Source organism: Balaenoptera borealis, assembly GCF_965194805.1.
Source record: "Balaenoptera borealis genome assembly, chromosome: 19".
In the NCBI taxonomy this organism is placed as follows: Eukaryota; Metazoa; Chordata; class Mammalia; order Artiodactyla; family Balaenopteridae; genus Balaenoptera; species Balaenoptera borealis.
In genome coordinates, this window is record NC_138878.1 from 58,168,648 (window position 1) to 58,223,369 (window position 54,722).

General features: G+C 47.9%; 2 protein-coding genes across 5 annotated transcripts; one reads left to right on the top strand and one right to left on the bottom strand.

Moving 5' to 3' along the window:
* Positions 1-544: 544 nt before the first annotated feature.
* On the bottom strand, positions 545-14,488 carry PLAUR (plasminogen activator, urokinase receptor). 4 transcript variants are annotated; one of them, XM_082369690.1, is made up of 7 exons: positions 14,286-14,488; positions 12,579-12,689; positions 11,153-11,293; positions 4,835-4,987; positions 4,126-4,260; positions 1,993-2,139; positions 545-1,111 (listed from the first exon to the last, which is right to left on the bottom strand). In XM_082369690.1, the coding sequence occupies exons 1-7, from the start codon at positions 14,332-14,334 to the stop codon at positions 858-860; spliced, it is 990 nt and encodes a 329-aa protein (XP_082225816.1). In that variant the 5' UTR covers positions 14,335-14,488; the 3' UTR covers positions 545-857. The 4 variants fall into 4 exon arrangements, with proteins under 4 accessions (XP_082225816.1, XP_082225815.1, XP_082225817.1 ...); XM_082369689.1 differs by having other exon boundaries at positions 11,153-11,296; XM_082369691.1 differs by lacking the exon at positions 11,153-11,293.
* Positions 14,489-14,622: 134 nt separating this feature from the next.
* Positions 14,623-38,150, top strand: LOC309617414 (uncharacterized protein). Its single transcript, XM_082369693.1, has 9 exons — positions 14,623-15,512; positions 24,380-24,511; positions 26,259-26,786; positions 29,406-29,549; positions 31,763-31,903; positions 33,345-33,476; positions 34,632-34,796; positions 35,054-35,200; positions 37,347-38,150. Exons 4-9 carry the CDS (start codon positions 29,492-29,494, stop codon positions 37,562-37,564), a joined length of 861 nt encoding a protein of 286 aa, XP_082225819.1. The 5' UTR covers positions 14,623-15,512; positions 24,380-24,511; positions 26,259-26,786; positions 29,406-29,491; the 3' UTR covers positions 37,565-38,150.
* The last annotated feature ends 16,572 nt before the right edge of the window (positions 38,151-54,722 follow it).

Sequence of the window (54,722 nt, forward strand, 5' to 3'; positions counted from 1 at the left end):
CAGTCGTAGGGCCCCAGGGGAACGTAATTTTGTGTCTGTGGGCTTGCCTCAGCGAACCATGGAAAACATGAATTCTGCCATGGTACTCAAAGAGTCCCACTGAAATGGTAGTTCTGTCTTTTTCTCAGTTTGTCTGAGGGTATCCTAGGAAATATAGCCCAGCCTTTATCTCCTGCCCCCAGAGCAGCAGGGGAATGAGGTCCAGTCTTTACTCCCCTCACTGTAGGGTATCCAGGGGTCATCTCCTAGTCATCTCCTATCTCAGAGCCCCCTAGGAAATGCAGACATGTCTCCTTAGAACAACAAAGTAGTCTGGACCTTTGGATGTGGGAGAAGAGACTGGAAGGTTAGTGCTTGGGTGAGTGAGTTGGAAGGTTGCATTTGGAGCCCAGAAATAGATGTGGAGGTGGCTTAGGGTGGAAGACTGCATGGGACAGCTCCCAAGGCTGGGACCTCGAGTGCTTGGGTCCTACAATATGACCCCTAATTCCAGGAGCCTGAGGAAAGGTGTCCCCCAATCGTCCTCTCTGGAGAAGGGCAGATCTGGCTTTGTTCACTGATACAAAAATCTTTATTTAAGTACAAAATATTAAATAAAACAAATATTAATTAATAATAATAGCGGCAACAATATTAATATCACAAGAGCTCTCGCCTGCTGGCCCGTAGCTTTCCTCTAGTTTTTCTCCTCTGATTCTCACAGTTCTCTGAGATAGGTGTTTTGGCAGCTGGGAAAACTAAGGCCCAGAGAGGGGAGCACACTGGTCTGAGGTCACACAGCAAGTCAGTAGGGCTGGGAGCTAAGGGAAGGGCAAAGGGATCCCCTGGATCCAGCCAGGGCAGTGGGAGTGTGGGGTTCAGATGCAGAGTAAAGTACCTCCCCACAGTCTGGCAGTCATAAGCAGGGTGACGAAGAGGCTGAGGTGGGCAGGGCCAGGCAGGGGGGCACCCCCCGTGTGGGGCTGGGTAACCAGGGCTGCATGGTTACAGCCGTTTCCAGTACAGCAAGAGACGTTGAGATGGGTGAGGCTGAAAGCTTCAGCCACATGGAGGCCTTGGCACCAGGAGGGGGTTGCACAGCCTCTTATGGTGTAGCTTGGGTTCCCCAGTCCTGAGGAGAGAGAAGACCATGTGAGACTCCCAGCTCTCGGGCCTGGGACTGGAATTCTCACTGGGTGACATACTACCTCGTGGTGGGTACCCCCCGGAGAAAGCAGCAGTTCTAAGTGTGGTCCCGGAACCCCTGGGGTTCCCTCAGACCCTTCCAGGGGATCTGTGAAGTCAAACTTATTCTTGTAATAATGCTAAAACCTCATTTGCCTTTTCTTGCTCTCACAAATGTTTTTTGCTCTCACAAGGGGTTTCCTAGAAACCCTAGGACATGTGATCTTGCAACAGACTGAATGCAGAAGCAGATATGAGGGTCCAGCTGTCTTCTATTAAGCCAGATATTAAAAAGATTGCAAAATGGTAGAACAATGCCAGTCTTCTCGTTCAATTTTTTCATTTTGGAAAATGTCTCCTTTTTTTCTTTCATAAAAATATGTCCACATGTCATGAGTTTTCAATTGTTCTTTTAAAATGAACAAATACATTTTTTAAAGACTCTTGGTTTTCATTTCTAATGCAGTAAATATCTATAGATATGACTGACATAAGCAATAATTTTTAAGAGCGTGAAGGAATTTTGAGACCCCAAAGTTTGAGAACCTCTGGAATAAAGGAACCTGCCCAGAACTTCACAGGATAGGATCCTGGGAGGTCCACCGGAAGTCCCACCCCCAAAGAAATCCACATTTCTGTGGCCCAAGTATACATTTCCTAATGAACAAGTCCTAATTTCTTACTACACTTTGCACCCTCCTGAAGGAAGTCCCACCTTCTCCAACAGAATGATCCACCTCAGTTAAGTCCAGCTTCATGGGAAGTTACCTCTTGCAGAACCCCCCATCACCCCCATAAGTATCCTCTCCCAGCCTCCTAATGGCTCACCATTAGTGCCAGTGGCTTCCAGACATTGATTCATGGGGCCTCGGCAGTCAGTGAGGGAAGTCACTTCGGAGGAACATCCATGGGTGCTGTTCCCCTCACAGCTGTAACACTGGAAGCCGTTCAGTGGCAGGTTTTGAAGCTCCAGGACTTGGAAGAAGACCAAGTGACACAGAAACCAAAGAAATTAGCATGAGCGGTTCACAGCATTACGTCCCCAGGACTCCCAACTCTCAGCCCTAGATGTCGTGGAGCCCTCTTGTGGTCAGGCATTGGAACAGCACCTTCTTTTGGAGGGTTCTCTACGGCCTGCGAGAGAAATTCCAACTCCCAGCTCCCCACGAGCCCCCACCTGCCTAGACACAGGGTAAGACGAAACAGTCCTTGCCTTCAGAGAACTTACGATTTAGAGCTACACTGTCCCATATGGTAGCCACTAGCCACATGTGGTTGTTTACATTGACATTGAAATTAATATTAAATAATAAAGAATTATTGCTTATGTCAGTCATATCTATAGATATTTACTGCATTAGAAATGAAAACCAAGAGACTTTAAAAAATGTATTTGTTCATTTTAAAAGAACAATTGAAAACTCACGACATGTGGACATATTTTTATGAAAGAAAAAAGAAAAAGGAGACATTTTCCAAATATCAAGCGCTCAAAAGCCATATATAGTAGAGGCTACCATATCTGACAGTACAGATACAGAACATTTCCATCACCATGGAAAGTCCTGTTGGACAGTAGTGATTTACAGAGACAGAATAACACAAAGGATCTAGATTATATTGAAGGGCAGAGTTAGGGAAATTTTCCCTGAGGACAGTGCTTTGACCTAATGAATCAGAAGTAGCCAGCCAGGTGAACTCCTGGGGGAGAGGTGTTCCTGGTGGAGGGTACTGCCTGTGCAAAGGCCATGAGACAGACACATGCTGGATTAGAGAGGGCATAGTAGAGTCTTTGGATTTCATTCTAAAAGCAAGGGGAAGGCACTGAAGTGATTGAGGAAGAGTGACATGATTTGATTTACATTAAGCTGTTGGTGGGAATGTAAACTGATACAGCCACTATGGAAAACAGTATGTAGGTTCCTTAAACTAAAAATAGAACTATCATATGACCCAGCAATCCCACTACTGGGCATATACCCTGAGAAAACCATAATTCACAAAGAGACACGCACCCCAGTGTTCACTGCAGCACTATTTACAATAGCCAGGACATGGAACCAACCTAAATGTCCATCGACAGATGAATGGATAAAGAAGACGAGGCACACATATACAATGGAATATTACTCAGCCATAAAAAGAAACGAAATTGAGTTATTCGTAGTGAGGTAGATGGACCTAGAGTCTGTCATACAGAGTGAAGTAAGTCAGAAAGAGAAAAACAAATACCGTATGCTAATGCATATATATGGAATTAAAAAAAAATGGTACTGATGAACCTAGTTGCAGGGCAGGAATAAAGAGGTAGACATAGAGAGTGGACTTGAGGACATGGGGTGGAAGGGTGAAGCTGGGGCGAAGTGAGAGTAGCATCGACGTATATACACTACCGAATGTAAAATAGTTGGCTGGTGGGAAGCAGCAGCATAGCACAGGGAGATTGGCTCGGTGCTTTGTGATGACCTAGAGCGGTGGGATAGGGAGGATGGGAGGGAGGCTCAAGAGGGAGGGGATATGGGGACACGTATATGCATATGGCTGATTCGCCCTGTTGTGCAACAGAAACTAACACGGTATTGTGAAGCAATTATACTCCAATGAAGATCTATTTAAAAAAAAAATCACTCTTGCTGCTGTGTTGAACATTGGCTGTAGGGTAGCAGGAGGACCAGCAAGGTCATTGCAACAATCTAGGTGAGAGGCCATGGTGGCTTGCACCAGGCTGGTGAGCAGTGGAAGGATTCAAGAGGACATAGAAGCATAAAGCACAGGTCTTGGTGAAGCTTTGATAGTTTCATTGAATTCCCACAAAATCCTTCTTTGAGAAAGGGCTTGATAGGTCCATTTTTCAGAGAAGGAAACAGAGAGGAGGGGTTTCCCTTCAAGCAAGCAGCAGTCAGCCTGAGTGCACCTCCCCACCCCAATCCCAGGCCTCACGCCGGGTCCCCTGCCCCTTACCTGGGCCCCCATTGCATTTGGTGGTGTTGCAGCACCGCAGGAAGTGGAAGGTGTGGTTGTTGTGGAAGCCAGTGGGGCCTGGGCAGCCAGGAAGGTTGCCACAGCCTCGGGAGTGGCGCTCATCCCCTGGACTCTCTGTGGGGGCAGAGGAGGAGGTCAGATTGTTGATGAGGGGCTGAGATTGGATTTGCCCATGGTAGCAGTCCTCTGTCCATCCTCTGCTTCATCCTTCATTATAGGACCCTCATTTTATTGGGAGCAGCCATATATCTAGCCAAAAGACACAATTTCCAGTCTCCATAGGTATAGTCATGTGGCTAAGTTCTGGTCAACGTGATCTAAGTAGAAAGATTTTATGGGACTTCTAGAAAGGAGAACCTTTACAGAAGGAGGGGTGCCCCCCTTTTGCCCCTTCTTTTCCCCCCTCCTTCTTCCTGGAATTTGGACATGAGATCTGGAGCTCAGGCAGCCATCTTGGACTATGAGGTGATCTTGGGAATGGAAGCAATATGTAAGAAATGAGAAGACATTTGGGTTCCTGGTGACTGTGGAACTGTCCTAGTGGCCCTGACTTCCCATCACTGGACTTTCTGTGTGAGTACTAACTTTCTACCTTGCTTAAATCCCTGTTATTTGGGGGTTGTTGTTAAGTGCAGCCTTGGGGAGGAGCAAAGCAGGGAGGGGGAGTTGCTGGCAGGTTGGGGCTCACCTTCCAGGCTCTGGTGGGTTACCACCTCCAGGCACTGTTCTCCAGGGTTGCGGCATTGCAGGGTCTTGTCCCAGCCCCTCTCACAGCTCAGATCTGACGAGGCACAGGAAGAACATTCGAGGTAACGGCTTCGGGGAAAGGTAGAAACCTGGCCTGTTTGGGGAGGATTAGGAGGGTGAGACTTCATGGGGAGAGTCCTAGAGACCCAGCTTCCTTGAGGACTCACTTCAGCATCAATTCTTCCTTATCCCACCTTTCAGCCAATCATCAAGTGCTGCCCATCCCACCGCCTGAATCTTTCTAGAATCCATCCCCTCGTTTCCAGCTCCATGACCAGGTCAGACCTCCTTCAATACCAGCTTCCTCCCTGGCCTCCTGGTTTCCATTCTTGCCCTTCCCACCCCAGTGCATCCCACATAGCCCTAGAAGAATGTTTCTAATACTCAAATCTGACCCTGCCTCTCCTCTGCTCAACACTCTTCCATGGGTCCCCAGTGCCTACAGAATAAAATCCAAGAAACTCAGCGTGGCTTTCAAGTTCCATCAAAGACTGGGTCCTGGTCACCTTTCCTGACTCATCTCCCTCCACCAGCCCCTCAGACTCTACACCGGTTTTCCTCAGTCCCCGAGTATACATGCTGACTCCTGCCCAGCCTTTGCATCTGCTGTGGTCTTTGCCTAGAACGCTTTCCCTGCTCCCTATTTTCCCTGTCTCCTACTCATTCTTCAGAGGTCATCTTCTCCAATTTTGCCTCCTCCAGGAAGCCCTCCTTGACCTCCCAGGCTGGATTAGGTGCCTCTTGGGGCTCCCCAATCCCACCCCTGCCCACTCTGGGTCATCCCCGTCTGGTGACAAGTCTGTTTCCCTCACTGTTTGTTTGTTTGTTTGTTTTTGGCCATGTCACATGGCTTCTGAGATCTTAGTTCCCCTACCAGGGATGGAACCCGTGCCCCCTGCAGGGAAGCACGGAGTCCTAACCACTGGACTGCCAGGGAATTCCCTGGTTTGGTTTTGTTTTTTTCACTCTTTTTGTTTGTTTGCTTGTTTGTTTCCTTCTATGGATTCAGTCCCAGGAGGGTAGGGCCAGGGCTGTCTTGGTCATTACTATGTCCCAACACAACCCAGCACAAGGCTGGGGCCAGAGAAGATATTCAGTAAATATTTGTTAAATGAATGAATGAATGAACAATTACTTAAAACCCTTCTATTGTTCCCTGTGGTAGCCAGCTTCCAAGATGGCCCCCAGTGATCCCTGCTTCCTGGTATTTGTCCCTTGTGTAGTCCCTTCCCATAAGGAATAGAGCTGACCTGTGGAACCAATAGGATACTGTGGAAATGATGGTGTGTGACTTCTGTGTTAGATCACGCAAGACATTGAGATTTCTTCCTGGCTCTCTCTTGGATCACTTGTTCTGGGGGGAAGCCAGCTGCCATGTTGTAAGGACACTCAAGCAGCCCCACCGTGAGGTCTACATGGTGAGGAGCTGAGACTTTTGCCAAAGCCATGGGAGCTGATCATCCATGTGAATAAAGCTAACTTGGGCACCTTCAGATGACTGCAGCCCACTGTCATCTTGACTACAACCTAATGAAAGATCCAGAACCACCTAGCTAACCCACTCCCAGAATCTTGACCTTCAAAAACTTTGTGAAATAATACATGCTTACTTTTGTTTTAAGCTTTGGGGCAATCTGTAATGCAGCAATAGATAATTAATACACTACCCAATCATGTCAGAGGTCAAAGCCTCACTTAATTGATCTGTGATAAACTTGCCTCTCACACGGACCTTTCAGTCCAGGCCAAGTGGATGAGTTACTTTTCCCTGGAAACACCAGAGCCATCCCTCTGCCCAGGCTTTGGCTCACACCATTCCCAAGCCCGGCATGTCCTTCCCTTCGTGACCCCAGATATCCGAGTTTGAGTTTGGGCCAAGTCTTAGAGAAATTAGAGAGAGGGCTGTCTCAGCCAAGGCTCTCAACTGGCAGGCCAGCAGCTGAAATTAGGTGAATCACTTACTTCTAAAGCCAGATCTTCCCCACCCTCTCCCAAAAGAAAAATAACTAAAAGGCTGACAACCCACATCTTCTAATATGAACCACCATGAAAATGAAAACACAAATTGCCATCACTGCCAAAATAGCTGTCTCATACCACCCATGGGTCTCCTTTGTGAGCTCTTCTTCTTACGTCACTCTTCTAAATGTGGGTGATCCTCAGGCTCTGTCTTAGGCCCTTTTTTCATTTCTCGTGGTATACACTCTCTCCCATGGGATGTTATCCATTGACACAGCTTCACCTCCACCTATCTGCTGGGAACTCAGAAATCTCTCTCCAGGTAAGACTTCTCTCCGAGCTCCACACCTGTATACCCAAGGGCCTCCTGGAGGTCCCCTAGCTATCCATCAGACACCTGAATCTCTACCTGCCCCCAACAAGACTCTCCATCTTCTCCAAACTGCTCCTTCTCCTGAACTCCACGTCTCTGAGATGGCCCAATCTTGTCCCCCAGGGTAGAATCCTGGCAGACTCCTTGATCCTCCATATCTAGGCACCCATCTGGATACTTCTACTGCCCTGTCTTCTGGTTCTGTAATCCTTTTGCTCTACTGTTTCTGATCTCCAGTCAGTACATCTATTGAGTTCTTAATTTTAGCTCCTGTTCTTTTTTTTTTTTAGTTCCTGTTCTTTATTTCCTGTTGGAATCATTTTAAAAATGGTTTCCAGATTTCTGCTAAAAAGTAACCTTTCCTCTATTTTCTTGAATATATTGATCATAGCTCTTTTAAAGTTCCCCTGTCTAATAACTCCAATATCTGATTCATGACAAGTCTGTTTCTATTGTGGGATTTTTCTCTTGGTTTCCGGTCAATTGGTCCTTTCTGTTTTCTTCAGGATACCTTGTATGTTTTGACTAGATGCCAGACACAGACGACGATTTGTAAAGTCTCTAAATGATGTTATCTTCTGCCAGAGAGGATTAGGTTTTCTTTCTGTCGAAGATCCGACGTAGGCATTTTTAGGGCTGGTCTATTTCAGTTTTGCCCTTACTCCTAGGATGTGGTCTCAGGGAAAGCCTGAGACCTCTCTTTCCAATGTGGCAACTTCGGTCCCCCAGCATCATATGCGTGCTGGAACTCCTGCTCAGTTCTGTAGATTCCCAGATACTATTTTCTGTAGAGTTCCTTGGAGTCTCACCCTACGCATGTACGGCTTGCCAATGACTTGAAGGAAATTTGCAGATTTGGGGACTCCCTTTTCTGTGGTTCCATGCATTCCAGGATTTTACTTCTCATTTTCCAGACACTCTGGCAACCCCAGACTCCAACCTCTGCCTTGTCAGTCTAGCGACGATCTCTTTCTATTTGCATTCTACTTCCCTTCCAGAGCAGTGAATTGGCAAGTGCACTCAAGGAAAAAGCCAGCTTGTCTGTGGAATTCGACTTCTGCGCTTCCCTTATTTCGAAGATCGGAGCATCTCAACTTCCTCTCTTCATCTGCTTGCTCTTGAGTACTTTAATAATTGTTATAATTTGTCCAGCTTTTATAACTGTCATTGGCAGGGGGGTTGGTCTGATACAGGTGTCTCCACATGACCAGAACTGCATAATCACCCCTACATCTAATCCATCATTACACTCTGCTCATCTACCTGCTAAATAGCTCTTAAATCCATCCACTTCTCTCCATTTGCACAGCAGACAGACACTGTCTTCTTCTTCTTCTTCTTTTTTTTTTTGGCTGCACCACGCGGCATGCGGGATCTTAGTTCCCCCACCAGGGAATGAACCCACGTCCCCTGCAGTGGAAGCACAGAGACTAACCATTGGACCGCCAGGGAAGTCCCTACACTCTCTTCTTTATCTGGACAACCTCACGCACCTCCAAGTTGGTCTCCCCTCATCTACCTTCCCTCCATCCTTCCTTCCCTCCAATCTCTCTTCCACTCTGAGGTCAGAATAACGTGTCAAAAAATACAAATCTGATAGTGACGCTCTGTACTTGAAACCCTTTCATGACCTCCCAGTGTTCCCCAGATGAAGTCTATATGCCCCACCATAGCCTAGAAGGCCCTGTATAATGTGACCTTGCCAATTTCAGCAGTTCCTCTTGCCCCATCTCGTCCTTCTTCCAGCCATGCTACTTTCACCCTCCTCTGGGCCTTTATATCTGTTGCTCCCTCTGTCTGGAAAACCCTTTCTACTGTCTTTTTAACAGTCTGACTCCTATTCATCCCTCAAGATCCAGCTTAGCTGTTGCTTCCTGTATAGGAAACCTTCCCTGACCTGAGTCAAGTATCTCTTCTAGGGTCCTACAGCCCCTACTCTTAGTTACCCCAGCCCTGATCACTCTGGCCTCTGTTTCCCCTATCTCAGCCCTGACAATTCTGGACTGTGCTTTCCTATGACAGCTCTGACCTCTCTGGTCTCTGTTTCCCCTATCATGGTCCTGACTCCTTTGCAGGTGCTTCCGCATCCCAGCTGTGACCAATCAGGGCAGTCACTGTCACGTGATGGGTCTGTCTGCCCCCCCCCCCCACCGCCCTGCCCACATACACATACACACTAGACTATGAGCCCCATAGGGGCAGGGCCCAAGGCTATCTTGGTCACTCCTGTGTCCCCAGTATCACAGAAGAACAGGATGTGGTTTAACCAACTATTCTAGTCATCACAAGCAGGGTAAAATGGCGTTAGACATGGGGCTGATAGGGACTTCCCTGGCGGTCCAGTGGTTAAGACTGCGCACTTCCAATGCAGGTGGCATGGGTTCGATCCCTGGTCAGGGAGCTAAGATCCTACATGCTCCGTGGCATGGCCAGAAAGATAAAAGGGGGGAAGCTGATATAGATATATTAGTTATTAAATTACTGAATTGACAGCTGCTGCCCAAGTGGACCCCTGACCACTCCCAACCCTCTCTGTATTTTACTTTTTTTGGCCACGCTGCACAGCTTATGGGATCTCAGTTCCCCGACCAGGGATTGAACCTGGGCCACGGCAGTAAAAGCCCGAAATCCTAACCACTAGGCCACCAAGGGAACTCCCCGCAATCCTGTCTTCAGAACTCTCATGTCCTCAAGATCCACTAACGGGGTAACACCAGGCCCAGCAAGAGGCCTCCAGTTCTGACTCGTCAATATTATTCTGCGGCACTGACCAATATTGTTAAATATTTTGACTATTATCTCTGATTACAAGTGTTATTTAGACTCAATTACAAGTGCTTTCCTTCAGCACATCTAACAGAGAGAGGAAGCCGGCATCCTCTCTTGTCATTTCCTTGAAAATAAACATCTGATTCAGTCCCCACCAACAGATGAAAGTTGGAGGTCAGGATAAATGAAAATCTAGTGGAATCAGGATGGATGAAGAACAAGGAAAAAAACCCAGTGCAGAGGCAGGTGCTCTGCTTCCTGACGTCATTGTGACTAGACTGGTCTTAACCCATTTCCTTCCTCTCCAGGGCCAGAAAGGGGAATCTCTGCCTGACCGCACACCATGGGTCCATTCTCTCCCCACCCTTCCTCTGCTGTGAGAACTTGGGGAATTTGAGCCTTTCTAAGTCTTTTTCTTACGCTGACCAGAGCCTAAAGGCATGAAACTCAACAAAAAGCCTTATGGAAGTTTCTTCACATTCTAATTTGTTGCCCAACTTCCGAATCATCGATTCTAGGGAACTTTCCAAGCCCCTGGCAGCCTGTCTGATTCCCTCCTATTTTGACTTCCTTTAAGAACTCTGAGTCTTTGGTATCTCTGGTCTTTGTATCCCTTGCTGAGCATCTATTGCTTGAATCATCTCCTGTCATATGAAAAAAATTACATGGCAAAACATCAGTGAGATACCTCACCTACCTCTCAAGTGGGGGTGTGTGTGTGTGCAGCTTCTTAAAGGCAGGCGTTGCACCTTATAAGTAACAACCACACACACACACATACACACACACCCACAAACACATATGAGATGGGATGGGGTTAGGGATGGGATGCGTTTGTAGTTGGGAGTGGGATTGGGGACAGTTTGAGATGAGATGGGGTTGATTAGCGGATAGGATTAGAGGTGTGCTTGGAAGGAGGATGGGTTTGAGTTGGAGAGTGTTGAGGATAAAATGAAGTTGGGGACGGGATTGGAGGTGAGGTTGAGCTGGAGTTGCAGCCAGGCTGGAGATGTGTTTAGGATAAGGAAAGGTTTGAGCCAGGGTAAGGCATGGAGCTGGGGTTGGGGTGGCCTAGGATTAGGGATAGGACCAGGATGATGATGGAGGCTGAGTTCGGCATGGTTTGGGGTTGGGGATGGTGAGGGCTGCCCTACTCACCAGGACTGGGCTGGTTGCACAAGTCTGACCCACACACGGCCTCTGTCAGGGTGATGATCTGCATGCCAGTCCGATAGCTCATGGTCCTGTTGGTCTTCTCTGGGTGAGTACAGCCTCTCTCCACCACCTCCAGCTCATCACCTTCTATAAGGAATGTCTCATGGTCACCCCAGAGGCTCCCCTGGGCCCAACCAGCCTCTGACACTCCTGGTTATAAGGTCACCCGCTCCCAGGGCTGATCCCTGCCAGGCCTCTCCTCTTGCTTGAGTCCAACTCTCTCTTTTCTAGAGTTCTCCACTCTCCCCCCAACCCCCTACACTGGAAGCCTACTTTCTTTTAGTGATAACACTATCCCTGGGACCTTCTGGATCCATCTACCCCCTCCCTCCCAGCTTGGTGATCTTAGCAGGGAGATACCTCTGATAGGAATCTTTAAAGGAAAATGCTTCGAGCTCACCAAAAAGTATAAGACAATTATATAATAAATACTGTGCCTTCATCACCGAACTTTATAAAATATTAGCATTTTGCCATATTTGTTTCAGATATTTGTAAAAAAAGAAACCAAGTTTAAAAGATAGTTAAAGCCTCCTGGTTACCTCCCTCCCTCAAATCCCATCTCCCTTATGCTCCGTCCAGAGGCAACCACAGGTGTAGGTAATTCTAACACCTCTGTATGCAGAATATATATTATTGTTTATTTGTATATTGTTTATTTATTTTGATTGTTAGAAACTATTTCTATTAAAAGGTGTCAAACTCTGCAACATGCTTTTTTTTCTTTCTTTCAACCTTACATTTTTGAGCCGTATCCAGGTTAATACCTGCAGCCCTAGTTCCTTCATTTAAGCTGCTGTGGGGTATAATGCGTGATTATACTGTAACGTTTTTCCTCTGCTGACAACTGACTTCAGTCTTTCCAGTTTTCCATATCACAGACATTAGGGCTAAGAACATTCTTTGACATGTGTCTCTGGGCAAGTGTGGCCAAGGTTCTCTGGGGTCTCTACATTCCTAGAAGTCCAACTGCTTGTTGTAGGGTATGTTCATCTTTAACCAGATATTGCCTATTGCCACGTCGCTCTGTTTGGTGCATGCACCGATTTACCCCCCTAACAGCAAAGCCCGCAGCTCCACATCCTCATCGACCTCAGTATTGTCAGATTTTTCTTTTTTTTCTTTTCTTTTTTGCCGCGCCAAGTGGTATGCCGGATCTTAGTTCCCCAACCAGGGATCGAACCCGTGCCCCCTGCATTGGGAGCACAGAGTCTTAACTACTGGACTTCCAGGGAAGTCCCTGTCAGATTTTTAAACGCTTGTCCATCTGGGGGCGTGTAACCGGTCTCCGTGTCTTTTTCATGCGTATTTCCCCGATTGCTCGTGAAATAAGGTTTCTTTGTCACTCGCGTTCCCTGCTGCAGCTCACCTTCCCATATGTGCAGGACCGTGGTCCTGCAGAGGTCCTGGCCGGGGGCACACTCTTCCACCCTGCAATTCCCGGTAGTCTTACACAGCATGCACCGCAGGCCCCAGGAGGCTGGGGGCAGAGGGGGGAGAGGAGAGGCGTTATCGCTCCGCGCCAGGATCCCGCTCTCGCCCCCTTAAGCCCCAATACCTGGACCAAGTCTCCAGGCCATGTGCACTCAGGTTCGGGCTCCACTTTTGCCCGCCCCTGGGTTCCAAGGCTGGTTTCCAGTCCGCTATACCATCTTTAGGCCAACGTTCAATCTCCACCCTCTACCCTAAAGTTCTTTCTCCGTCCACAGGTCCTTCCTAAGTCCAGCCCTCGCTCGCTTTCCCTTTAATTCTGTCTGAGCGCCGGGCCCATCCTGAAACTCCGACCCCCATCCTCTCCGCGGGTGTGGACGTTCTAGCCCGGCTCCCAATTAGGTCCTTTCCTCCAGCCCGCCCGCCTCGGCCTACTCCGCCTCGCGAGCTCTCCTAGGGGTGTTCTAGCCTCACCAACTCCAGCCGGTCTTTACGTTCTACCCCCGTTCCCGGTGCCCTCCACTAATGCCCACTGGTTCTCCTCCTCCCCGTAGCCTCTCCCCAGCGTTCTCTCTCCCCACCCAACAGTCCATACCGAACTTCTAACTCCGCGCATCAGCCGTGCGGAGATTCTAACCCCACTACTACTGCGGCCTCCCCAGAAGTTCTCCCCCCTCCCACTAGCTGCTCCTGAACTGTTAGCCCCTCCCACTGCCCCCTCCCCGAAGTTCTGACCCCGCCCACTAGCTCCGCCCCAAGGCCTATCCCTGCCCATCACGTCTCCCTTGCGGTCCCTTCCCCGCTCCAAATTCGGAGTCCCTTCCTGAGTCGTTACTCATTCTAGGCCTCCCGCGGTCCGGAAAGCTTTCCCGGTTATTCATTACCGAACTACCTCCCAACCCCTACCCCCCCACCCCGGCCCTGCCGCGCCCTGACAGCAGTTCCTTCTCAACTTCCTTTCATTTTCCAACCCTTTTTAGATTTTCCAGAGAAAGGAGGTGAGAAGCCTCGTCGGCTAGAGGATAGTGAAAGGGAAGGCGCCTCGAAGGACAAGCCTTGGGTCCCCGGCCCCTGGCCCTGCGACGCTGAGCCTGACTTTCTTTAGACCTTTTGTTAAATGAGACGCTGTCCTCCCTGTCTTGCAAATGTGTCTGTGTGTGCGTGTGTGTGCAGGGGGGGAGGGGGGGAATCTGACAGAGTGCAGAGGGCTGTAGGAGCCGCCGCGGGTCAGAATCCCACTTACAAGGACTTGCTGTGTGACCTCGGACCAGTTAGTTAACCTCTCTGTGCCTCAGTTTCTCTGTAAAACGAGGTTAAAATAGTTCCGCCCGCCCAGTTGGAAATTGCAAGGAAGGAGCTTAGAAGAGTGCCTGGACTAAAGAGCGTACTCGCTACATGGCGGCTGCTGTTAAGCGCCTTCGCTCAACGAATATTTCCTGAGCGTCTACTGTGTGCCCGGTACCGCGCCGTGTGAGGCTGCAGACAGCAGGAGAATTATTATTTGAGTGTGGGTGGAGGGGCTAGGGACTGAGCCCTCCTCCAAGTCATCAGACTCTGAGCTCTCTTCCCCTCCCCTCCCCCCTCCCTTCCATCCCCCCCGTCTGACCCGGTCCCCAGCGCAGAGATTCGGGCACCCAGCCCCTACCTGGAATGCAGGTCTGAGCCAACAGTAGCAGCAGCAGCGGGCGGCCCATGTCCGGCGGCGGCTCCTCTCCGCGGTCTCCCTGCACCTCTCAGTCTGGCGCCCGGGAGGAGACAGTTTTGTGGCCCTGGGGGCTCCTCCCAGACGTTTGCGAAAGAGCGAGTCAGCTCCAGATGCGTGGGTCATCCACCTCCACCCACCTTCCTCGCAAACTTCCTTTACCAGGACGCGGCCAGCGAGGGGTAGGGGGGCTGGCTCTGCTCTGACTCAACGCTGGCCGTAGTCACAGCTGTCTCCAGGCTGCCTGGGTGCAAATTCCACTTCTCTCTCTTCCTGCCATGGGACCATGGGCAAGGGCCCTCACCGCTCGGATTAAAACTTGTCACGACGGGAAATTTGTGGCTGATTATTAGATAATATAGGTCTTTCCTTAGTTTTGTTAGGAAGGATAACGGTAGTGTGGTTATATGGGAAAATGTCTTTATCATTTAGAGCTGCACGCTGAAATATTTGGGGATGAAATAATACAATGTCTCCATTTACCTTAAAACACTTCAGCCAAAAAGTAGATATTGCTGTTATGACCATGGTTTTGTGGTTATGTGGAAAACTTTTTCTTATATTTTACAGATGCTCAATGAAATATTTAGAGGTTGAATGTCATCGATGTCTGCATTTACCTTGAAATATTTTAGGAAAAAAGAAAGACAAAATAGCTGTATCAATTGTATCGAGGTAACTTATATGCCATTCTGTCTCCTCTGTGTTTGTAAAGGTTCATAATAAGTTTTTTAAAAGGAAAATAAAGTGCCAAAGGTAAAATAGTCTCTCCCTCCCAGTCAGAGCAATTTAATGCAGTTGAATTAAATGCCTGAAACAGTCACTGGCCCACACGGAGGACTCAACAATCTCTGTCAACATTTACTGAGGAACTACTTTGTGCCAGGCACTGGTCCAGAAGCTGGGGACACAGCAGGAAAGTCCCTGCCCTTGTGACAATAGGGAGTAAATATATGTTATCTAATCTATTGCTGTCAGGCTGTGATAAGTAAAGTGCAGAAAAACAAACCAGGTTGAAGAGGTGCAAGGGTACAAGTGAGGCAAGGTTGGTTTTAGGCCAGGTAATCCAGGAGGGCTTTCCTGAGGAGGTGATATTTGAAGAGAGGCTGAAGGTAGTGAGGGAAGAAGTCCAGGCAGATGGTCCAGGAAGAATTCCAGGGAGAGGAAACTGTGAGTACAAAGACCCTGAGGTGGGAGCAGATCTGATGAGATCTAGGAACAGCAGAGGGGCCAGTGTGACAGGAACAGTAGTAGGCTATGAGTAAGCAGTAGCTACCTCTACCACAGCAATAATGATTATACTATTGTTATTCTTACTAATGCATCAAAACCTTAAGGTAATCATTTTAAGATAAGGTAAGAAAAATCCCAAAGAAACTCTCTTTTCTAAGAGGTTAAGAGTGTGGGGGCTGACACCAGACTGTGAGGGTTCAAATTTCAGCTATTCAATAGCTGTGCTGCCTTGGGCAGGTTACTTAACTTCTCTGTGCCTCAAGTCCTCTATCTGGAAAGTAAAGCTAAGCGCCTCCCTCCCAGGGCTTGTGGGCTAGCGACAGAAAAGTGTACACCCAAAGCACTTGCACAGTGCCTGGCACATAGCAAGTGCTCAATAAAAATCATCACTGCCATTGTTATTGCTGTTGGGCCTGACTCTAGACTCTGGCCCTGTGTTTCCTCTCTGGGGGATAGGGATGGAGGTAGAGCTGCAATGAGTCTTAGGATAGCTGTTGTCCTGCTGATGACAGCAGGACAGGACAGCTCCCTAGCTAGGTCACCCTGGGTCAACTGATACTCTCCTTGCCAAGTTTCAGTTTCCTCATGTGGAAAATGGGGTCCCTCTTGGGACTGGCGTGAAGACTGAATGAGATATTAACGCATATGACGTGGGGAGATAGAAAGTCGGGGTGTTGGTCCAAGTAGGCTTGAGACCCAGCTCACCTACTTGCTCCTGGGGGACCCTGGGCAGATGGCTTCACACCACAAATCTTTGCTTTTCCCAGCTGTGAAATGGATCTGGGGTGGGTGGAGGCATCTCTCAGTGAAAGGAAGGTTCAAGTTTGGGATCACATGGAGCTGTGTGGTCCGGCACTACCACTTCTTGGCCGGATGACCTCACTGCTCCGGACCACGATTTTCTGTTTTTTTTTTTTTTTTTTTAATAAATTTATTTATTTATTTATTTATTTTTGGCTGCATTGGGTCTTTGTTGCTGCGCATGGGCTTTCTCTAGTTGCGGCGAGCGGGGGCTACTCTTTGTTGCGGTGCGCAGGCTTCTCATTGTGGTGGCTTCTCTTGTTGTGGAGCACAGGCTCTAGGCACGCGGGCTTCAGTAGTTGTGGCACACCGGCTCAGTAGTTGTGGCTCGTGGGCTCTAGAGTGCAGGCTCAGTAGCTGTGGCGCAGGGGCTTAGTTGCTCCGTGGCATGTGGGATCTTCCCGGACCAGGGCTCGAACCCGTGTCTCCTGCATTGCCAGGCGGATTCTTAACCACTGTGCCACCAGGGAAGGCCCACGATTTTCTCTTTTATTTGAAGAATGAGAGAAATAACTTGGAACCCTCCCATCCCAACCTCAGACTGCTCTGGTCTCCTGAAATCTGTCCATCTGTCTCTCCCTTTCTGTTTCTCTGTGTTTTTCTATCTCTCTGTCTTGCTCCTTTTCTTTGCCTCTCTCTGTCTCTCTCCATCCTATCTCTCTGACTCTCTGTCCTCTATCTCTGTGTCTCTGTATCTTTTTTCTGTCTCTCTGTCTCTGTTGTTTGTCTCTCTCAATGCCTGTCTTTGTTTCTTTCTCTCTGTCTCTTTGTGTCTCTCTGTCTCTGTCTCTGACTTGTTCTCTCTCTCTCTCTCAAGTGACACACACTGTGAGGTCCAGTGACGTATTACAGGAAGGGGCAGGCAGGGGGCTGGGCCGTGCACAATCCCAGAAAAGCGGCAGGAATGTCAGTTCCTTCCTCCTCGTGACTCACCTGGGCCTCACCCAGCTCCTACCTGCCTGCTGGGTCCTGGGCGAGGCCCATGGGTTTCGGGGGCTTCCCAGGGCTGAGGAAAGGAGAATCTCGTGCAGAGACAGAGAGGGAGAGAGATCGAGAGAGACAGAGACAGAGAAAGAAACAGACAGGTAAGGAGAGAGAGTGAGAGAGATAGAGCCAGAGGACAAAGACAGACTGAGGGGAAATCAGAGAGGGAGAGAGACAGAGACTTGACATATACACACTAACCAGGGACTTCCCTGGCAGTCCAGTGGCTAAGACTCTGCGCTTCCACTGCAGGGGGCACAGGTTCAATCCCTGGTGGGGGAACTAAGATCCCGCAGGCTGTGCGGCCAAAAGAAAAAAAAAAAAAAAAAGTAGATAACCAACAAGGACCTACTGTATAGCACAGGGAACTCTGCTCAATATTCTGTAATAACCTAAATGGGAAAAGAATTTGAAAAAGAATAGACATATGTATATGTATAACTGAATCACTTTGCTGTACACCTGAAACTAATACAACATTGTAAATCAACTATAAAATAAAAATTTTTGAAAAAAGATGAAAAGGTTCTGAAGATTGGTTGCACAACAATGTGAATGTACTTAACACTACTGAACTGTACACGTAAAGTGATTAAAATAGTAAATTTTATGTTACATGCATTTTATCAAAATTAATTTCTTTCATTAATAAAAATAAGGAAAAAAGAAAACAGCAGTTGAGAGCCAAGCAAGAAACAGAGGGACAGAGAGAGACTGACAGACGGAGTTAGTGAGAACAACCTCCAATTGCCTTCAATGAGAGAAAAGTAGAGACAGACTGACAGATACTGTGTGTGTGTGTGTGTGTGTGTGTGTGTGTGTGCGTGCGCGCGCACGTGCGCGCACATCCAAGACCCCCTCAGCCTCTTGCCACCTGCCTGAGGAAGTGACCCCCTCTGGCCTGGGCTGAGAGTGCGGCTGGGGCTTCAGCTGTTACCTCCCCAACTCCAGGAGGCCTGCCAGGTAACACCCATGGGCTTTCCCAGCCTGGCCTGGCCGCCTACTACCTGGGGGACATCTCCTCCCAGGGCCTTGGCTTTCCCTCTGCAAAAACAAGGGACAGAAGAGGACTCACCTTCAGGAGCGGCAGAGCTGGGAGACCCCTGAGGTCCGCACCCATCATTTTCCAGACAGAGAAACTGAGGCCCAAAGGGGAGACTGTAAGTGAGGCTCTCTCTGTCTCAGTTTGACCGGACGCCAGTGCTATGCAAGACACTGGTCTGAGTGCTTTCTCTATATAACTCGGTGACTCCTCACAGTGGCCTGTTTTACAGTTGAGGAAACTGGGGTTCACAGGGGTGTGGTAGGCTGAGCCGTGGCCTCCCAAGATATCCAGGTCCTAAGCCCTGCAACCTGTGAATGTTACCTCATGTGAGAAAAAGGGTCTTTGCAGATGTGATTAAGTCAAGGAGCTTAAGATGGGGACATTCATTATCCTGATGGTGTGAGTGAGCTCTACCTGTAACCACAAGTGTCCTTACAGAGGGAGGTAGGTGGACCTGTGACTATAGACAGAGTGGAGGAAAGCAGGGTCAGAGAAAGAAGATGTTTTGCTGCTGGCTTTGGAGATGGAGGGAGGGGCCACGAACCAAGGAATGCAGGATGTGCAGCTCGAGCTACTGAAAAAAGGCAGGGCGATCACTGCACCGCTACGGTCTCCGGTCTCTGGAGGGAGCGCTGCCCTGCTAACCCCTTGGTTTGGACCCCTTAAGACTCATTTCGGGGACTTCCCTGGCAGTCCAGTGGTTAAGACTTCGCCTTCCAGTGTGGAGGGTGCAGGTTCCCTCCCTGGTGAGGGAGCTACAATTCTACATTCCACATGCCTCGTGGCCAAAAACCCAAAACATAAAACAGAAGCAATAGTGTAACAAATTCAATAAAAGACTTAAAAAAAAAAAAAGACTCGGACTTCCCTGGTGGTACAGTGGTTAAGAATCCGCCTGCCATGTAGGGGACACAGGTTTGAGCCCCGGTCCGGGAAGATCCCACATGCCATGGAGCAACTAAGCCCGTGCGCCACAACTACTGAGCCTGCGCTCTGGAGCCTGTGAGCCACAACTACCGAAGCCTGCGTGCCTAGAGCCCGTGCTTCGCAAAAAGACAAGCAACCGCAATGAGAAGCCCACGCACCGCAATGAAGAGAAGACCGCGCTCTCCGCAACTAGAGAAAGTCTGCGCGCAGCGAGGGCCCAAGGCAGCCAAAAATAAAAATAAATAAAAAATATAAAAATTTATATTTTAAAAAAAGACTCATTTCAGATTTCCAACCTCCAGTGCTGTAAGAGAATATATTTCTGTTGCTTTAAGGCACTAAGTCGGTGGTAATTTATTACAGCAACAATAGCAAATGAATACAAGAGGTTAAATCATTTGCCTGTGATGACTTGTAAGTACAGAGTCAGGTTTGGACCCAAGCCGTCTGTCTCTACCGCCTGATCTCATAACTACCATGCTGAGTGTCTCTGCCTTCGGGGGACAAGAACCGGGAGCTGGAAGCCCCCAGCCTTTTTCCATCCCGTCCTCCACCAGTCAGTCCTCTTTGCCATGCCTCCCTCTGGTTTCATGATGCTGGGGTGACCTGGGGAGAATAGGGGAGCCAGAGGAAAAAAATGTGTTGAGTTTGTGCAAAGAAAGGTTTTCCTGCCTCTAGCACTTAGCAGCTCAAGTTTCCCCACTTAGCTGCAATAGCAGAAATAACCATTGCAATCCAAGGGCTAATGTTGCTAATAGATAAAAATCTCCTATCAGGGATGGAAGGGTGTGCCCCACCTTCAAAAAAAAGGAAAGAAAGAGAAAAGGATATGTTGAAGTCCTAACTCACCGTACTCAGAATGTGACCTTATTTGGAAACAGGGTTGTTGCTGATGTAATTAGTTAAGCTGAGGTCACAGTGGAGTAGGGTGTTCCCCTAATCCAATGTGACTGGTGTCTTTATAAGAAGATGGTCATGTGAAGACAGAGACACAGGGAGAAGGCCATGTGATGCTAAAAGCAGAGATTGGAGTTATGAGTTGCCAGCCAAAGACTGCTAGCAAATCACAAGAAGGCGCCAAGAGGCAAGAAAGGATCCCCTGACGGGTTTCAGAGACAGCACAGTCCTGCCAACACCTGAATTTTGGACTTCCAGCCTCCAGATTGCGAGGCAATACATTTCTGTTGTTTCAGGCCACCCAGTTTGTGGTACTTTGCTGTGGCAGCCACAGGACACTGATACAGCTCCTATGAATCAATAGAAAAATTAGGAAAGGATGGAAGAAGAAACACAATGACTCTTGTAAAAATGACACTGAAATACCATTTGCATCAGCTGGCTTTTGCTAGATTACACCACCCCAAATTTGAGTGGCTTGAAACAACAAACATTATGCCTTGAGATTCTGTGGCTTGGCTGGGCCCATCTTGGTCTAGGCTGGCTCAGCCGGGCCTGGTTGATCTTGGATGGCTACACTTGTAGGTTGGTTGTCAACTGGAATAGCTGGGATGCCCAGAGCCTCTGCCATCCTACAGGAGGCAAGCTGGTTGGCACAGTGGCAAAAGGGTTCTCAGCAGCAACAAGGTGATGACAGAAGCAGCAAGTTCCCCTTAGGCAGAGGCTCAGAACTCATGCAATGTTAATTCTGCCACATTCTATGGCCAAAGCAAGTTCCAGGACTGGCTCAGAGTTGAGGAGAGGGAAATAGACTCCATCTCTCTCTCTGTCTCTCTCTCTCTCTTTTTATTATTTTTGGCCACACTGCCCTGCGTGGTATGCGGGATCTTAGTTCCCCAACCAGGGATCGAACTCGCGCCCTCTGCAGTGGAAGCATGGAGTCGTAACCACTGGACCGCCAGGGGAGCAAGGACCGCCTCTTGATGGAGGGAACCGCACAGAATTGATGGCCACCAGCATCCTACCACACCCCTTCACCTACGAATTGGCAAAAATAAAACAGTTGGATGATACACAGAGTTGGCCAGTCTGTGGGGAAACGGACACTCGCCCACTGCTGGTGGGAGTGTAAATTGGTACAACTCCATGGACGGTCATTTTGCAATTGCTCTCAAAATTACAAATGTAGCAAACTTTTCTGATGTTGCAAAACCGCTTAACCGCTTCTGGGAACTCAGTACCTATGTTCTTCTTTCACAGCAGCATCGTTTGTAATACCGAGTGATGGGAACATACCAAACTGTACAAGAGGTACACTTAACCAATGGAAAAAAGAAAGGGGAAACTATGTAATTCAGGTTACATGATTGTCAGGTGGAAAAATCTAGGGGCAGAACAGTGTGTATCATATCCTGTTGTTTGTACATAAAAGGGGGGTGTGCATATGCCCATATTTGCTTGGACACGCATTAGCGAACTGCTCTGATGTCCCCTCACCTCCAGGTTTCAAATTAAGGACAGGGAAACGTCCACCCCTGCCTCCCTGCCCTTCACACTCTTTACCCGGAAAGTCTCGTGTGTGTGCAGCTCATGGCCTGTTTACCCAGCCTGAGTTATCAGCTAACCTTTGAGGAGACTGGCTGCTAGTCATGAAGCACCAGGAGCCGCTCTCTCCTCCTGGACTCCAGACTCCCTGGGGACTGTTCTCCCTTCTTCCCACTGCTCCTGAACCAAGGGGCTCAAGATCTACCTGGGAAGGAGGTGGGCTTCCTCCCCAAACTTGTCCCTGCTACAGCACTCTGTCAGGAAGAGCCACCTCCTGGCTCCTGTCTTTCTCCCTTAGGACTGGCACCTTGCAGAGAGAGCTCCTTGACTGTACTCCCTGATTGAGGGCCCTTCCCCAGAGTCTGGGAAGTCTGACAGTCCTGCGGAGTGACCTTGGATTGGTCGTTTCTCTCAGTTGGGCTCTCTTGTCTCAGCCAAGGGGGTAGGCCAACCCCAGCCTTGCCATGCCCGCAGCTAAATGATGATGATGATGGTGATGATGATGATGATGATGATGATGGTGATGATGATGATGATGGTGATGATGATGATGATGGTGATGATGATGATGATGATGATGATGATGATGATGGTGATGGTGGTGATGATGATGATGGTGATGATGATGATGATGATGATGGTGATGATGATGATGATGATGATGGTGATGATGATGGTGATGATGATGATGGTGATGATGATTATGATGAGGTGATGACGATGAGATGATGATAAGGTGATGATGATGATTAGAGCATCTGTTGTTCTCAGTGCTCTTCTCCGATGCATCAGTTCATTTTATCCTCACAGCAGCCCTGTGATGTAGGTCTTCCTATTTGCCCTGTTTGACAAATGAGGAAACTGAGACTCAGGGGGGTGAAATGTCCAAGACCACCCAGCTTGAAGCAACAGAACTGGAACTTGAATCCAGGCCTTCTGATTCCGCAGTGCTCATCCCCCTCTGCACGGGTGTGTGGTTCCCTTGAAGCCTGAACATCATTAGTATAAATCGCCTTAACAGTAAAGCAGCCAACGTTTATGGAGTGCTTACTGAAGGCCCTGGCTTGATGCCAGTTTAATGTCACCAGGGCAGTGACATATCACTCATCTTATCTGCGTAGGGACTGGTGGAGGCCTGATGACCTCACTTGTTTCCTTCCTGGGAAGTGCCAGCCAAGCTGTGGTCTCCTAAGATCTAATATGGATCCTGCGGGTGGGGCAGGGATCCCTGACCTAACCTCCGAGGTCAGAGCCTGAGTTTGCAGAAGAATGGAACTGTCCATTGAGGATTAACAATTCTGATTTAAAATCATAGGGCTTAGGACGTCCCTGGTGGTGCAGTGGTTAAGAATCCCCCTGCCAATGCAGGAGACACGGGTTCGAGCCCTGGTCCGGGAAGATCCCACGTGCCGTGGAGCAACTAAGCCCACGCGCCACAACTACTGAGCCCACGTGCTGCAACTACTGAAGCCGGTGCACCTAGAGCCCCTGCTCTGCAACAAGAGAAGCCACTGCAACGAGAAGCTCGCGCACCACAACGAAGAGTAGCCCCTACTCGCCGCAACTAGAGAAAGCCGGCGTGCAGCAACGAAGACCCAACGCAGCCAAAAATTTTTTTTTAAAATCCAGACTAGAAAGAAAAGGATCTCAGGGTTCAACACAAGGCCCCAAACAAGGGAAGGGATAGCCCCAGGGTTACTCCGCAAAGGAGAGGCCGGTGGGGACTCAAAGCTCGTGAAGAGACATTCCAAGCATCGGGGCTGGAAGGCCCTTCGTGGGTGGTTGAGATGGACCTTATTCCCATTGAACAGATGTGCAAATCAAAGCTGCCCAGCAGAGGCGGGGCAAGAGAGCAGTGCAGGCCTCATCCAGAGAAAGGGAGCTGTCTTCCCTCTCCCCTCTTGGAGAAACCCAGTGGTCAATTCAGTGGGGCCTGCGTTCAAACCCTGGTTGTGCCAATGTCCTCACTTTGTGGCCTTGGACAAGGCCCTGGACTGCTCTGAGCCTTAGTTTCCTTCTCTGTTAGATGGGGAAACTCAGGGCTGATTTCAACTGTACCAGTTGTAAAAATATTGAGATACCTCCAGATTTGGTTGGTAAAAATCTGCTCCCCCAAGACCCTGGTTGCCCCCCAACCTATGGCATGTCTGGGTCCTCCCAGACATCCCCAGGTTCTACTAACTAAAAGGGAAACACCAGGTCAGTGGAGGGCACCAGGACATTGCTCTAGTAATGGGGCCGAATTGTTACTGCTGCATAGCCTGGCCTATACTGACTGATGGTCAAATATTTTGACTATGCCTCCTGGGGTTAATGGCGATAGCTTGTAGGATTATTGTAAGGAGCTAGTGAGTTAACATCTCTATGGAATGACCAGCAAACCTATTAGTAATAATAATAATAATAATAATAATAATAATAATAACAACATGCCCATCGTTCTTCTTTGGCTTCGCTGAGTAGCCTCCAGCTTGTCCTACATGCCCCTCAGGAATCAGTTTCCCCATCTCCGCCGCATTCCCTAAGCCCTTTCCCCAACTCCCAGTGGCCAGGATGGCAGGTGGGGCCGCTATCTCCGCAGCCTATTTTGCTCTCCCTCTTCCAGGGCTGCCACCCTAGCCAATGCCCTTGAATAAAAGGGCAGGGCACCTGGGTTCCGCTTCCTCCTCTCTGGCCTGGATCATGCTCTGGCTCCTCTCTCCTCTGGCACTCCTAGGAGCGCTGGCAGCCTCAGAAGGTAGGCGCATTGTGTGTGGTCCCTCAGAGAGGGAGAGGGTGGGCCCCAAGGCCACATGGGTGGTGGGAGTCTGAGTGCCAGCTTCTTGTATCTTGGCTTTTTGTCCAACGGAAGCAGCTCGAGGGAGTGTTTGAGAGCATAGTTCTGGAGCCAGGCTGCCTGGGTTCAAATCCTGGCTCTGCCACTTCTTAGCTGTGTGATCTTGAGCAAGCCACTTAACCTCTCTGTGCCTGTTTCCCCATCTGTGAAATGAGGGTGATAATGACTCTGCCTCAGGGGGCTCTTGGGGGCATTCACTGAATTAATGTTTGAAGAGATAGAAAAGCGTTAAATTCATTAACTTGAGATGTCTGGGTTTGGGGGGTTTTTAATAAATTTATTTATTTATTTATTTTTGGCTGCGTTGGGTCTTCGTTGCTGCGCGCAGGCTTTCTCCAGTTGCGGCAAGCTGGGGCTACTCTTCTTTGCGGAGCACGGGCTCTAGGCGCGTGGGCTTCAGTAGTTGTGGCACGTGGGCTCAGTAATTGTGGCTTGCGGGCTCTAGAGGGCGGTTCAGTAGTTGTGGTGCACGGGCTTAGTTGCTCCGCGGCATGTGGGATCTTCCCAGACCAGGGCCCGAACCCGTGTCTCCTGCATTGGCAGGCGGATTCTTAAGCACTGCGCCACCAGGGAAGTCCCTGGGTTTTCTTTAATTAGCAGTAGTCTTTTGATGTTCGACTACCTGTGGGGTTTTTTGTTTGTCTTTGCAGAAACTCCTATATACCCTGGCTCCTCCCCTACCTTTTTGGAACAGTCCCTCAGAACTATCTGAGAGGGGGTATCCCAGGCTTAAGTCCTCAGGCATGCCCGAAATAAAACATAATCCTCAACTTAAAATTTTTTTTGGTTTGTATGAGGAGCTTTTTATGAGCTTAGAACAGTATCAGGTCATAAGTGGCCCTGCCTGAAGGTGAGTTATTATTCATAACTTATTATTACTCCTTTACCTCATCTGCCTATCTCCCCACTGGTTCTAATTCTACCCGCTTTGGCTGGGAATTAAGTGGTCAAAACCTAGCCAGGACCTCGCTGCGTGCGTAATTGTGGGTGGGACTCTAAGTCCTCATCTGTAAGAGGAAGGTATGAGTCAAGGTCAGACCTTCTCAGACTGTGTGTCTTAGAGCCTTGAGGTTTCTTGGAAGAGCCTCAGGGACCTCTTGGGGGTTAAGATGAAGACTCACTAGACATCGTCCTCAGCCCAGCTGATAAAGAGAAATGATGAAGGGAAATGACACTCTTATCTGTTCAGTTCTGGACTTGGAGGGGGGAAACGTTGCGAAAAAGAGTTCCACGGTGAGAACTGATAGATTACACGGAGATTATCCTCAGCCCCAGCTTGGAGGTGCTGATTCCAGCCCCCAAACTTTGCCCACACTGTTTTGCCCACCTGGAATGCCATTTACTCACCACCAGGAAAATGTTCCTTGATCTTCTCCCAACAGTCCTCCCACCCCCAGCCCTTAGTTCTATTCTGTATTTTTACTTTTATTATTATCCTTTTTTGGCCGTGCCAAGCAGCTTGTGGGATCTTAGTTCCCCAGCCAGGGATTGAACCCAGGCCCTTGGCAGTGAATGCGCCGAATCCTAACCACTGGACTGCGAGGGAATTCCCCTTTAGTTCTATTCTTGAATTGTGCGTGAGAGTGTGTTTGTTTGTTTTCCTTTTCTCCTCAAATCACAAGTTCTGATCACCCCTCTCTCTCCACAGGGACCTCCAAGATGTGTCCAGTCTGCCCTCTGCTAGGAAACTGCACAGAGATCATCTGTCCTCCAGCCCAGGACTCCTGCTTGTTTAGCCAGTTGCAGCTGGGTGGGGGATCGGCCAGGGGGTGGGCAGGGAGGATGGACAAAGTACCCAAAGTGGGTGGGCAGGGGTCAGAGGGGAGAGGCCTGGACCTGCCGCCCTGGGACTGAAGGTTCCAAACTTTGCCTGGTAGCTCAGCTCACTGCCGCGGGGGGTTGGGGGATGGGGTGCTCTCAACACCAGCTGAGGCCCCAGATTGACCTCTGGGCATTGCTGCAGAGGAGCAGAGGTCTGGGAGGGCTTGGGGGTGGTCTCTAACTTCCCCTCCTCAACTTCTGTCGCCAGCAAATGGGACTCTCGTCAAGAATGGGTCCTGCGTGGCCCCTGGGGAATGCCGAAGAGATGTCTACTCCCTGACCTACGGCCCCGACTTGAGTCTCTGGATCAGAACAGCCTGTTGTGAAAACAGCTGTAGCAGGTTTATCCGACAAGGTTGGTCAGCGCGACCTGGGGGTCACACACCCGGGTGGGGTGTCATGGGAACTTGGCCTTGGTTTCCGGCTCTGCCTGGCTGCCTGAGACAGGAAGAACCTCAGTTTTCTCATCTGGAAAATGGGTGTGAAATAACTTTGGCAGGGGGTGCATCCAGCGCAGGGCTGGCATATAGTAGGCACTCTATGAATTGTAGCTGTGCTTATCCAGTTATTGGCGGTGGGGCTGGAGAGAAGCCCCAGACTCTTATTTCTCCTTAGGAGAGGGGCTGCCCCGAAGGATAGTCAAGCAGAACAAGAAATGTCATGGGTGGTGATGGGCTCTGGTGTAGGGTAAGGGGAGGTGCTCATTTTCAGGTGCTGACTTTGCACTTGCTCGACCTTGACGATGAGCATCTCCTCGCTGGCTCACTCCAGACCTGTCTCTGAGTGGTGATAAAGATCACTTTTGGTTGCCTGGTTATTTTTTCCAGAGAAGGAATTTTGTATTTGGCAGGTATAGCAGTGGGGAGACTTGAGACAGCTCCACATTCAGGACTACTAGCCATCCTTCCAGACACCCGGGATTTCCCTCCTCCTAAACTGTGCACGTCAACCAAATAAAATAGCCAAGTCCAAGCTGAGAGGTGGGCATGCTATTCAGCATATAAAATGCCAATTATGAGTACAACTGCATCAAACAAAACTCCTATGTGTAAAGAAAGGTTGAAGGGACTACCTCGGAATACTTAGAGTAATTGTCTTTTTTTATTATTAAATTTTTTTTTTATTTTAAAATAAACATATACATATATGCATTCTTTTTCAGATTCTTCTACTGACCATTTTTTTTTGGTTCTTTTAAAATTTTTTATTTTATTTTATTTTATTTATTTTTGCCACACCACACGGCTTGTGGGATCTTAGTTCCCTGACCAGGGATTGAACCCAGGCCCTGGGCAGTGAGAGTGTGGAGTCCTAACCACTGGACTGCCAGAGAATTCCCTAAAAATCTTTATTTTATATTGGACTATAGTTGATTTACAATATTGTGTTAGTTTCAGGTGTACTGGAGTAATTGTCTCTTGGTAGATGCTCATAGCAGTGCTGTCTGTAGAAATACAATGTGAGCCACATTAGGGAATGAAAGTCTTTCTAGTAGCCACATTCAAAAGCACAAAGAAACAGGTGAAATTAATTTAAGAATCGACCTTATTTAAGGTACCATATCTAAACTATTACTTCAACATGGAGATAATTAATGAGATTTTTTACTTTCTTTTCCCAAACTAAGCCTCCGAAATCTAGAGTGTGTTTATACTCACGACGCCTCCCAAAGGGAACCAGCCACAGTTTAACTACTTAATGGCCGTGTGTAGACAGCAGCCACGTATCAATCAGCACAGTTCTCTACTTTTCTATATCTGCCAATGTTTCAGTATAAACCCATGTTAAAACGATACGTGGTGGGCTTCCCTGGTGGTGCAGTGGTTGAGAGTCCGCCTGCCAATACAGGGGACACGGGTTCGAGCCCTGGTCTGGGAAGATCCCACATGCCGCGGAGCAACTGGGCCCGTGAGCCACAACTACTGAGCCTGCGCGTCTGGAGCCTGTGCTCCGCAAGAGAGGCCGCGATAGTGAGAGGCCCGCGCACCGCGAAGAAGAGTGGCCCCCGCTCACCGCAACTAGAGAAAGCCCTCGCACAGAAACGAAGACCCAACACAGCCAAAAATAAATAAATAAATTAAAAAAAAAAAAGCAAAAACAATATGTGGCTTAGTTTTGACTCAGGAAAAACATGCTTAAGTGGCTTCCTCTTAAATGTTTCAGATCTCTAAGAAAACTCTGAAAACTAATCAGATGGTGGAGTACCGCTCTTTTGTAGAACACCACAATATCTTAAAACCTAAAATAACAGGATCACCTTTTCGTCACATTTGGAATTTGGGGTCTTTGAGGGAGGGCTTCTGTCTGTGTGGTCAGTGCTGTGTCTTGAAAACAGGGCCTGGCACACAGTAGGTGCTCAAGAAATGTTTGTGGAATGAATGAAAGAAGCCTTGGGATTCAGCCTGAAGGTTTGTGTAGGACAAATGAACAGAGTGGGGCCAGCTCCACCTTTGGTTCTGTTCGCTGCTCCTCGGAATAAATCTTCAAGGGCCAGAAGGGTGTCTGAGACCAGGCTGGTGCCACTTTGGAGGAAAATGCTTTGGGTTTTTTTGTTTTTGTTTTTTTTAATTTTTGGCTGCATTGGGTCTTCATAGCTGTGCGCGGGCTTTCTCTAGTTGTGGTGAGTGGGGGCTACTCTTTGTTGTGGTGCGCGGGCTTCTCATTGCGGTGGTTTCCCTTGTTGCGGAGCACGGGCTCTAGGTGCGCAGGCTTCTGCAGTTGCGGCTTGTAGGCTCAGTAGTTGTGGCGCATGGGCTTAGTTGCTCCGCGGCATGTGGGATCTTCCTGGACCAGGGATCAAACCCATGTGCCGTGCATTGGCAGGCAGATTCTGAACCACTGCGCCACCAGGGAAGTCCTGCTCTGGGTTGTTGTGAGTGGAAACAGCAAGAACAGAGGGCTGGAGGGGGAAAGGAGGGCTGAGAGGGGGTCTCCCTCAGCCCCATCCTATCCTCACCACAACCGCTCCCACCAGAAGCAAGACCCGAAGCTCAGCCCAACGGGGTGAAGTGTTCCTACTGTTCTGGGAATAAGTCGGCCCCATGTGACTCCCTTTCGGTCATGAACTGCACCGGGAACCAGACTGTGTGTTTCACTCTCAGTGGGACATGGCGTGGAGGTAAGGGTTCCCTTCAGGAGGTCAGTCGCATGGCTGGCCTCCCTCCCACCTGCACAGATCAGTGTTGAGGTTTATTTGCATGTGTGTTCTGGTTATCTATTGCTACTTAACAAATCACTTTCACCCGTAGTGGCTTAAAACGACAACAATCATTTTACTAACTCTTACAGTTTCTCTAGGTTGGGAATTCAGGAAAAGTTCAGCTGGACAGTTCTGGGTCTCTCATATAGATACAGTCAGAGGGTTGCTGGAGCTAGAACTGCAGGGCTGAGGGCAAATAGGGGCTTGATGAGCATCTCATACATGTAGAATCCAGGCTTTTCCATGTGTTCTCTCCACATTGGTTAGATTGGGCTTCCTCACAGCATGGCTGCCTTGGGGCTTTTTGTATGGTGGCGGAGACTCCAATACACTGAATAATGCAGAAACAAGGCAGCAGCTTGGGCTAGTTGGCCCCCTTCTCTCTCCATGTAATCTCCAAGCTTCTCTGTGTGATTTCTCCTCGTTGGTCAAATTGGGCTTCCTCACATCATGGCTGCCACCACCTTTACATGGCAGCTGAAGAATTCGAGAGCAAGTATTCCAACAAACAAGGTGGCAGCTACATGGTCTTTTATGACCTAGCCTTGGAAATCACACCTTGTCCCTTCTGCCGTGCTTTATTGGTTGAAATGGTCACAAAAGTCCATTTGATTTCATGGAGAGGAGGTATAGACCCCCAGCCTTCTGTAGCCCCTGCCGTCATTCTATCACTGGTCTCTGTTCCAATGCTCATTTCTCCCACTGGAAAGCAGGTGACTCTGTCTTGACTTGTAGCCACCTGGCACTGTGTGGGTGCTCCGTCAGTGAATGGAAGGTATGAGCCTCATATCTCACTTCATTCTCACTGTAACCCCAAAAATACAGTAAGGCTCCCACTTTTCAGGGTGGCCGGAGGGTCAGGCCCTGTTGACCCCACTGTGCTCCATGAGGGCAGCTGCTCTGGCCTTCCCCGGCGTGTGTGCTGTTCCTCCTGCCCGGGTCCCCCCCAGCCTTTTGGTCTTAAAGAATTTGCAGATGTATTTTTAAATCATCGCTATTGCTTGCAAATGGTTGGAGCAGAGGCTTTTTGAACAAAAGGCTTAGAATAGAACCAAACTGATCAGAGAATAGACTAACTATGAAGGCAGCAAAGTGAAAGAGAGAAGTGGCCTGGGCTTCTGCTCCTGGCAGTCTAGCCTGGCAGACTAGATTCTCTGAAGGGTCTTTCTTCTACAAACAGTGGCATGCTGGAAAGGTGGAGGTGGGAGGAACAAGAATGGGGGGAGTGGTCCACTCCAGTGGAGAGAGGTATTTTATCACCACCAGTGTTTAGAAATGCGGGTATATGGTGATAATAAAAAGCAGATTGACTTTCAGTTCGTTTTATTACTGGTTTTAACTGCTCTGCAGACAATATACCCTCTTACAGCCTGCTTCCAGGATGGATTGCTCCCACCACCCATCCCCCTTGGTACCATTTACAGATGAACTAGATGCTGTCAGAAAAGTTTTTCCATGATTTCTGGGGCTTATGGGAAGTTAGGGAAATTTCCAAGGCTCCCCAAATAAAACTAAAATGTGAGCAGAAATCAGAGATCAGTGAGTGAAAATGAAAGGCGCAGTGGCCCTGAGAGCGAATGCTGATAACAGCCTGTTTTAAGTGACTAGGTCTTGGGTCCACAGCATGGTTGGGGAGCTGACTCTTTAATCCCCACATAAGCCAGGGACCTTGGAAGGAGGCTGAAATGATCCCAAGTTGGTAGCACCTCCTGGCTCTCAGTATAAGCAAAGGCAAATTGTCTCCAGGGAAAAGCCCCCAGGACTCCCACAGATTGACATCAACCAAATGTGAGCTCACAATCCAGAGCCCATGAAATGCACAAGGAAACAAGCCACCATGAGTGACAGCAGGAGCAACAAACAACAGATAGAGGTCCACAAGGAACTCAGCTATTATAATTAGCAGCTACAGAACATAGCACAGCTATACGTGACATATATGAAGGAATAAAGTTAGAACCCTCCAAATGAGCAGGCAACAAGCGGTTGTAAGAAATGACCAAATAGATTTGAAAATGAATCATACAGAACAATCAGGTGAGCTGGGAACTTTCAGACAGAGAAAGACAGACATCAAGGTGGGAAGGCTCAAGCTCTGAGTCTCCCCGTCAAGCTTCCCCCTGTTTCTGCAGGGGGCCCCCAAATCCTGAAGGGCTGTGCTACACCAGAGGTCTGCCACCTGCAAGCGAACACCACCCTGGGCCCGGAAGCGTCTGGATTTCATCTCACCACCAAGCCTGAATGCAACCACGCGGCTCCTACCACCCACCCAGGTACTTTGAACCCTGACTTCCTGAGACCCTACCCTTTCTGCCCTCTCTGGATCCCAAATGCCCTTCCCGATCCTATGTGCTCCCAGGGTATCCCCTCCCCCTACCATCATGCTCCCAGGGAGTGCAATTACACACACGTACAGACTCATACCACCTGACACGTGGAAGCAGAAAGTCCCATTGGCATATATCCACACCTCCACAGACATCTACATCTACATCCCAGCACCCAAAAAACACACCTACAGAAGAGCATGTACTTCAAAACACAAACATCCTGTTGTGTAAGCGAGATTAGACATCTAAACTCGATTTAGATAAGAAATCTGGCGGTCTTTCCCTTTTCTTCACTTCCTTGCTTGTGAAAGAAGCCAGATTTGCCAATAGTCTTCTTTCAGCTTAACAAAGAACATTGACAATAATTTTCATCTTCCAGAAAAGAGAGATGTTAATTGAGATAGTATTTACCAGGGCAACAGCTTTTTAAGTGAGACAACTGACCAGAATTACAGACATTTCAGACCAGCAAAGAAAATGTTCAAACCTAGATAGAGCAGTATCCCCCTCAGCTCCGGGGATGTAGAAGATGCTCTTGTTAGAAACCCGCACAGCAAGGACAGTTCTGTGGTGAAGGGGATCTGTTTGCTGAATCTGCAGGCAAAGCAGGAACTTTCTCACCTTCACTTTCTCGGATTACCAGCTGCTAGGCGGTTTACTTTTCAAAACTAAGCAGAGGCTTAAATGAATGATCACGATGAAGAAAAAAAAAAAAGGAAGACTTGGGAGCTAAAATTTACAACGTGGAAAGGGAAAAAGGGCAAAATAGGATTACTAACCACTGGAAGGTGGGACTTGGAATTTTTGTGTATACAGTCCCTGCGGGCATATAACATATCTGTGCAGAGACACATCGGTTGTCAGATCCAGACACGTGGACAGGGAAAGAGACAGGTACAAACACACAAACATACAAAAGTACAAAATATACACAGACATACTGAAACACTTTACTAACATCCATATCTGTGCACCAACATATATATCCAAGCACTCCAAAGCTTGCTGGAAACACGGACCCCCCCAAACAAGCCTCCTATGTATACACGTAAACACAGACATGCACATAGATACCTATACACACAGGGGCCCACGGAAGCAGACACACAAACATCCCCAGCCCTCCCCAGACAATTCCAGAACACACAGAGTGCAACGTACGCACGCACAACCACGTGACCACATGTGCACACAGAGAAACAGATCTGCATGCTCCTACACACAAACTGTATCATCGCAGTAGTGCATCCACACAGCACAGTCACAGGCATATAGCTGTGTGCCCAGAAATGTACACACACACACACACACACACACACACACACACACACACACACACACACACACGTTGTCCTCCAGCCAGTTCATCTTCCTCTCTCCCCAGGTCCCCATGTACCTGCGACCCATACCAAGGCTAAGGTCACCATTTGTTTCACCTGCTCAGACCTCCACCATTGCAGCCCTCTCCCCTGCACGGAAGATAGGAACCACTGCCTTCAGATAGCGGGCATCACAGGTGAGTGCCCCTGCGGACAGGACTGGGCAGGAGAGGAAGAAATGGGACCTGAGACACCCAAGACCTCTCCTTGCCCTCCTGTGTTTGCTGCCTTGACTCCGGTCATGGTAGCCCTTTCCTGGCCATGGAGGACAGAAGCTGGTTGCAGTGGAGGATGTGAGCTTAAAATCCGATGTCACGTTTGTCATAGTTATTCCTGAGTAACCAAGCAGCTCAAGATGTAGAGGCTTAACCAGGCACAGAGGACAAATACTGTATAATTCCATTGACAGGAGGTAGCTACAGTAGCCAAAATCATGGAAAAAGAAAGCAGAATGGTGGTAGTTTCAGCTTTGCAAAATGAAAAATTTCTAGAGATCTATCATACCACAATGTGAATATTGTTAACAGTACTGAGCTGTACACTTAAAAGTGGTTGAGAAAGTAAATGTTATATTATGTATTTTTTACTACAATGATAAAAAAAAATACTTTGTGACTTAAAACAACAATGATTCTGGGAATTCCCTGGCAGTCCAGTGGTTAGGACTCGGCGCGTTCACTGCCATGACCTGGGTTCAATCCCTGGTTGGGGAATTAAGAGCCCACAAGCCACACGGCAAGGCCAAAAACACCAAAACCCAAACCAAAAACAATGATTTATTATTTCTCACCACTCAGTGGGTTGACCAGGCTCAGCTGGGCTGTTCTTCTGCTCCAGGGGTGAAGGCTGAGGTCCAAGGGGTGTGTCTGCACTCAGCTGGGAACTCAACTGAGGCTGCAATGTTCAATACAGCCTCTCACCTTCCGAGGCTTCTCTCCATGTGGTCTCTCATAGTCTGTAGCCTAGTTGAGCTGCCTTACAGTATGGTGGCTGGCTTCTGAGCAGGGAAAAGTGGAAACCACTGGCTTCTTAAGAGATAAGCCCAGAACTGGCACACTGTCACTTCTGCCACAGTCTATTGATCAGAGCAAGTCACAAGGCCAGTTCAGATTTAAGGGGTGAAGAAATTGATTCCACCTCTTGATGGGGGAGTGGTAAAGTCATGTTGCAAAAAAGCATGTGGGATGGGAGATACAGTTGCAAGGCATCTACTGCAACATTCTGGGCAGGGAGTCCCTAAAGTTCCCTGGTAATTGCTTCTCTTCATGAGCCTGCCCTCCATATCTTTCCAGTCTTAGGTGCAAGTAACTCTGTTTCCTGGAGAAATGGTTCCTGTGTGGCCTCCAAGGACTGCACATTTGACAACTCCGTCTTTGCCTTGACCTACAGCATTGGTTTTGGCTTCTGGGTCAACACCACCTGTTGCCAAGGCAACTGCCAAGAGCCCACTCCTCTCGGTACGCTGCCACCAGAAAGCAGTCAGATGGGTGGCCAAGGAGGTGGTGGGGTAACTTTGGAGGAGAATTTGTCCTGCGTTGAAGAGGGCGTGCACTCAACACCCATTCTCCAGCCAGGCTACCCTAAGGCACCCTGACCCCAGTTCAGTGGGAAAGCCCATTAATGTCATTCCCTTGTAGTAGAGCCTATGAGCGCACGAAGGGCCCTGGGAGGTCCTGAGAGTCCTCCCAGCTGACTGTCACTCTCCCCTACATAGCCACCCTGCCGGCCTCAGGCACCTTGAGCAAGTTCCTGTGTCCTACATGTCCTGGGGTCGACTCAGGGCCCTGCAACCACTTCTTCTACATGCAGTGTCCCAGTGGGGAGACAGAGTGTGTCCAGATGAACCTGGTGTCTGAAGAAGGTAAGGTGTGTGTATGTGTGTGTGCACGTGTGCACAAGTGAGCCTGGGTGCACTGGTTTTGGATACAGGCATGCCTGGGTTTGGGGGTCCATCTCCATCATTGACTCTGTGTGACCCAAGCCACTTCATCTCTTTGAGCCTCAGTTTTCCCTTATGATAAATGGGGATGCTGGAAGAACACCTCACAGGGTTTTGTGAGGATGAAATTAGTTCATGAGAGAGGTGATGGAGTGGAGGGCATAAAGCAGGACTCTGGGGCCAGGCTGCCTGGGTTCAAATCCTAGCTCTTATGAGCTGGGTGACCTTGAGCAGGGGACTTTCTTTCTGTGTACCTCAATCTCCCCATCTGAGAAAGGGGATAATTATAGTCTCTTATCCCCAAGACTGCTGTGAAAATTAAATAAGATAATCCATGAAGCTTCTAGGTGAGTGCTGTCCAAAAGAAATACACTGTTCACATGTGTAAATTAAAAATTTCCACTAGCCTTATGTAAAAGGTAACAGGTGAAATTAATTTAATAATATATTTTATTTAACACAATATACCCAACAGTTATCATTTCAACATGCAAATGATGTAAGACCTTATAAATGAGATATCTTACATTCATTTTTTTCCTACTAAGTCTTTGAAATCTGGTGTGGCTTTTACACTCACAGCCCATCCCAGTTGAAACCAGCCACATGGCAAGTGCTCAAGAGCCACGTACAGCTAGTGGCTACTGTACTGGACAGCTTAATTCTTGAACATAGTTAGGACTATGTATGGCATTTCAGCAAATCTAAGATGTTACCGATGGGAAGACAGGAAGACAGCTCTATTCAGGAATGTTAAAATGTGTGTGTGTGTGTGTGTTGGGGGATGTGAATGTGAGTCTGGGAACTGATGACTTTCAGTGTCAGTGGTCATCATTGTTATGTGTGTATAAGGCTTATGTGGACTGGACAGACCTTCAGTCAATCACTGTTCAGGGAACGGATGTGCTGGGGAACTTGTGTTTGTGTGCACAATGGGTGTGTGTGTGTTTCTGGGGGAGGGGTGATATGACAGTGGGCCGGGAGGCTGGGCATGTTGGTGTGGATTGCGTTCTGGTCTCTGGGCCATCATGGGAGCTGTTTGTGATTGAGGTGTGTGTGTGTGTGAGTGCATGTGTGTGTGTACATGTGTGGGTAGGTGTGCATGACAGTGGGTGTGGGACCATGACTCACGAACATGGCTCTTTGAGGAAGCGTACTCCAGCATACTCCAGGTCAAGATGAGACAAATACAGACGGTGCTGGGAGGCTTACATTTCTTTTTAACTTTTGTATTATGGAAAAATTCAAAGATAAATAAAAGAGTGAACAGTTTAATAAACCCCATGTACCCTTCACCCAATTCCGAGAATTATCCACTCATGGCCGATCGTGTTTCATCTCCACCTTGGCCCCGTATTAATTTGAGTACACACAGATGTCTTATCACTTGACCATAAGTATTTCCACATATGGCTGAAAGATAAGGACCTGAAAATAACCAACAGTTGTGGTGAGGTGTTTTTCTGTTGGTAAAATAACACTATTTCACTTTAGCATTTCCCATCAAGTCCTCAATAAACTGGTTACATTGGTATATTTACATTTACATATAAATATATCACATCCTATCATATTATATCGTATATGGATGGCTCCGAGGACGCATAGGAAATAGTTGGGAAACCGGTTGGAGGGATGTGTGAAGCCGAGTGACCTCCAAGTGTCATAGTTTTTATTAATATTGAACACAAGTAAAAGAACACCTGTAACATACGTGTACGGTATAAAGAATGACGAAAGGGACAGCCGTGACCAGCCCCAGATCAAGGATCAGAACATTCCTGGTGAGTTTTCCCCAAGGACATGGATTTGAGGGCCGGCCATTCCCTCCGAGGTTGGCTGGCTCCCATGTTCCCTTTTCCATGTGTCGAAGTCTTTTAGGAAGGCGACCCCGCGGGGCTGCAGGGAGTTTCAGGGCAATCTGCTCGATTGGAGGAACCCCCGGAATCTGGGGACAGCGACGCAGGGCTGGTGCCAGTGGTGGCGTGCGGGTGCCAGGCGCGCGCGTGCAGGGGGACACCGGCCAGCGCGCATCCTCACGTCCCCGTCCTCACCCGCGTCTCCGCAGGCGGCCGGAACCTCAGCGTGCGCGGCTGCGGCACCCGCGACCTGTGCCAGATCGAGGGGCTCCCGACGCTCCCCGGCCACCGGCTGGCCCGCTGGCCGGTCTGCAGCACTACCCAACGCGCCGTCCTGGACTCCGAGTGCCACTCGGGCGCAGCGCCTGGCCTCCGCCTCGCCCTGCCTGTGCTGATGGTCGCCCTGGGCACCGCGGCCCGCTCCTGAGCCATCCCACCCGGACCCCCGACCTCCTCCCCGGAGCCCGCCTGCTTGTCCCGCTAGATGGCGCCCTGGCTCCCCTCTGCTAGGGCATTTCTAGGGGCCTGGAAGCTTCTGGTGAGAAAGTCGAAAACCAGGGTTGAGCCTCCCCCCTCAGGCTAAGCGCTTCCCCAAGGCTAGTCCTCTTTCTTCACGCCAGGACCCCAAAGGCTGTACCTCCTCCCTCAGACTAGGCTGTTTTTCTTCCTCAGATAAGAGAAGCCACCATGGTTACACATTCTCCTTCAGATTGGGGGCCCCAAAGACCAAGCATCCTTCCTCAAACTAGGGGGTCCCCATCACCAGGCTACTCCCTCAGACTAGGGCTGTATCTCTTCTCGGGAACATTGGGCAACAACTCCTCTTACTCTCTCCCTCTTCAGGGTCTAGCAAAGTCCTGGGCCGTCAACCTGGGGCTTGAGGACCAAATACCACCTCCCCCCCCACCCCTGCAGTGTTTTAGAGCAGCCCATTTCACCCCCGCCATGGGCCCTCTTCTGTCTGGGCTCAGTCTCCCAGCTGCAACCAAATCTGAATGAATCGCCTTGCACAAAGCTGAAACGTTTGAGTTTCCTTTTTCTGACATTGCAGCCTCAAGTGGGGCCGGGATGTGATCTACTCTCTCCTCTGGGGATTCTGGGACCTGAGGGGACCTGCAGAGGACAATGTCTGGGAGCCAGAGTGGGCATAAGATCAAATGCTCCGTCTGGAGTGAGCGTCATTTTAGAGCAAGCACTGGACCCAAAGGACTGAGCAGAGAGGTAACATCGAGGAACTCACAGGAGGCAGAATGCCAGGAACATTTGCTTGCAGCTGAAAGTAATAGAAAGTCCAAGGAGGAGAACTGAAAAATTCACTCAGCATTCATTTAACAAGCATGTATTGATCACAATACTATGCATCAAGCATAATTCTAGACACCAGGGATACAGAGTAAACAAAATCCCCTGCTTTCAGGAAGGTTATGTTTTCGTGGGGGAGATCATAAACCTCTCATATGACATTCCAGATAGTAATGAGTACTCTGGAGAAAACAGTGCAGGGAAGAGAAGTGGGGATACTTCCAAAGGGGTGCACTTTTATGCAGGGTGGGTTAAGAGTGACATCTGAGTAAAGACCTGAAGGGGCTGAGGGAGAGGGCAGTGCAGATGTCTGAGGAGTGAGTGGGGGGCATTCCAGGTGGAGGGAATGGCAAACACAAAGGCTTTGGGGTAGGAGCAGTAAGGAATACCTAATATTATACAGCATAACAGAAAGAATGGAGATGGAGATACCCATGGGTCATTAATTCAGCTGTTCCAAGGAGTCATTGAGAACGTACTTTGCTGTCCTGCTGTCCTCAGCATGTTAGTGTTTGCACGATGACGGCCAGAGCTCCAGCATCAAGCCCTCTTACAACCATATCCAAAGCTGGAAGAGGCAGCTTCCCATCTTTGTCTTGTCAGAAATCCCATCACCTAGCAGACATCTCTTATGTCCTATTGGCCAACCCCCCTGGCACGGTGATAGATTATTCTGAATGACTTTGCCTAATCAAGAGTCAGTCCCTGGGGTGAGCGTCGAGAGAGAGGGAGGGAGAGAGAGAGAGAGAGAGAGAGAGAGAGAGAGAGAGAGGGAGTGAGAGAGAGGGAGAAGGCATACTGCCTGTTATGACCTAGCCTCTGAAGACAGGCAGGATCAGTTCTGCCATATTCTCTTCATCCAGGCTCAAGGAAAGGGGAGCTGGACTCCACTCTTGATGGGGAGTGAAGAGTGACAAGGCTCTAAAAGAGCATGTAGGGTCAGAAATACTTTTGGAAAAATACAACCTGCCATAGGGAGTATTCCACTGATTAGCAACTGCAGGTAGCAGGTCCCACCCCTAACGCCAGGCAAACCAAAGGGAGGAGGTGGTGTTAGCACACCTAAGAGCCCCTTGCTGCTGTACTGCAGGGCAACTTGTGCTGGAACCATGGGTGGGGGGCTGTGTGGCAAGGGCTGGGGCCACAGAGGAGGCACCACACACAGGCACAGTTCCATAGATAATGCTACAAGCAGGGGCGGAGGAGGCTCTTTTTACCCTCTGACCTGGAGTGCTTCCTCTTTGCAGGAGTCAGGTGGCAAGGGATCCTGGGAAATGTAGTTTTCAAAATCCCCCAGCCCCAGCATTACAGGGCAGAGAAGGGTAGATATGGAACTGAGGGACCATAGGTAAATAACAATGACATTAAACAGGTCCCTTCCTGCTCAGTTTCTTCATCTGTAAAATGGGAGTAATAACTGATCCTGAAAAGGCGAATGAATATAGAGTGCTTAGTAGTTAATAAGCATTCATTAGATGGCAGTTGTTAGAAGGCTACTTGTCTTAGTTGGCTCAGGTGGCCATAGCAAAATACCATAGACTGGAGAATTCCTTGGTGATCCAGTGTTTAGGACTCTGCACTCTCACTGCTGAGGGCCTGCGTTCAGTCCCTGGTCAGGGAACTAAGATCCCATAAGCCACAAAGCGCAGCCAAAAAAAAAGAAAAAAGAAAAAAAACCCCAAAACAAAAAACCATAGACTGGCTGGCTTAACCAACAGAAATTTATTTTCTCACAGTTCTGGAAGTTGGGAGTCTGAGATCAGAGTGTCAACATGATTGGGTTCTGGTGAGGACCCTCTTCCTGGCTTAAAGGCAGCTGTTTTCTCATTGTGTCCTCACATGGCAGAGAGAGCAAGCTCTGGTCTCTCTTCCTCTTCTTATAAGGACACTAATCCCATCATGGGAGTCCCACCCTCATGGCCTTACTAAACCTAATTATCTCCCAGAGGACTTGCTTCCAAATATCATCATATTGGAGGGTTAGAGCTTCAATATATTAATTCTGAGGGGACACAAACATTTAGTCCCTAACATTACTTAAAGCAAAGAGGGAAGGAGGTAATATTTCTGATTAGCACTGTGTGGGTGTTAAACATAATTAATCTTATTTAATGCCCTATGAGGTAGGCATTATAGACCCTCATTTTGCAAATGAGAGATGAGTCCTTGAGTCTCCATCTCAAGGTCAGTCATCAAGTAGCGGGACTCATCTATGATTACTGATTCATGTGGGTTGAAGTGTCATCAGGCCCAGTTTGCAAGAATGGGGATGTCCTTGCAGGGCCTCTGAAATGTGGGCAGAAGCAACAGGAGTCAATTCTGGACAGAAGTTTTAAGAGCCTTAAGAGTGGTTTGCTGTATCCCTGCTCTCTCTACCTGGATGACCACAAGGCAGAGTCCATCAGGCTGACCACCATGGACATGTGATGTGAGTGAGAAATAAACTCTTGTTGTAAGCCACCAAAGCGTTGTGGGGCTGTTTGTTACTGTAGCTTCACCTGGCCTATCCTGACTAGTACAAAGGTCACAAGGTAATTAAAGGCAGAGTTGGGGGTAGAACCAAATATCTCACATTGTTGCCTTGGGTAGGGTAGTGGTTAAGATCTCTGGACCTGGGAGACCTGGGGTCCCGACCTGGGTTTGTAGTGCAGATTCACAGATTATCTGTTGTGTGGCTTTGGACAAGTCTCATATCCTCTCTAGGCTCTGCGTTCCCATTTGTAATTGGGAGATATTTAGAGTTTGACCTCCCATTATTGTAAGGTATGTAAAGCATAAGGACTGGCACAGTCTAAGCTTTCAACAGATGGAAGTAGTCATCTCCTGTGGTTGCTAATCATCAATGATAACTGTACTATTATTTATCTGCATTGTGAAGAAGACAAAACTGAGACTCAGGCAGGATAAATGACTGCTAATGAGTGTCAGCAATGGGATTTGAACCCACATCTGTCTGACTCCAGAAGATAACGTTTTTTCTACCTTAAACATTAAGGAAATGTCAACATAGACAAAAGTGGAGAAAATACCTTTGTGAAAATGTGTTAGGGAAAACCTAACTCAAAACTGGAGCTGGGAAGCCACAAAGGGAGGGCTCTCATGCACGTCACGTGCTGCAGCTTGCATAGTCCAGCAGGAAGAAAGAAGATTTCCTCTCTTGGTTGGCAACAGCAAGCTGCAGGTGCCTGACAACAGCAAAGCTGTCCTTGTCTGCAGTCAATGAGAAGCCATCACCGCTTCAAACTCTCATCTTCCTTCAATGAACTTTTGCTCAAAACAACCCCTCCCCAACTTCCTCCTTTCCTCTATAAAAGAATACTTTCCTCCTTCGTTTTCTGGCTTTGCATATGGTTCTACATGGTTTGCTTGTTCTGAATTGCACTTCCTCTGCTATTCCTGAATGACCTCAATTTTTGCTTAAATAAAATTGCTCTTTGTTCTGATTAAGGTTGACATTTCATGGCGTTGATGCCGAAAACTCAGCTTCTCTGTACATCGGCGCCAAGTTGGATCTCCGAGATGGAGTTTTGGGTGAAGTAGAAAAGAATAGCTTTATTACTTTGCCAGGCAAAGGGGGGACACAGCAGGCTCCTGCCTCGAAAAACTATGGGTCCCCACTTGGAGAGGATAGTGAAAAGTTTTATAGTAATTGTTCAAAGAGAGCGTGATCAGCTCATGGACATTCTTCTGATGGGTCGGTGATGAGGTAAGTAAGTAGGAGTCGGCATCATCAACCTTCAGGTTCCAACTGGTCTGGTGTCTACGTGCTTGTGGGCAGCATACCATCATTAGTTGTTAACTTCTCCCACCTGGAGGGGGTTTCAGTATCTGCAAAACAGGTCTAAGATGTTGTGTGTATCTGTTGATGGGGAACCAGGCCCTTGCCCCAAGGCTGCACTATTGTTTCTCTCCACTGTTTCTCCCTTGTCTCGCATCCCCTCCTTTCCCTAATGAACAGCTGCTTGAATCTGCCCGTTGGAACTCAGGGGAGGTCATGGAGGCTGAATGAAGGCTATTTCCTGTAATCAAAGAAATGGGGGACACAGAAAGGCTTTGTGTCCAGGGACGCCACAGGGACCTGCTCGGTATCAGTGTCATAAGTGGGATCCGAAGGAAACAAACTCCTGAGGAGCTAACGACCCCCAGAACCATGTGTGGTACCCATTTGAGCCCCTTGTGCTCTCTGCCTCTGTGAACCATCTTCTTCCTTTTGGTTTGGTAAGTCTTCTCTTGGATTCGCGCTCCCTCCTTTTGATTGAGCTCTCTAACTTTATTCGGGATCTTTTTTCTCGAAGGCATCATCTTTTTGGTGAGTATTTATTTGTTTTCTGAACCTCTGATTTTGAAGTATGGGATCCCAATCCTCTAAATTATCTCAGGAGGGTCCTCCTTCTGGGATCCTGGCCAGCTTTATATTTAAAAACTATGGTCCCTCGTCATGCGCATTTTTAACTATATTGATTAACCTAACCAAAGATAATTGAGAACTTCAATGACCATTATGGGGCATTTTTTGATCTCCCCAAACTTGTTTTTCTCAAAACTAAATTTGAAGACTGTGGCTCTAAAATAAAACACATGGAATGGGATGCCTATCTCTTTACAAAATACTATTCTAAATTGACTGAGGCAAATAAACAATTGAAAGAAAATAAAAAGGCATCAGAGGCCTCTTCACCCCCTTTACCCCACTGCACTAACTTCCTCTTTGGCTACTGTACCTGCCCCATCTCCTTTGTACCCTCCACTTCCCCATTCTAATCCTCTCCCTGAACTTCCCCTTTTCTCTGAACCTCCGGCTATCACTTCCTCTCTTGACCTATAGGTTCTCCTAAAGTTGACGAGACTCCAAGAGATTTCCTGGTAAACTGCTACATTATTCCCATAAACTGCTAAAGAGAAACTAAAATTAAAAATTAATAAGAAAACCTTGCCAAATTCTGGTAAATATTGGAGCTACACTATGCACTTTAAACCCCACTTAGAACCTGTAGATGCAATCCTTAAAAAAATCTGGCAGAAGCCAACAAAAGGTGAAAATTCTTACCCAAATCAGCTCTCCCAAATCTCCATCTGTAGTGGCCAGTTGAGATAGGAAAATAAAATTTCACGTTGTCTCTTCTTTCCAGGTCCAGACCCATTCGTTATCGATCCTTTCTCTCCCAGAGATAGCTATTGCCTTCTTTCTTGTCTTGTTTTGCATCCGAAGACCTTGGCTTGGCTTTCTACCTGCCTGGGACAAGCAGCTGTTGGTTCCTCCTTTTGGCTATCTTTAGGAGTGACTCTGGATCTCGGGATGGTCATAACCTTTGCACCTTCTTTGAGGACACTTCTTGGGTCCATGGAGTTATTTAATACTGCCAGAAATATTTACTGTTTGTCCCAGCTGAAACCTGACAAGATATTTGAAAGGATTTAGTAACTTTATGACCAGAAATTTGGCCAATCTGGAAGCTAATATTCAGATCCTGATACGAATTTTCTTTTAGACCCTTTCCTTTAAGCTAAAATATACCTGGGTAGTGGAGGAGAGCTTTAACCATTTGAGAAGATAAACTTAACTTGTTCCAACTGTCCTTTTATAACTAGTGTGCTTTGTATTATTGTACCTGATTCACGGCAGAAATTTTCAAATGAAACTATAAGGTCTCTGTTTGCATCTGTCTCTGTGCTTATGTGTGTCAATAAATGTGTTGTAGATGTGTGGGATTTTCTACCTTTGGATGGTATCACAAAAATTAATGTGTAGGGACTTCCATGGTGGCACAGTGGTTAAGAATCCACCTGCCAATGCAGGGGACACAGGTTCGACCCCTGGTCCGGGAAGATCCCACATGCTGCAGAGCAACTAAGCCTGTGTGCCACAGCTCTTGAGCCTGCGCCCTAGAGCCCATGAGCTACAACTACTGAGCCCGTGTGCCACAACTACTGAAGCCTGTGCTCCTAGAGCCCGTGCTCCACAACAAGAGAAGCCACCACAATGAGAAGCCTGCGCACCGCAACGAAGAGTAGCCCCCCTCTCGCCGCAACTAGAGAAAGCCCGCATGCAGCAACAAAGACCCAATGCAGCCAAAAATAAAAATAAATAAATCAATAAAATTAATGTGTAAAAGAGTTCGATTTAATTGGCTTAAAGAAAATAAAGTGCTTGTGTAAATTAAGTATTCATAAAATTTCAAGAAATATAGTAGAACTTCACCAAAATGCTTTTCAGGTTCATGTGATATGGGAAAATATTGTTCGGTTAAAATAATTTGATTAAAATGGACATGTCTTAGAGTTATAAACATGGAATGTAATGCAAACATACAACTTTTATTCTACCTGGGCTTATTAGTCAAATAAGTTCATATTATAAAATTTGTCAGCAAGAAAAATAACTTGGTATGATGAAATTTTCATAAGTAATCTAAACATTGTTGTTAAAAATGAGTAAATTAAATAGATGTAAGTAGGATAAAAAGTCTTTAGGTGAATTTAAAAAATAGTTTCCCCAAATCTTTTGTAACCTGGAACGTTAGTTTTGGAAGTTCAGTTAAATAATGAGTTAAGTTGAATTCATTGAATATTCAAATCGTCTCCAAATAGATAAAACACTGAAACCTTAAATATTTTTTAAAAGATTTATTTATTATTTATTTAATTTATTTTTGGCTCCGTCAGGTCTTAGTTGCGGCACGCAGGATCTTTGTTGAGGCATGCGGGATCTTTTGTTGTGGGTGCAGGCTTCTCTCTAGTTGTGGCACGCAGGCTCCAGAACGCGTGGGCTCTGTAGTTTGCGGCACACAGGCTCTCTAGTTGAGGTGCGTTGAGCTCAGTAGTTGTGGCGCACGGGCTTAGTTGCCCCGCAGCATGTGGGATCCTAGTTCCCTGACCAGGGATTGAACCCGTGTCCCCTGCATTGTAAGGCGATTCCTTACCACTGCACCACCAGGGAAGTCCGTGAAACATTAAATATTGAACATAGGTTTATCCATTTTGAGCTTCCTTTAGACATTTGGGTTTATTAGTAAACATGTTTTATGCCACACTGAGAAAATTTTCTATGAGAAAGTTCGTTTCTAGAAATTATAAAAAGTATTTGTAAATTTGCCAAGCCACAGAATGCTAATTAGAAGAAACAGTTCATAATTGTTTACTCTTTTATTTTCACTAAAAATTAAGGTTTCTAAGGGTTAAGAATTCTAATTAATATATGCAATTAAAGCTACTGGAAATAATAAGAGAAATAACTCAGTATGCAAGAAAACTAGGATATGGGGTTTTTTTATATGGGGTTTATTTTTGTTGTTATTGTATTAGAAAGGGTGTGAGGTATGGAGATGCATTTTTGTTGACGAAGATGAAAGTGATTTTGTCCTAAAGTAAACCTGGTTATTTTGGAAAGGGAAAGAAACTAAAATGAACATAGATATTTGTAGAAGATTCGTGGAAAAGGAATCTTGGGAAAGGAATTTTATGGTGTGATCAAGCTGGATAAGATTGAAAAATTTCGCTATAAAGGTTTTTTTTAAAAAAATAAGCTTTAATATCAATAGTGTACTTATGTGTAAAACTGGAACTGAACTTTCTTTCATCTGCTAAAATCACAAAGTTTGCTTCTACTATTGGTCTGCTTCTGAGAGGAGCTTGTAAAAGGTTTTTCCTTACTTTTTAAGTAATATGCCTAGAAAGGAAAGATTTTGTGTGCTTTTGTTAATTAATTAATTTATTTGGCTGCGTCAGGTCTTAGTTGTGGCATGTGGGATCTAGTTCCCTGACCAGGGATAAAACCCGGGCCCTTGCACTGGGAGCACAGTCTTAATCACTGGATCACCAGGGAAGTCCCTGTTTTTTCATATTTAAGGAAACTTTTTGTCTTTTTAAAAATATTTTTATTTATTTATTTATTTGTCTGCGCTGGGTCTTTTTTTTTTTTTTTTTTTAATTGTATTTTTTTTGGCTGTGTTGGGTCTTCATTGCTGCGCATGGGCTTTTCTCTAGTTGTGGACAGCAGGGGCTACTCTTCGTTGTGGTGCGCAGGCTTCTCATTGTGGTGGCTTCTCTTGTTGCAGAGCATGGGCTCTAAGCACGTGGGCTTCAATAGTTGTGGCACACAGGCTCAGTAGTTGTGGCTCGCGGGCTCTAGAGCACAGGCTCAGTAGTTGTGGTGCACGGGCTTAGTTGCTCCGTGGCATGTGGGATCCTCCTGGACCAGAGATCGAACCCATAACCCCTGCATTAGCAGGCTGATTCTTAACAACTGCGCCACCAGGGGAGTGCGCCGGGTCTTAGTTGCGGCACATGGAATATTTTAGTTGCCATGCGAACTCTTATTTGCAGCATGTGGGACCTTATTCCCTAACCAGGGATCGAACCCGGGCCCCCTGCATTGGGAGCACAGAGTCTTAGCCACTGAACCACCAGGGAAGTCCGAAACCTTTTGTCTTAAGTTATCTATGACTTATAGCAATTTGGCAAAGTACACCTTTGTAAACAAAAATGAAATATTTACTTTCTCTTCCTACCTGATCCTTCCAAAATTTGGAAATTCTTGCATATTATTTTTGTGGCAATATAGTTACTTATTTACATAAGTTCAATAAAAATCTGTTCTCCTTGTAACAGGACAATTAGAAACACTGGCTGTATTACCAAGGTGGTGACTGGAATATTATATTCAAGAGAGATATGCATAGACTCAAATATGACCAAACAGCTTTAAGGAACTGCCTTAACTTTGGCTTGACTTCCTGGACTCGAGGGGTTTTTAGCACTTAATCTGAGATTCCTTATAAAAAGTTCCAACAAAGCAGTCTTAAAAAGAGATTATATGGTCAATCACTGTTCTTGCTGCATTTATAATCAGGCCAAATTTAATGCAAATAAATTTAGTTTTACTGTGTATCTTTGATTAAAATGGGGGCAATTGTAGAGAGAGAAATTTGTCTATATTTCAATCCTGTTAATAGTCTCTGAGATTTTGTTATATACCTGTAAACCGGACTGGATCCTGAATTCTTCTAGTACCCTCAAATATCTGGCTATGAATCTCCAAACTAATGTTTCAGTCAGTAAGAACAAAGGCTGCCCTTGGGTCTCCTTGGAAGAGACTAACCATATCTTCCTCATGACCTGGATGGCAGCCAAACTTCAGGGACTTGATACTTGGATATACATCTCACAGCTGAAAAACGCTCTGCCTGGCATTCAGTCTTGTACAAGTGCCAGAGACCTCCAAATCAAATTGCCTAGGAAGAGATGTAGCTGACATTGAGGTAGACTGCTTCCTCCCAAGATGCCGGATAAAGACTTCTTACTTTAGCTAAATATAAAACACTTCCATCCTTCTTCCCTTTCTTTCCTTTACTCTGGCATTGGTCTGGAAAGATAATGCCATCATCCATTTCTCTCAGGCCATGGTTAAGGGGGATAACTTTTCAGACTGATGGATCTGTCATCAAAAACTCTGATCTGTCCGTGATTCTAGAGACCCCCTGGTCCATTTCCCTTTCTCTTGTTAAACCCAAACATGGGGAACTTTTTGTCCAGGCTCTGTGTAAAGAAATGGACATAAGGAAAGAATAACAAGAATAAAACTCCCTGTTTGGTCTAGAGACCATTAAAATTTTACTGGCCTCCGTGGCTGTCACCTTTCCAGTCCTGAGCCACAGATTCAGGCGTGAACAACTTGGAGACATACATGCCTCTGGGGTTGCCTCCATAGGGAGAGCCTTTCTCCCTTGAGTTGGACTTAGTGCCAATAAATGTATGATCAGAAATGTCTCCCTAACATTAGGAAAACTGGCCAATTCCACAGCCAAAGCAACAGCAGCCCAACAACCATTACTTGACTTGTTAACTAAAATCGTTTTGGACAATTACATAGCCCTTGATTACCTACCTGCTGAAGAAAGAGGCATCTATGCAATAGCAAGTACCTTTTTCACATGGATAAATATCTCTGGAGAAGTAGAAACTCAATTACAGAAGATCAGGGAACAAGTGCATTGGTTACAACAAATTTCACCTGACTGTCCATGGTCCTTTAACTTGTTCAGTTGACTAACCTCAGGTCTGGGTTCATGGTTCAGGATGATTATACAAACTGGATTTGTCATACTACTTTAAATTCTGCTTTGCATAATTATTTTTAAACTTTATATCTGTTGCCTGTCAAACCTCTGCAGAAACAATGCACCAAATAGAACAATGTTGGCTCAATGCTTTGCAGTGAATTTTAATGCTTATAAGCTTAGGTATGATCTTTTAGAGTGAGAATGCCTGAGAGTCACCCCTTCTACCTTCCTTGTTACTCATATGTGGCCTCAAATGGTTTCTGATCAATATGCACTTTCCCTCTGATGTTGGACATGACACCCAGGAAAGGTCCTTCCTGGTACCGAAGGACAAAAATTATTCTAATAAGGAACAGATGACCGAACTTTTGATCAGCTGTGTTTCAGAGAAAGATCTTGATCAAAAGGAGGAAACGTGAAAATGTGTTAAGGAAACCTAACTCAAAATTGGAGTCAAGAAGCTGTGAAGAGGGATTCCCTGGTGGCACAGTGGTTAAGAATCTGCCTGCCAATGCAGGGGACATGGGTTCGAGCCCTGGTCTGGGAAGATCCCACATGCCGCGGAGCAACAAAGCCCGTGCACCACAACTACTGAGACTGCACTCTAGAGCTCGCAAGCCACAACTACTGAGCCCACGTGCCACAACTACTGAAGCCCATGCGCTTAGAGCCCATGCTCCACAACAAGAGAAACCACCGCAACGAGAAGCCCGTGCACCGCAACGAAGAGTAGCCCCTGCTTGCTGCAATGAGAGAAAGCCTGTACACAGCAATGAAGACCCAACGCAGCCACAAATAAATAAATAAATTTATGAAAAATTAATAAATTTTTTAAAAAAGTATTGCAGTAAAATATCATTTATCTTGATAACTGAGTTTTTTGGCACCCCCTTAAATTTTGCACCCAGTGCCAGCTTATTGACCCTAGTCCTGACTAGTTCTGACCAAACTGTGTCACTGAGTGCAGAAGGATCCCCCACCTCATTTCTGGCCCCCTCTTGACATCCCCCCAAAAGCCTTGGATTCCCCCACAGGTAAAAGGTATATAAATCCTCACCGCCTAGCATGAGATCTGGACCCTGATCACCTCTCAGACCTCATCTCGTAGAACTCCCTCCCTTGTCACTCTGCTCCAGCCACACCAGCCACAATGATTCTCCCCAGACACACCAGGCTCACTTCTGCCTCAGGACCTTTGCACGTCCATGCCCTCTGCCTGGAATGCTCTTCCGCCTAATGTGTCCACGTGGCTTGTTTCCTTACTTTATTAAGATAGAAGAATGTTACCTTTTTAGATGGGACTTCCCAGACCACTCTATCAAAAATAGCACACTCCCTCTCCCAAATCATTTGGCTATTTAGTGGCGTAAAACAATGATTTAATATTTCTCGCAAGTCTGAGGGTTGGCTGGACTCAGCTGGATGGTTCTTTTACTTCCACATGGTATTGGCTAGGGTCACTCCTGTGGGTCACTCCTGTGCATTCAGCTGGAGCTCAGCTGGGGCTGGAATGTCCTAGATGGCTTCAGGCTCATCTCCATGTGGTCTCTGTTTCTCCACGGGGTCTCTACAGCAGGGTAGCAGGACCTCTATATGGTAGCTCAGGGCTCTGAGAAGCAGAAAGCAGAAGCTTCCCTCTTGAAGCCTGGGCCTAGAAATCCCAGAATGTCATTTCTGCTACATTCTGTTGATCAAAGCAAGTCATAAGGCCAGCTCAGATCCTGGAAAGGACAGAGACTCCCCCTCTTGATGGGAAGAGTGGCATGTGTCTAAGGAGATGGGAGAACTTGTTGGCAGCCATAGTTACAGGTTATCTACCAACCCTCCACCCCATCCTGTACCCTTGCTATCTTGTTCTTCTTTTTTCTTATCACTATCGGACATTACCTTATTTTTGTTTATTACCTATATCTTTCCAAAAATATAAGGTCCATGAGGGCAAAGGCCATCTGTGTCTTGTTCACCAGTGTGTCAGTGCCCAGAACTGTGTCCAGATCCAGAAGGCGGCCAATACGTATTTGAGTGAATGAATGAATGAACCCCTGGGGACAAGCTTCAGGTTTCCCCAGGATGATGGCAAATAGCAGGAAGGTGAAGGTCATAATGTGTAGATATTTCTAAGGCGGTGTTTTAGGATTTTTCAGAGACACATGGAGAAAGGACAAAGAGGAATGGAGGATGATAAGTGGGAAGGAGAAATGGGAGGAGGAAGAGGAGGCAGAGGACCAGGAGCTTCAGGAAGGAAGGACCAGGGACCATCTAAGTCCTGGCTGTATCTCCAGCCTTGACCAGCACGGGGCCTGGCACACAGCAGGTGTTCAGAAAACGTGTGCTGAGTGAGTAACTTTCTCCAAAAACCCTTCGCTGACTTGGCATCTCAACACACTGCTGGGTCAGGCATCACCTGGCTCTCGCAACCCTCTGGGCCACTCCATCCCCACCTCACCCACTGTGGGTTGTCACGGTCAGGGGGCGGGTCTGTGTCCCCCACGGGACTCTGAGTCCGGTGGGGACAGGACTGGGGCTGTCTTGGCCACTGCTGGGTCCCGAACATCAACCAATGGGCCTTGGCCCATAGTAAACATATATTGCGCAAACTTCCTCCCTGCGGGGAATACCGTCTGTGTCATTGCTGTGTTCCCAGACTGGCAGACGCAGCATGAACACTCAGGAAACACCTTCAGCGATTCTAAGATGCACCCCTTTCATCCCCCCTGCATTTTAGCAATTCTGAAATCAGGAAGAGTCACAGTTGATGGCGCTTTACAGCCAGGTAGCCATTGTGATGTAGCTGGCACTGCCTGGGTGTGATCATGGAGCTGCCTTTTCTTTCTTTTTTTTTTTTTTTGATGGTTAGCAGTTTTTAGCAATAAAGTTGTTTTGTTCATTTTTGTTTGTTTTTAAAAAAATTTTAATTGAAGTATAGTTGATTTACAATGTTGCATTAATTTCTGCTGTACAGCAAAGTGGCTCAGTTATATATATATATATATATATATATATATATATATATATATATATATATATATATATATATATATTCTTTTTTTTTCAGGTGGGAGAACAGAATTCTAGACCAGGTTAAATGAGTTACTCCATCTGACGGGTTTCACATACACCTGGCGCATCATAAATGCCAGTAAGTGAACACTCAGCCTTAGCGCATGAGCAAGTCAGCGCACCCACCAGCCCGGGAGGTGTGTAGGAGCAGGGATGAGTGTGAGTCACATCTCTGGACCAGCACAGGGACTGGTCAGGTCTAAACAAATGTTTGTGGAATGGCCAAATAACTGAGTGAATTACTGGGCAAATGAGAGCTCCCTCTCAGCTTAGGGTCTTTGCATAGGTTGGTTCCTTAGCCTGGATGCAACTCCCTAGCAGGCGATCTGGCTCACTCCTACTCATCCTTCAGATCTCAGCTCAGATGCCTCTTCCTCCAGGAAGCCCTCCTTGAATCCCGAGCTGGGTCAGGTGGCCCCTTGGTACTCCCACAGTCCTCTGGGGTCCCCCATCCCAGTCTGGCCCCGCCTGGGCCATCACTGTCTGGGGATGGATCTGACTCCGCCACTGAACTATGAGTCCTGTGGGGACAGAGCCTGGGGCTGTCTTGGTCACCGCTGCGTTCCTAGCACCTAGCCCAGGACGGGGCCTGGAGAGGTGCTGAACGTTTGATGAATGAAGAGAGAAGAGGAGACTTGGCAGACAGGCATGGGTTCAGCCTCTCTCTGGCTGGCGCTCTCAGGAGCTGGGAGAAGCGCCCCTGGCAGCGTGCCAGCCTGCATTAGATGCATTCGTGCAGGTGCTCGGCAGCTGTTTTGGCCCCCAGTCACCCTGGGCTGCTACCATCCCCCTTTCCTCCAACCTGGAGCCTCCAAGGGCCAAGCCTAGCCTGATGTACTTCTGGGGCCCCGGATCATGGCTGGTCACACGGATTAGGAGCTGGAGCCGAATGAATGGATGTGGTGGGTTTCAGGAGATGCCATCTGTATATATTGTCTGCGTGTGTGTCTCTTCTGGTCTGCAAGTCTGTGTGTGCCTGAATGTGTGTTGCTTGCGTTTGGCTGCGTTTGGCTGCAGTTTGGCTTTCCTGTAATGACTCTGTACTTGAGGGTCTGTGTCTTGCCTTTCCCTTCCGGGCCAGGGTTGCGTGGCTGTGAATTCTGGGGAGGAAACTTAGTCTGTGTGTTTGCTGTCTGGGAATTTCCGAGAATATTTTTTCATCTCTTGGTCTCTGTGTTTGTGTGGTGGAGTGGTGGCCCCATGAGCAGCTGGGGGGTGGGGGTGGGGTCCCAGGCCCACCATGGGACCCCACCTGCTGACATCACCCTCACATTATTGTACCAGGGCTGGCTGACCAATAAGCTGCGGTTTGCCATTATCATGGGTCCTAGCGACGGGCCCTGACCTTGTGCTAACAGGGCGGGGAGGCCCCACCAGCGGGGAGGGTGAGAGGGGAGAGAGAACCTGCAGGGCAGGTGAGTCCCCCAGGGGCAGGGCTCTCCAGCTGGGCCCCGTCCAATCCCAGTCCCAGCTCCCTCAACCCTAAGCCCACCCCAGTGGCCACTGGCCTGTCCGCCCCTTGCATTGGGACCTGTCCCAGAATCCCCCTCTCCTGTACCCAGGCCATGCCCTGGGATGGGTCAAGGGGACAGGACACAGGACGGACTGGGTATAGCCTGGGGGAAATGCCCCCACCTGGGCTGGGGGATCACACCTGGCGGGAACAGTGGAGTAAGGACGGTCTTCTGTAAGAGGTTGGGTGTGGCTGGGGACAGGGGCAGCCGAGGAGAGAAGGGGGAGGCAAAGACGTGTGGTCGAAGGGAGAGCAGCTCTTCAGAGGGACCTGGGTTTGAGTGCCGGCTGTGCCTCTGAGCGGGGACAGCCCTTGTCTAGTCTGAGCCTCAGTCCGTCTCCATCCGATGGGGACGGTGACCCCTGACCTGAGCGTCTCTCCCAGGGTTCTCTGAAGAGTCTTAGTCAGTGAGGAAGTGTATTTTAGAGGCGATGGACAAGAAGAGCGTGTGACTGGGAAGAGGGAGGCCAGGGAAGCTCCAAGGTGAGGAGGATGAGATCACAGGAGAGACCATCACGACGGGCTCTGGGAGGTGGGAGGGGACTTGGCCTAGCAAGGCCTGCCAAACAGGGCTGGGTGTTTAACGAGACGCCCAGTGTGGCGGGGCGCCACCCCCCACGCCCGGCTGCACCCAAGAATGTCTTCAAAGATGGCCTAGAGAAAGACGGATGATGGGGCTCACGATGGTCACAGCAGCCCTGTGAGGTGGGCAAGGTTATCTTCCAGGGTGCAGATGCTGCAGGTGAGGCTCAGAGAGGGCAGGGACGTCACACAGCTCAGAATATTAATAATGATCAGACAGTGACGACGATGCTGATAACGCAGACCACCTGCTCTGGGTCGGGCACTGTTTTGTTTTATTATTAGTTTTGGCCACACCGCGAGGCTTTTGGAATCTTAGTTCCCCCACCAGGGATCGAACCCTGGCCCCCTGCAGGGGACGCTCGTAGTCCTAACCACTGGACCACTAGGGAATTCCCAGGGCACTATTTTAAGTGCTTTATATGTATGAACTCATTTCATTTTCAACAGGCCTAGGAGGTGGTTTGCTATTATGATCGTTAGGATCCTCACGTGTAAGATGAGGAACATGAGGCAGAGCTAAGGAACTTGCCCCAAATCTCTCAGCCAGTATGTGGTAGGGCCCGGATTGGATCCCAGGCAGTGTGGCTCCAGGGTCTGGGTCCCCTTGGCCATCACTTCACGCTGCTTCCGATCACAGTAGAAGCAGCAGGAGAGCAGCTGCTCTCTTTGCCTGGTCGGCAGGAGCTGGGCTGAAGCCCCTTCCGTTGCAGGTCTGGTTAAGTAAGTTTCGGGGCCCAGTGCAAAATGAAAATGCAGGGCCCCTGCTTCAAGTAGTTACAATTTTCGTCAGTGTCAGCAGAGTATTAAGCAAAGAGCTGGGCCTTTTAAGCGTGGGGCCCCATGTGACTGCATGGGTCTCAAGCTGCCCATAAAACGGTCCGAGTTCCTAGGTTATCCCAAAGACTCTTCAGCGCCTCAGTAGGCAGGTCAGTTATTACACCCATTAAGCGGAGAAGCAAACAGGCTCAGAGAGGTGCCTCGTTTTGCCTCAGGTCACACAGCAAGTTACTGGCAGAGATGGGATGGGAACCTGGGCCTACCAAACTCCAAAGGCCCCTACCTCGTGT

Excerpts from the sequence above, each read along its gene's own strand:
- LOC309617414 (XM_082369693.1), top strand. The coding sequence starts at position 29,492 with ATGAACTGCACCGGGAACCAGACTGTGTGTTTCACTCTCAGTGGGACA. Across the intron at positions 31,904-33,344 it reads GGCTCCTACCACCCACCCAG|GTCCCCATGTACCTGCGACC; the intron begins GTACTTTGAACC and ends CTCTCTCCCCAG. Across the intron at positions 33,477-34,631 it reads TCAGATAGCGGGCATCACAG|TCTTAGGTGCAAGTAACTCT; the intron begins GTGAGTGCCCCT and ends ATATCTTTCCAG.
- PLAUR (XM_082369689.1), bottom strand. The coding sequence starts at position 14,334 with ATGGGCCGCCCGCTGCTGCTGCTACTGTTGGCTCAGACCTGCATTCCA. Across the intron at positions 11,297-12,578 it reads GGTCCTGCACATATGGGAAG|AAGGTGATGAGCTGGAGGTG; the intron begins GTGAGCTGCAGC and ends CATTCCTTATAG. Across the intron at positions 4,988-11,152 it reads GTGCAACCAGCCCAGTCCTG|GCCAGGTTTCTACCTTTCCC; the intron begins GTGAGTAGGGCA and ends CTCCCCAAACAG.